Raw genomic sequence first — 72,089 nt, 5'->3', positions numbered from 1 at the left:
TGTACTATATGATAGTTTGACATTATGAAGTCTAGAACGCTCCATTGTTACCTTAAAGCATTGGATGCCTTTATTCTTTTGATGGTTTGACCATTAGGGTATCTTGAGATGTGGCAGAAAATTCCACGACTGAAGATCAGTTCCATTCTCCTCAGTGAAGCTTGCAGAAATCCATGTGCTCGCTGCCTCATTCAAGAGAATTTTCAGTTGCAGAATTTTCTGCCCCAAAACCTGCCATGTGTGAAGGCACCTTATTGTTCTGGTGCCATGTCAAGTCAGAATTGTTAGCATTTACTTATTATATCTGGCAGGATTTCATTTTAATGGCAAGCATAGCGCTGCAGAACACAAAGCCTTACAATATGGATGTGAGCAGAGTCTTCTATAAAAGATGACAACCTACCTTCAGCATTGTTCCCATTGATATACATAAACAGGCGGTTGAAACTAATCACCATCCCGATGCCAAAAATGTCCTGTTTTAGTGAAGTTGTTACCCAAAGAGTCTCTTCATACTGACGAAGTTCAAAGTCCTGAAAATGTAGGAGTTCAGTTAGAAGACAATTAATCCGCTGTCAGCAACTAGGTTGACCAGTTAGATTCTGTAAATTTCCTTTAGCAACTTTGATGTGCTTAGGTTGACCAGTTAAAAAGTCTCCTATTGAGCTCCTCTCCTGCTCCCCGTCCTAGTCACTGACTATAGATCTGAGCAGCGATTACAGACTGCCTGCTCACTGAAGTATCAGATAACAGCAGTCTATGGAGAGGGGATGGAGGAGAATGGAAGAGGAGCTGCTGGAGACAGAGGGACTGAGACTACTGCTGGTGTATAAGGGATACACTGTCTTAAAGGGCATCTGTCAGCAGATTTGCACACATTTGACAGGGCCAGGCAGTGTAATCACCACCACACCAGAACCTGTCACTCAAAGTCCAGAGGGTGCGGCAGTTAGAGAAAGCAGAGCCTCTAGCTGTAATGTAACCCCCCCCCCCCCCATTGCTCATTTGCATATATTAAGATGTCATATGTGCCTGCAATGCTGAGACAAATTAACATGGGACTCACTTAACAGGTTCCCTACTCAATGGCAGACACACGGTGTCAACACATTATACACATACATAAACACACCCCAACTAAAGAGCTAGACTATCAACGGTGTGCAAAGTGATGGAAGTGAACATCTCCACCTGCCGCCAGAGCACTGGATCAGGACTCAGCCGGTAACACGGTTCTCTGATCCAGTTGTAATTTTAATACCTGGAGGGAACTGGCTGAAGTCCATGTCTGCATGGGACCAACGAAGGAACCTTCAGCTGCCAAGTGCACATACAATAGGTCAGCCAGTTTCATGGGTACAAATCTGCTGACAGATTCCCTTTAAAGGGGTTGTCTGCTTTTTAAGATTGAGGATCTATCCTGGATAGGTCATCAATATCAGATTGGTGGGTTCCCACTCCAGGCACCCCACCGATTAGCTGTTTGAAGAGAAGGCGTATGAGCGCTGCCTTCTCTGCTCACAGCAATTGCACTGATGAGCAGGTGTAATTACAAGTATGGCATCCCCATTCACTCCTATGGGACAGCTCTGTAGTGTTCACCTGAGCAGACAGCCGTCCCATAGAAGTGAATGGCGGCTTTCTCTTCAAACAGCTGATCGGAGGGGGTGCCAGGAGTCTGATCCCCACAGATTGGATATTGAGGATCTATCCTGAGGACAGGTCATCAATAGTAAAGAGCAGACAACCCCTTTTATTCCATCTAAACTGCTGGATACTGCTGTGTAATGCCTCCATTACTGCTGCAGCTTCTGAGGGTCGGTAGAGTTAGGGAGCAGGAATCCCGCTTCTCCATGTCCTGTATGTGGTGTTCTAAAGGGAACCTGTCACCAGGGTCACTCCATACAAGTATTGGCCTCACAAGTAATTCAGAGCATTCATAGTATAAAAGTCTTTCCATTATAAAGTCACTTAGACCAGAGTACGGGAGGAACGCATCAGGTTTGGGTACATTCACAGGAAAAATGGCTGGTTTCATAAGAGTGACAGTCTATGGGGTGTTCAATTATTTTTTTTATAAAGGGACAAGGAATATCGATAGTCAAAATACTGATGCAAAAAATAGGACATGTCCTATTGTGTGTTTTCACACTCCAGATACAATTGAAGGTGGCCAGTTTCTCAGAAAAACATCCATACATTTTTTTTAAGTGGATTGCTTTGTGTACCCGTAATCCCTTGCCAACATCAGTTGTACATGTACAGCAGATGTCAGGCCTTGAACCCCTTATGGACCAGGCTCATCTTCACCTTAAGGACCAGGCCATTTTTTGCAAATCTGACCAGTGTCACTTTGTGCAAATAACTTTAAAACGCTTTTACTTATCCACGCCATTCTGAGATATTTTTTTTTGTATGATGAAAAAACGGAAAAAAAATTAACCCAAAATTTTGAAAAAAATTAGCAAATTTCCAAGTTTCAATTTCTCTACTTCTATAATACATAGTAATACTTACAAAAATAGTTATTACTTTACATTCCCCATATGTCTACTTCATGTTTGGATCATTTTGGGAATGACATTTTATTTTTTGGGGGGGGGGGGGGGGGGATGTTACAAGGCTTAGAAGCAAATCTTGAAATTTCAGAAATTTTCCAAAACCCACTTTTCAGACCTGAACTGGTCCTTAGTCACTTTGTGAGGCTTACATAATAGAAACCACCCAAAAATGACCCTATTCTAGAAACTACACCCCTCAAGGTATTCAAAACTGATTTTACAAACGTTAACCCTTTAGGTGTTCCACAAGAGTTAATGGCAAATAGTTAAGATTTTTGGCAATTTTCATTTTTAAGCAATTTTTCCAGTAACAAAGCAAGGGTTAACAGCTAGAGATGAGCGAACTTCTGTTTTAAGTTCGGCGTCTAAAGTTCGGCTTCCGGTTAGCGGAGAATCCCGATCTGGATCCGGATATGGATTCAGACTTCCGTTGTGGTCTGTGGTAGCGGAATCAATAATGGCCGATTATTGATTCCGCTACCACGGACCACAACGGAAGTCGGAATCCATATCCGGATCCAGATCGGGATTCTCCGCTAACCGGACGCCGAACTTAAAACAGAAGTTCGCTCATCTCTATTAACAGCCAAACAAAACTCAATATTTATTGCCCTAAATCTGTAGTTTAGAAACACCCCATATGTGGTCGTAAACTACTGTACAGGCACACTGTAGGGCATAGAAGTAAAGGTGTGCCGTGTGGTTTTTGGAAGGCAGATTTTGCTGGACTGGTTTATTTACACCATGTCCCATTTGAAGCCCCTGATGCACCCCTAGAGTAGAAACTCCACAAAAGTGACCCCATTTTGGAAACTAAAGGATAAGGTGGCAGTTTTGTTGGGACTATGTTTAGGGTACATATGATTTTTGGTTGCGCTCCATTACATTTTTGTGAGGCAAGGTTACCAAGAATAGAAATTCTTAAATTTCATCTCCATTTACCATAAACTGTTGAGGAACCCCTAAGGGTTAATAAAGTTTGTAAAATCAGTTTTGAATACCTAGTTTCTTAGATGGGGGGGGGGTCACTTTTTTGGCATTTCTACTCTGAGGGTGCATTAGGAATTCTTCAAATGGGACATGGTGCAAAAAAAAAAAAAAGTCAAAATCTGCCTTCCAGAAACCATATGGCGCTCCTTTCCTTCTGTGCCCTGCCATTTGGTCATACAGCAGTTTACAAAACATGTGGGGTGTTTCTGTAAACTGCAGAATCAGGGTAATAAATATTACATTTTGTTTGGCTGTTAATCCCTTTTTTACAGTAACAAAGCAAGGGTTAAGAATGGACAATTTGCACCCAAAAAAATTGTTGCATTTTTTTAATTTTTTGGACAGTGTTCATCTAAAGGGTTAGGTCATAAGGTATTTTTATAGAGCAGATTCTCATGGACACTAATACCCAATATGTCTACTTTATTTTAGTTTTACAAAATATAATTTTCTGGGGGTTTCAAGTCTGAGAACCATAGTTTTTTTCTGATTGTCAGTGGCTAAAGGGAATAAAAATTGGGTAAGGGGAAGGGGGGGGGATTATAAATTTAGAACTCCATGGAAGTGTGGTACTCCCTGAAGCAACAGTCAATGCAGAGGCCTGGATGATTGAGGCATGTGTCACAGAGTAGTGGTGTCCTTCTGTATCCCCCCTCCTGTGACACTCTGCACTTTTTTGGGACAGTCCCTTCTTTCCAGTATGGGGGACCACAACTTGAAAGTGTTAGCCAGGGACGATCCGGGCGCCTCCAGTTCCCGAGGTACTCCGGCCTGCTCTTTCCCGGTCAGAAAAGATCAGGGCCTTGAGGACTGCCTCAGAACTGAAGGAATGTCTGTGCTGCCAGCGCTCTGGGACAGCACAAAAGTTGTACAAGGCAACCTATACCAAGTAGACTGCAACTTTTTTGTACCATGCCCAGGTTTTGCGCATGGTGTTATATGGCTCGAGGACTTAAAAGAGATCAACTCCTCCCATATACCGATTGTAGTCGACGATACAATTGGGCTTGAGGACCGTTGCCATGGTACCTCGCACAGGGACAGGGGTGATGCAGTTACCGTGAATTGTGGACAGCATAAGGACATCCCTCTTGTCCTTATATCTGACCAACAACAGGTTTCCACTGGTAAGGGCATGGGTCTCACCCCTGGGGATAGGTACCTGGAGGGGGTGGGCAGGGAGGCCATGTTGATTTTTCCCACAAGTGGACGTGGATCTGGCGGCGAGGTACTGGAGCAAGGGGATACTAGTATTAAAAAAAAAAAAAAGAAGAAGTTAACCACGTACAGGTGGTAACCCTTATCTAGCAGTGGGTGCATAAGGTCCCACACAAATTTCCTGCTAACACCTAGAGTGCAGGGACATTCTGGGGGTTCAATACCGGAATCTCGCCCCCTCATACACACAAAACTTGTAAGTGTACCCTAAAGTACTCAAAGTTTGTACAGCTTCACGCCATACCTCACCCGTTTAGAGGGAACATACTGGCGTTAAAGGAGTCTCCCTTCGAAAGCAATGAGACTCAACTGACATCCCTTCCAGGTACATAAGCCTCCAAAATTTTGGCCCCTCGGGGGAAGGGAATTGTACATGCTGCATTATCAAACCAGGAATGTGTCATGGCTGTAGTGTAAAGTGGAGTCTGGTAGAGGACGTTCCCACTCCAGTAATGCCTGACACTGGGTTTTTTGACTAGTCTTATGTGCAGCACGAGGCCCCAAAATGTCCTCACCTTGGCTGCACTGACCGAAGTCCAGCCACCAGAGCCCAAAAGTGTTCAGCAATGAACTGTTGGGCGTACAAGTTTGTTTGCTCCACCATCAAGTTTACAAAGTGGTCACAAAAAAAAAAAACGACTAAGTCATATTCAGTGAAGCCCACTGTGCAATTCTAGATTCCTTGTTGACCAACAAAATCAGGAATCACAGGCTCAAAATCCTCTGGGGTACACCATTCAAGTTCACCGGTAGGGGGCTCAGGTGGACCAGAAAGCTAGTACTAGCCCCAGAGCTGCTCATACTAGTGTGGGCCACAGGGTCCTTGGCATGGCGGTCCCCTTGCTCCACCTGGTGGCGTATCACTACTAGATGGACGCGGATGACAAGAGGAAAGTGGGGCCATCCTCGTCCTCACAGGGGCTCTCGGATTCAGACGCAAGCAGGGCATATGCCTCCTCGGCCGAGAACATCTGGCAGGCCATCGGGCAGTGTGCGTGGGGGACGGGTGTTCGCATATTTTGCCCTACACTTCACACAAAAAAAAAATATATTAAAGTGTAAAAAAATAAAATCCAAACACTAATCAGCGGTACGAAGCTGATCAGTGGTGGGGTGGTTGATGGCCACAGTCAGTGCATGCACAAAAAAAAAAAAAAAAAAAAAAACTCTGCAGCCGGAGGCTCCTCTCTCCCCAGACGTGTAGGAGCAGGAAGAGGAGCTCTGACAATTCAAATCTGCCGCTCCGCCCATCAGAAGCGATCCTGAGAGGTGGCGTAACCACCACCTCTCAGAATGGTGATGTATCACACCACCGTCCTAGTCCGAGTTATCGGGTCACCAGAGACCCGAATAACCCAGAAAGGCAGCAAACCGCAGGTCTGAATTCACCTGCGGTTTGCTGCGATTGCCTTGTACCAAGGTGCCTGCTGAATGAGTCCTGTGTACGTAAGTGGATAAAGATAACGCCTGCTCCGGAGCGAATGCTATAGCTGCTGGGTGCCTGCTCTTTCATACAGCAGATATCTGCAATAATACCGTCTGGACATTTAACCCCTCAGATACTGTGGTCAAATGTGACCATCGTGCCTGAGAGGGCCAAGACCCAGAAGCCTGCGCTTCCAGGTAAGTAACGTCTCCCCCTGGTGGAGATCAGGGAAGGCGTTCATTCATAGTAATGAGCCCGAGCCTATACTAGGCTTCCAGGCTCATTACTTGTATATTACAGTTCAGGCCAGCAGGTGGCAGCACTGAACTATAGTGATTTCTGTATAGAAGGAGCAAATTCCATTATTCTATACAAGTTGCAATCTGATGACTGCAAGTTTGAGGTCCAATTGGGGATGTACAGCATCAAAAAGTATTATATATTTAAGACACCCTCATCACCACAAAACAAAAAAAGTAAACTTCATTGGCATTGCCACTTGTGAAAACACCTGTACTATTAGGCTATATGCACACAACCGTATGCATTTTGCAGTCTGCAAACACACACACAGTATGCCATTGCTTTTTTTTTTGCAGATATAGTACAGGTTCTATTTTTTGCTGGGCTATGGAACGGACATACTGATGTGGACAGCACAGTGTGCTGTCTGCATTTTTTTTGCGGACCCAATGAAATGAATGGGTCTGCATCCTATCCCAAAAATATTTTTTTGTGGGATTGTTTTTTGCGGACTGCAAAATTCCTGAAAAAGCCATAGTCGTGTGCAGGAGGCCTAACAGAGCGTCAGTCAGCTTTCTCTAACGCCTGGATTGCAGACCTGCTAGGGATGGGAGAACTTGTGGTTCACATTCAGCATAGAAGGTTCAGGGTAACCAAGAATAACATTATGGTCTGTGGTGGTGGAATCCATGGTATTCTTAGATAATCAAAACCTTCTCCACCAAACATAAAACACAAGTTCTCTCCTCCCTAATACAGAGCCACATTGGAGGAGGTGAAGCTCCACTGTATTAACAAGGACATTCTCCACCCCAGTCAGGCAGTAGTGACCACCATGCTTTCCCAGTTACAGATACATAGGGCCAGATTTATCATTAGCTCAAGTCAGAATAATGGAGTGAAAAAGTCTCAAAAAAGTCCCAAAGGCTAAAACTGCGCACAAATTTGCGACTTTTTTCTGCTCTGCACTATGCTCGCCAGTTTTCTGAAAGTGGGCGTGTTTTCTTATGTAAATGAATCTCTAGACAGATTTACTATTGGGACTTTTTTAAAAAGTCGCAAAAAAGTCGCAATTTCACTCCAGTGAGGACCATGCTTATCTTATGAGACTTTCATAAAACGTGCGACTTTTTCATAAAACGTGCGACTTTTGTAAAGCTGCTTACTGACGGATAAACTGCTACCGTCAAACCACATTTATTACAGTCTTAAAGGGCCGATCATAAATCTGACTTGGCTAAAACTGACTTTAGCCATATGTGAAAGTGGAGTGAGCTGTCAGAGTCGTGATAAATCTGGCCCATAATAGACTACGACAACACAGGATTTTTTTTTTCTAATCAACAGAAGAGAAAGTCATTTTATAACATTAGGTAGAAATAGTAACTAATAAGTAAATCCACGACTGGAAGACAGAAGACATGATGGCTGCAGAGCTGAACACATAGTAAATCATGAGATCTGCCCCAGAACACCCCTCCCCCACACTTACATCATATTGTTCCACCAGCCGGTACTTCGGACAGTCATAATGGTGACAAAATGGAGGCAACTGGTTCTGACTGGAGACATCAGAAGCTTGTACTGCAATCCCCAGTACAGAGAGCAGCCCCAGCAGAAGTCTTCTCCTCACCTCCATGTCTGGATGTGTCTGAGGGGAGCTCAGCTGCTGATATAGGAGGTGGATATGGGTGGAGCAGAGAACGTTCCCAATCATCAGGTTAGAGCCTGGAGTTATGTCCGATCACCGTCACCTGGAGACAAGGGTGTGTGTCGGGTTTTATAACTCATTGGGGGTCATTCATCATGCTTGTCTGGTTATTTTAGAGTGCGATTAGACAGGCATAATGGATTAGTCTGTCGCTATTTTGCATATTTGTAAGGCCTCATGCTCGCGACCGTATGTATTTTGCAGTCTGCAAAAAACGGATCCGCAAAAAATACATCTAGCCCCTAATAGAACAGTACTATCCTTGTCCGTAATGCGGACAATAATTGGACATGTTATATTTTTTTGCGGAACGGAAATACAGACATACGGAAACGGAATGCATTAGGGGTAACTTCCATTTTTTTTGCAGACCCATTGAAATGGACGCAAAAGAAATGGAACGGACACGGAAAGAAAATAAGTTTGTGTGGATGAGGCCTAAAGAGTATCACAGCAGGTGATGAATTAGGAGTTGCGTCTTTGTATTCGTCAGGGTGAAGGTGGATTGGGGCACATTTATCAAGTTCGCCTGTTTTTAGACAAAAAATCTGACTGGTGTATTTCTGTCGCCGTCTTTCTTTTGCTGAGTATTTATTACAAGTCGCACAGCAGTTGATGAATTAGACTCGGTGTATTTCTATTAGGCCTCATGCACACAACAGTATTTTTTCACGGTCCGCAAAATGGGGTTCCGTTGGTCCGTGATCCGCGACAGTCTTTTCGTCCGTGGGTCTTCCTTGATTTTTGGAGGATCCACGGACATGAAAAAAAAATCGTTTTGGTGTCCGCCTGGCCGTGCGGAGCCAAACGGATCCGTCCTGAATTACAATGCAAATCAATGGGGACGGATCAGTTTGACGTTGACACAATATGGTGCAATTGCAAACAGATCCGTCCCTATTGACTTTCAATGTAAAGTCAGGAGTCCTTTTTACACCATCGGATCGGGGTTTTCTCCAATCCGATGGTATATTTTAACTTGAAGCGTCCCCATCACCATGGGAACACCTCTATGTTATAATATACCATCAAATTTGAGTTACATCGTGAAAACTCATATCCGACAGTATATTCTAACACAGAGGCGTTCCCATGGTGATGGGGACGCTTCTAGTTAGAATATACTACGAACTGTGTACATGACTGCCCCCTGCTGCTTGGCCGCACCTGAAGGGGTTAATTGTGCGTATCATATCCCCCTGTAAGAGATCAGGGGCTGCCAGGCAGCAGGGGGCAGAACCCCTCCCTCCCCAGTTTGAATATCATTGGTGGCCAGTGTGTGCCCCCCCCGGCCCCTCTATTGTATTTATATCATTGCTGGCACAGTGTGCGACCTCCCCTCCCCCCCCCCCCCCCGATCATTGGTGGCAGCGGAGTTCCATTTGGAGTCCCAGTTTAATCGCTGGGGCTCCGATCGTAACCATGGCAACCAGGACGCTACTGCAGTCCTGGTTGCCATCGTTACTTAGCAATATTAGAAGCATCATACTTACCTGCTGGCTGCTGCGCTGTCTGTGTCCGGCCGGGAGCTCCTCCTACTGGTAAGTGACAGATCATTAAGCAATGCGCCGCACAGACCTGTCACTTACCAGTAGGAGGAGCTCCCGGCCGGACACAGACAGCGCAGCAGCCAGCAGGTAAGTATGATGCTTCTAATATTGCTAAGTAACCATGGCAACCAGGACTGCAGTAGCGTCCTGGTTGCCATGGTTACCGATCGGAGCCCCAGCGATTAAACTGGGACTCCGATCGGAACTCCGCTGCCACCAATGATCGGGGAAGGGGGGGGACCGCACACTGTGCCACCAATGATATAATGACAATAGAGGGAGGGGGGGCCGGGGGGGGGCCGCACACTGGCCACCAATGTTATAAATACAATAGAGGGAGGGAGGGGGGGACGGGGGGGGGTCGCACACTGGCCACCAATGTTATAAATACAATAGAGGGAGGGAGGGAGGGAGGGGGGGCCGCACACTGTGCCACCAATGTTATAAATACAATAGAGGGAGGGAGGGCCGCACACTGGCCACCAATGAAATTGAAACTGGGGAGGGAGGGGGTCTGCCCCCTGCTGCCTGGCAGCCCCGGATCTCTTACAGGGGGCTATGATACGCACAATTAACACAGTTCGTAGTATATTCTAACTAACATCACTATGGGAACGCCTCTGTGTTAGAATATACTGTCGGATCTGAGTTTTCACGAAGTGAAAACTCACCTCTGAAAAAGCTTTTATGCAGACGGATCTTCGGATCCGTCTGTATGAAAGTAACCTACGGCCACGGATCATGGACACGGATGCCAATCTTGTGTGCATCCGTGTTTTTTTACGGACCCATTGACTTGAATGGGTCCGTGAACCGTTGTCCGTCAAAAAAAAAGGACAGGTCATATTTTTTTGACGGAGGTGGATGACAAACGGTGCATTTTCAGAGTTTTCAACTGACCCATTGAAAGTCAATGGATCCGCAGAAAATCACGGAAAACGGAACAACGACCACGGGTGCACACAACGGTCGTGTGCATGAGGCCTTAGTCTGACCTCTAGTGGTTCTTTTTCAGTTCAACAGGTTCATATTCGCTTAGGCCTCTTTCACACGAACGTAAAGGCTCCGTGCCTGTGCTGCGGGCCGCATACGGCGGTTACTTAATACAAGAGTTACCAGCCGTGTGCATTCCGCATCACGGATGCGGACCTATTCACTTTAATAGGTCCGCAAATCCGGAGATGCGGTGTGGAACGGAAGCACTACGGAGTGCTTCTGTGGGGTTCCGTTCCGTGCTTCTGTTCAGCAAAAAAATAGAACTTGTTCTATCTTTTTGCGGAACGGACCGTTCACGGACCCCATTCAAGTTAATGGGTCTGCGATCCGCATGCGGCTTCCCCACGGCCCGTGCATTGCGGACCGCAGAATAGGCACGGAGCTCTTACGTTCATGTGAAAGAGGCCTTAGACTGGTCTAATTAGTATATGAGTATGGAAAAATTAATGTATAAAAAAAAAAACATTCACCTACATACACATAAATAGATCAGAAAAAAGTCACAAAAATTATAAAAATTCTTTTTCAGTTTAAAAAAAATCTAAGTAGGAGAACGAGTCAGAAAAGCCTCTAAAACAGGCACAATTTCAGTACTAAATGCGACAAAAAATAAGTCTAAAACAGCATTTTTCAGACTAAAACCAGGCGCAGACACTATAGTAGATGTGCCCCAATATGCCCCATTGTTTGCAATTAGACAACTTGGCTCACAAAGCTGTAAAAGTGCAGCGGAAAAGTTCCGTATTAGGCCGGGTTCACATCACCGTTTATTTTTCCATTGTTGTGATCCATCAGAACAGAAAAGTAGTTATTCAGCCGGTTACTTGGGTCGGTGTGACCTACCTACATTTTTTTGTTTTAAACTACACTGTACTTACCACCTGGATTTAACAGCAAATAGTTCTGAGCCTCCTATTGGATAATTACTGCATGGGCGATTATCTTTCAGCTGGCAGCAAGTTATTTAACCTCAACTGGTGCAATGAGTTGCTTCTAATTTCTTAACCCCCTCCCGACCGCCTAACGCAGGAATGCATCCTGCGGGCGGCCGGGTTATTCCTCGTAGACGCATATACGCGTCATCTCGCGAGAGGCGAGATTTCCTGTGAACGCGCGCACACAGGAGCGCGCGTTCACAGGATCGGATGGTAAACCAGTGGATCTACAGCTTGCCAATGGCGATCATTCGCTGGCAGGCTGTAAATGCGATTTTCTTTAACCCTTGAAAGGTATATCAGACGCTGTTTTGATAACAGCGTCTAATATACCTGCTACCTGGTCCTCTGGTGGTCCCTTTTGCTTGGATCGACCACCAGAGGACACAGGCAGCTCAGTAATAAGTAGCACCAAGCACCACACTACACTACCCCCCCCTGTCACTTATTAACCCCTTAATAACCCCTGATCACCCCCCCTGTCATTGATCACCCCCTTGTAAGGCTCCATTCAGACGTCCGTATGTGTTTTGCGGATCCGCGGATCCACGGATGCGCAAAACACGGACACCGCGGATCTGCAAAACACGGACACCGGCAATGTGCTTTCCACATTTTGAAGATCCGCACATTGCCAGAACTATATAGAAAATGCCTTTTCTTGTCCACAATTGCGAACAAGAATAGGACATGTTGTATAGGCTCTACAAAAAACGCAGTGTTCGCCCGGTCAGGCCTGATCTTGTGCGCACACTTGCGTTCAGTCCGCCCCACCGCAGTGACAGAAATTTTCTTTTCTGATCACTGCAAAAACACAGTAAAATCGCTGCAGCGCTATAAAAAGATCACTTTTGAGGGGCATGGCGAGTTCATAGAAGATTTTTTTTTTTGGGCACAAGTTAGTGGAAATTGATTTTTTTTTGTTTTAGTTTTTTCTTACAAAGTCTCATATTCCACTAACTTGTGACAAAAAATAAAATCTCACATGAACTCACCATACCCATCACGGAATCCAAAGACTACTTCTCATGCTTTAGGGCCCCTAAAATGCCAGGGCAGTAAATATACCCCACATGTGACCCCATTTTGGAAAGAAGACACCCCAAGGTATTTCGTGAGGGGCATGGCGAGTTCAAGTAAAATTTAATTTTTTGTCACAAGTTAGTGTAATATGAGACTTTGTAAGAAAAAAAAGAAAAAAGAAAAAATAATCATGTTCCGCTAACTTGTGACAAAAAATAAAAACTTCCATGAACTCACTATGCCCATCAGCAAATACCTTAGGGTGTTTACTTTCCAAAATGGGGTCATTTGTGGGGTGTTTCTACTGTCTGGGCATTGTAGAACCTCAGGAAACATGACAGGTGCTCAGAAAGTCAAAGTGTGTAAATTCACATTTTTGCACCATAGATTGTAAACGCTATAACTTTTACACAAACCAATAAATATACACTTATTGCATTTTCTTTTATCAAAGACATGTAGAACAATACATTTAGAGAAAAATGTATATAGAAATGTAGTTTTAGTTGAAAAATTTTACAACAGAAAGTGAAAAATGTCATTTTTTTGCAAAAATTTTGGTCAATTTTGATTAATATCAAAAAAAGTTAAAATGTCAGCAGCAATGAAATACCACCAAATGAAAACTCTATTAGTGACCAGAAAAGGAGGTAAAATTCATTTGGGTGGTAAGTTGTATGACCGAGCAATAAACGGTGAAAGTAGTGTAGTGCAGAATTGTAAAAAGTGGTCTGGTCATTAAGGGGGTTTGAGCTAGGGGGGCTGCAGTGGTTAAACAACCATGTCGAAAGACACATCTCGTGGTCGTGGAAAATATGTTGTTAGTCTGTTTGAGAAGGGTCAAATCATTGGCATGCATCAAGCAGAGAAAACATCTAAGGATATTGCAGAAACTACTAAAATTGGGTTAAGAACTGTCCAACGCATTATTAAAAACTGGAAGGATAGTGTGGACCCATCGTATACGAGGATGAAATGTGTCGGGAAAAAAATCCTGAATGATCGTGATCGGCGATCACTTAAACGTTTGGTGAAATCAAATCGAAGAAAAACCACAGTAGAACTCAGGGCTATGTTTAATAGTGAAAGTAAGAGCATTTTCACACGCACAATGCGAAGGGAACTCAAGGGATTGGGACTGAACAGCTGTGTAGCCGTAAGAAAACCACTAATCAGTGAGACAAACCAGAAAAAAGGTTTCAATTTGCTAGGGAGCATAAAGATTGGACTCTGGAGAAATGGAAGGTCATGTGGTCTGATGAGTCCAGATTTACCCTGTTCCAGAGTGATGGACGCATCAGGGTAAGAAGAGAGGCAGATGAAGTAATGCCCCCATCATGCCTAGTGCCTACTGTACAAGCCTATGGAGGCAGTGCTATGATCTGGGGTTGCTGCACTTCGTCAGGTCTAGGTTCAGCAACAGTATGTGCTCCAAGAATGAGGTCAGCGACTACCTGAACGTACTGAATGACCAGGTTATTCCATCAATGGATGTGTTCTTCCCTGATGGCACGGGCATATTCCAAGATGACAATGCCAGGATTCATCGGGCTCAACTTGTGAGAGTGTTTCAGGGAGCATGAGACATCATCTTCACACATGGATTGGCCACCACAGTGTCCAGATCTTAACCCCATTGAGAATCTTTAGGATGTGCTGGAGAAGACTTTGCACAGCAGTCAGACTCTACCATCATGAATGCAAGATGAATGCAACACTGGATGGAAATAAATCTTGTGACATTGCAGAAGCTTATCGAAACAATGCCACAGCGAATGCGTTCCATAATCAAAGCTAAAGGCAGTCCAACGAAATATTAAAGTGTGTGACAAATGTAAAACACCTTCCTCTGGTGCACGCAGACGACATGATGTTTTGTGACATTTTGTAGGCCCGAATACTGCTCTAAGAATGGTGAGGCTAGAACAAGTAGAGGCGGTAGTAGATTGGATGGCTGACAGTGCCTCCATTTCCTTCACATTGTCTTCCACGTGGTCCACTGCTGAAAGCGCAGAGCTGACACCGTTGGCCCATAGACATCCGTCTAGTACCTCAAGCCCTTGCACATCAGCCAAGCAGTCTGAGCCCCAAGTCATGTAGCAGTCACTTATGCTTTTTAATGACTCTGCTGGCTGGGTTTTCATGGGCTATCCACCTAGCCCTGTCCCAGAAGTGACAGAGATTGAGTGCCCAACCACTTATGTTTGAGCATGAGGATGTGGGAGAACCATGCAGCACCTCTCTGAGGGTGAAACAGAGGCGTCAACTTCTGGCGCTTTCTGCAGTCTGCAAATCGGCCAGGAGGGCAGGGGTGAGGAATGGGGGGAAGATGATGTGGAGAATGAAGAGGTCCCAGACCTCACATGGCATCCAGGTCATGCCAGTGATGTGTGCAGTTCAGAGGAAGTGGAGGGGGTCATGCAGCGCCTGCCACACAGCAAAAGAGGGAGCAGGGTTCAAAAGCAGAGTGGTCAGCCCTCAGCCAGTACGCCTGCAACTTCTCAACAGGCCAGGAGACATAGCACACCGAAGCTGGCGCAAAGGAGTTCCCTGGCGTGGCAGTTCTTCAGGCAGTGTGCTGACGACAGGACACGGGTGGTTTGCACGCTTTGCACGCTGTGCAGTCAGAGCCTGAAGCGAGGCATAAATATTCTCAACCTGAGCACAACCTGCATGACCAGGCATCTAAGTGCAAAGCATGAGCTGCAGCGGAGTAGACACCTCAAGAACCACGCAAGGTCAGAGGCTCCTCCTGTTCCCTCTTCTGTTGGTATCGGCCTCTTCCTCCCCCACAGAGTATTATTACCTTGCTCCTGAGGAAGGGGTTTTGTATAACCCCGAAACGCGTAGAGCTTTATTTAATAAAATATATGAAGATACCTATCTCAAGATTGGATATTACTGTTTCCCATTTTGGAGACCACGACAAGCAGACTCGGCTGGGGGGGTACTGTCTCAGGTATTCTTACTGCACCTGTTTGGCAGCCCCCTAGTGAAGTGAGTAAAAATTGCCTTACAAGATCTACTTGTTTCCTCAAGTGAATTCCAGCGACCCTGGCCGGGGGGGGGTATACTGTCCTAGGTATTTGCGACCACTGACCTATGTGACAGCCCCCCCTAGTGAAGTGAGTAATTCAGTTCACTTCAGGATACAATCACCTACATTATCCATTTTGTGCTTCCTTTCCCTGACATTCTTGCTTGGGGGGTCACTGTCGCAGGTGCATTTATACCTGCTTGACAGCCCCCTATCGGAGTAAGTTACTATTCGTTGCTATTTTTCGGCTATTACTGACCACTCGTTTATTCGTCCCTTCCGGGGATATTATCATACCTAATTGCGCTTATACAGTCATGTGAAAAAATTAGGACACCCTTTGAAAGCATGTGGTTTTTTGTAACATTTTTAATAAAAGGTTATTTCATCTCCGTTTCAACAATACAGAGAGATTAAAGTAATCCGACTAAACAAAGAAAACTGAAGAAAAGTCTTTTCAAGATCTTCTGTAAATGTCATTCTACAAAAATGCCTATTCTAACTGAGGAAAAAGATAGGACACCCTTGCCCCTAATAGCGAGTGTTACCTCCTTTGGCTGAAATAACTGCAGTGAGACGGTTCTTGTAGCCATCTACCAGTCTTCGACATCGGTCTGAGGAAATTTTACCCCACTCCTCAATGCAGAACTTTTTCAGCTGTGAGATGTTTGAGGGGTTTCTTGCACGTACAGCCCTTTTCAAGTCACCCCACAGCATCTCAATGGGATTCAAATCTGGACTTTGACTTGGCCATTCCAGGACTCTCCATTTCTTCTTTTTCAGCCAATCTTTGGTTGATTTACTAGTATGTTTTGGGTCATTGTCATGTTGCATGGTCCAGTTCCGCTTCAGCTTTAATTTTCTAACTGATGGTCTCACATGTTCTTCAAGCACCTTCTGATACACAGTAGAATTCATCGTGGATTCTATGATGGTGAGCTGACCAGGTCCTGCTGCAGCAAAGCAGCCCCAAACCATGACACTTCCACCTCCATGCTTCACAGTTGGTATGAGGTTCTTTTCTTGGAATGCTGTGTTTGGTTTACGCCAAACATGTCCTCTGCTGTTGTGTCCAAATAATTCAATTTTGGACTCATCTGTCCAAAGAACATTATTCCAGAAGTCCTGGTCTTTGTCAACTTTATCTCTGGCAAATGTCAGTCTGGCCTCGATGTTTCTCTTGGAAAGCAAAGGTTTCCTCCTTGCACACCTCCCATGCAAGTTAAACTTGTACAGTCTCTTTCTGATTGTAGAGGCATGTACTTCTACATCAACAGTAGCCAGAGCCTGCTGTAGTTCTCGAGATGACACTTTAGGGTTTTTGGAGACCTCTTTTAGCATCTTGCGGTCTGCTCTTGGGGTGAACTTGCTGGGGCGACCAGTCCTGGGCATGTTGGCAGTTGTTTTGAAAGCCCTCCACTTGTAGACTATCTTCCGGACAGTGGAATGGCTGATTTCAAAATCTTTTGAGATCTTTTTAAATCCCTTCCCAGACTCATAGGCTGCTACAATCTTTTTTCTGAAGTCCTCTGACAGCTCTTTTGCTCTCACCATGGTGCTCACTCTCACTTCAACAGTCAGGAGCACACCAAACTAAATGTCTGAGGTTTAAATAGGGCAAGCCTCATTCAACATGCAGAGTAACGATCTACTAATTATGTGCACCTGGTGTGATATACCTGTGTGAGATCTGAGCCAATTTAAGAGGGAATACATGTGAGGGTGTCCTATCTTTTTCCTCAGTTAGAATAGGCATTTTTGTAGAATGACATTTACAGAAGATCTTGAAAAGACTTTTCTTCAGTTTTCTTTGTTTAGTTGGATTACTTTAATCTCTCTGTATTGTTGAAACGGAGATGAAATAACCTTTTATTAAAAATGTTACAAAAAACCACATGCTTTCAAAGGGTGTCCTAATTTTTTCACATGACTGTATATATATATATATATATATATATTTTTTTTTTTTATTATTATTTTTTTTTTTTAAATAATATTATAATATATTTTTAGTTTTATGTTTGTGGGGTTTAGGCGCTATCGATGTGTATTTAGAAGTTCTGAAGGTCACTAACACTATAGACCCAATCCTACACATATATATATTTTTTTTCTCTTGTTATCTAAGTGTTCTAGCCTGGTGCTAACACTATTTTTTGGTGCAACCTCCCCTATTACTGTCGTCTGTTTACTATATATTTATATATTATTATTTTTTTCTTTCCTGTTTCCAACTATTAAAATATAATATAAAAAAAAAAATAATTCTTCCCTGGTCCACATAGAAACAATATTCCATCTTCAGTCCCAGCACCGTTGGCGCCTTGCGAGTGGGATATTCCTTGTACTAAGGTCTTCCTAACCTCCTTTCTTTTGTTGTTTTTTGCACCTTTCTGTCCCCCACAGAGCCACAGGGGTACCTGCCACCCCGCAAACAGATGATGTGGCAGCCATGTCACCACCACTGTCACCCATGGAAGCTTTCAGTTGTCCATCCCACAAACGCTGGAGAGAAAGGGTCCTTGCCCTGAATGCCAGCATTTTAAAACTGCTGGCCTTTGAAATGCTGCCATTCCGTTAGGTGGAGATGGACAGTTTTAAAAATGTAATGACGGCAGCTGTCCCACGGTACGTCGTTCCCACCCGCCACTACTTTTTAAGGCGGGCTATCCCTGCCCTGCACGAACAAGTGGCGAAAAAAAATCAGGTGTGCACTGCGCAACGCCATCAATGGCAAGGTCCACATAACCACCGACATGTGGACCAGTAAGTAAGGGCAGGGACGTTATATCTCCCTAACTGCCCACTGAGTAAATGTAGTGGCGGCTAGGCCTGAGGCAAACAGCGGTTTGGTGTGCATCCTACCACCACTGAGGATTGCTGGACGCTTCTCGGTGCCTCCTGTTGCTTCCTCCTCGAACTCTACTTTCTACTCCGGTTCCTCCTCTACCACCTCCTCATCATGTCAGCGAAACACATGCACCACCAACTTCAGCACACCCAGGGGGAAACGACAGCAGGGTGTTCTGAAACTCATATGTTTGGGGGAAAGACCCCACAACGCACAGAAGCTGTTGGCGGGCATGGAAGTATAGTCCGATGAGTGGTTGATGCCACTGAGCCTCAAGACAGGCCTGGGGGTGTGTGACAACGGGCGAAATCTCGTAGCAGCTCTGGGGCTAGCCAGTTTGATGCACATCCCTTGCCTGGCGCATATGCTGAACTTGGTGCAGAGGTTCCTCAAGAATTACCTAGATATGTCAGCACTGCTGCAGAAAGTGAGGGCCATCTGTGTGCGTTTTCAGCGTTCTCACCCTCCTGCTGCTCACCTGTCTGCGCTGCAGCGTACCTTTGGCCTTCCCGCTCACTGCCTCATATGCGACTTCCCCACAAGGTTGAACTCCACCTTGCACATGCTGGAGAGACTGTGCGAGCAGCAGAAGGTGGCAGTGGAGTTTCAGCTGCAGCATGCACGGTTGAGTCGCTCTGCGTAACAGCAACATTTCACATACGAGTGGGCCTTCATGTGTGTTCCGTGTTGCACTGCTTCGAGTACTCCACCAATATGGCCAGCGGCGATGACGCCGTCATCAGCCTTACTATACCACTTCTATGTCTCCTTGAAAAAATGCTTCAGGCGCTGATGGATGAGGATGTGGCACAGGAAGAAGAGAAGGAGAAACATGGATCATTCCAATGGTTATAAGGCCAGTCGGCCACAAGTGGCTTCGATGGTGGGTTCCTGCACCAACAGTGGCCAGGTACCCAACTGTCCAGCCAGGGCACAGTTTTGGAAGATAAGGAGGATGATGAGGAGGAGGATCCCTGGTCACAGCAGGGTGGCACCCAAATCAACGGGCATCAATGGAGTGTGGCTGGGGGGATACAGAGGACACGGACTATACACCTCCCACTGAGGACAGCTTGCCTCTGGGAAGCCTGGCACACATGAGCGACTACGTGCTGCAGTGCCTGCGCAACGACAGCTGAGTTGCTCACATTTTAACCAGTGATGATTACTGGGTGGCCACTCTGCTGGATAACCCGCTACAAGGACAATGTGCCGTTCTTACTTCTGTTACTGGAGCGTGAACGAAAGATGCGCAAGTACAAGCAAACTTTGTTAGAGGCACTACTGGTGGAGTTCCCACCTGACAGCAGGGGCTCAGTAGAAGCACGAGACGAAGGAGGAGGAAGTCGCCAACGCAGCAGGGGCACAATCAGCACTTCCGAAGGGAGGGTTAGCATGGACGAAATGTGGAAAAGCTTTGTCTGCACGACACAATATCCAGCACCACTATCTGATCCGTCTTAGCAGGAGGCAGCGTTTCAGCAACATGGTGGAACAGTACGTGTCCACACATCTGCATGTACTGACTGATGGGTCTGCTCCGTTTAACTTCTGGGTCTCCAAATTGGGCATATGGCCGCAGCCTGCCCTTTACGCCTTAGAGGTGCTGGCCTGCCCTGCAGGAAGTGTATTGTCTGAACGTGTGTTTAGCACGGCAGTGGGAGTGTGATCACAGACAGGCGCATCTGTAACACCCCAGAGTTGTGTTACTAAACTCTTTCACCCCGCTACAATCTCTTAAGAGTATTTGCCTTGTCATCTTGTGTAATTTCACATAACATCCTCACAAATGTGCATTGTAATCCTTGTCAAATGTATATTGTTGTCATTTTCCATGTTCACCAGCAGGTGGCAGCAATGTGTCAGCAACAAGTTAGAGTCAGTTTAGCGTTTCTGAGCTGGAATAGTTCATTCCAGTTCAGCTCCCCCTTCTGTGAGCAGAGTGGACTATTCCCATATCCTGCCTCATGGGGAGGGAAGGAAGTTAGTCAGGAGTGTAACCCACCCCATGCTAGGGGTAGGGTGTGCATGTTAGGAGCTCCCAGATATAGGGAATCAAGTCAGGATCTTGTCTCGGCTGAGACATTGATCATCATCCCCAGCCTGAGCCATTCCTTCTCAGCTAGTCAGTCCCCAGACAGCAGAAGATAGAAAGTGCAGAAGCCAAATTCCTGCCACAGTTTAGAGCTACTAAGCAGATGTCCTTTCCTGCAAAGCTCCAGGCACATGATAGAGCAGAAGCATAAATTCCTGCCAATACCTGCTAGGACCTGAGACTAAAGCTGTATTTTGCTTGGATGAAAGCTACTCTCAGTAAAGAAAAGTTTGAACTTTACCAAAGGTCTGGATCTCAATTTCTGCTGCAAAATCCCTCAATTACTCCTACTAGCACTACACTCAATTTATTGCAAGTGAGCCAGGATCCAGGAGTCCAGCCGTACCCAGGTAGGAGACACCGTTGACACTATTACCACTACTATACAGAGACATTACACCACTCTGGCATTCCTAACCTGGGGCGTGAGTTACAACACCCTTAAAGGGCCCTGCGACAGTACCCTGCACATGCTGCAATTGGCGTCACAAACAAAACTATAGACCAGTGGTGGCGAACCTATGGCACGGGTGCCAGAGGCGGCACTCAGACCCTGTGGGCACCCGCACCCTGGAAAAAGTCTGTGGTGTACCAATATGCCTTAGACTTCTCCTGCCATTCATCAGCGCAGGGCGCAGTATGAACAGCACAGGCAGGGCACTGAATGTAGGCAGGCTATTATAGCTAAATGATAAAGTACATAGAAGATATACTATATTGAACTGTAGTATTCAGGTTTAATTGCCTTGTTGGCACTTTGCAATAAATAAGTGGGTTTTGGGTTGCAGTTTGGGCACTCGGTCTGTAAAAGGTTCCCCATCACTGCTATAGACTGTCACCTACACCTGACCGAGCCATTGCATAATTTGGCGTCAGAGTGCATACCGCGCTCCAGCTCATTGCATTTTTAGCATCACCGAAACAGGATCGGATTGAATTGTGTGCCTATCCCTGCTACAACAGAACCGGATCCAATAGCATCAAATTGCATGTTTAATAGTACTGCAAGACCTGAGGATTGTGCCAAAACCCTAAAAATTGACTTTATTGCTTTATTGCTGTGCCAGAAAGCGCTATACAGGGATGATTTGCCATATTCGCAAAATGGCGCCGCTTCTTCATGCCCTTCAGAAGCGGGAAAATTCAAGAACACCCTCTCAAAAGCACGAAAATGCCGAATACGCCCCCCTAGAAGCGGGAACTCTCAAGCCTGCTCACCAAGAACTTTGCAATGCGAGCCAAGGGAGTGTAGACTCCTCCCTCTGGGCTCCACCCTCACTTCCTGAATGCACCCTGACAGAGGAGCCTCCTGACGAAGCTCAGGGTCTGACATCCATCTCACCACCATGTCTTCAGGTACGTTCTGTCATTAGTACAGCCCCACATCCCTTATAGGGCACCCCTATATACACCTATAGTGGGTCCCTCTGATCGAGGCGCATGTCATCTTTGTGATTTAAACAGTGATTCTTACTTGAGACTGTTCATTATTTGTAGTCCAGGCGCTTAGGCAATTTGGTATGTGGGTGATTGCTCACGGATTACCAGGCATGGTCTTTCTGTACTCTGTGTACATAGCCCTATGAGGGCGACCTTTTTGTGTCACACTGCCTTGGTCATCCTTGAGCCTCACGCTTTGATTCATAGGCTGTACTTACCTGTGCCTTATATTGCACTGATATCTTGGTGGTTATTTGGTGCCATTGGCCCTGTGCTTCTCCGTAAACTGTATACCATCCTGTTGGTTCCCCATATGTTGTATTTTATTAATAAGTGACATTTTTGATACATTATTTCCACTTGTTTGTTTTGGTCTATTCTGGTTGTGGTACAAGTGGAAATTGTAGCTGTCTAGTTGACAGAACAGCCTTTGTGTAGGTTAATTGCACCGCAGATGGCACCTGAAGCCCCAGATGACCACCAGGAGGTACCGGAACCGGTCGCCCGGCCGCGACATCAGGTAGGAGCAGTTGCGCTCGCTGAGGCCCAGGCCCGATCCGAAGCTGCCCCTGCAACCGATACGGCTAGTAGGCCTGAACAGGCTCTGCCAAGCACACATACTGGTGCGGCGGACGGAACTTCCACTCCGCCGCCCAGAGCCAACACCTCCAGAGCGGGACGCTTGAACCCAGAGGTCCCCACAGAAATTACTGCGCAAGCCCAGATGGCCTGGGAATACAAATCGGCTGTTGAGGAATGGGTAAAGCAGGTCATAGATGACCCCCAGTCCAGAGATCCAGGCTCTGCAGGGAGAGTAAGATGTCTTCAAGAAACCCAAGATGGCAGATTGTGTTTCAAAGAACAACCTCAGCTTGAACCTGAACCCCTCATCCCTGACCTGGCCGCACCACCAACCCTGCGGGTGGGCCAGATTAATAACTCTGTCATGACTTTCAATCCCAGAGTGCCGCCATATATGCTACCATGGAAGCAGCCCCAGGCACCCTCTGTTTGCCTTCCAGAACCCCTTCAGCCTGAGGTATTAATCGCCTCTACACCGGCTAGGGATCCCGGCTTGCAGCATGTCACAGCTGCATTCACCAGGCTGACTGCACAGCCACCACCTAAGGACACCACTAGAGGGCAGTGGCGTACCACTACAGCTGCAACTCTGAGCTACCAAAAGCAAGAGCGCCCCCTAATGCGCTTCAGCAGCTCAAGCAGCGAGGAAGACCTGGACGTCCTTCTCTAAATGCTCCTTTTAAAAAATAAAGGACTAATGGCAGCCAGTTCATGGATTGTTCCTGACAGGTAAGGACACGTTGGCATTGTTTTAATGTTTTCTTTTACAGGTTGCCCTATTTCGTCCTCACCCTAATGGTCATTTGCAGTAAGGACTCCCTCCATCATCACTTAACCCCTCATATCCAAGTTTACATTGTTTTATCCCCTTTCTCAGGTTACTTGATAACCTTATGGAACTATGGTTCTAAGTTATGCTGCTATTTTATGTGTTTTTATGACATTTTATACCGCCTAATGGATTACAATTAACTCTATTATTCCTGTGGATTACAATTGACTTTATCCGTTTCTAGAGGATTCTACATCAAGTACTTAAAAAAAATATATATATAAATAAATATATTTGCACTGTTTTCCAAAAATGGTTACTGCAACGTAAAAAGCTTGCACCCAAAGAAAAGACTCAAACGTATACCTGAGCTCTTTGTGATCTCAATTGTGATATTCTTGCACTAATTTTGCCTAAGGTTTACATTTTATGCAATGTTTAACCACTTAAGGACCACAGGTTTATACCCCCCTAGTGACCAGGCCCTTTTTTACAAATCGGCACTCCACAACTTTAACGGTTTATTGCTCGGTCATGCAACTTACCACCCAAATGAATTTTACCTCCTTTTCTTCTCACAAATACAGCTTTCTTTTGGTGGTATTTGATTGCTGATTATGCTTGAGATTTTTTGGGGGTTTTTCTGATATTAATCCAAAAAGACCGCAATTTAAAAAAAAAAAAGTGTATTTTTAACTTTTTCTGGTAAAATTGTTCAAATATAATTACATTTCTATACAAGTTTGTGTCAGAATTTATTGTGCTACATGTCTTTGATTAAAAAAAAATCCAATAAGTGTATATTTATTGGTTTGCGCAAAAGTTAGAGCGTTTACAAACTATGGTACAAAAATGTGAATTTCCGCATTTTGAAGCAGCTCTGACTTTCTGAGCAAAAGAAAATAAAATTTCCCACGGACTCACTATGCCCCTCAGTGAATACCTTGGGGTGTCTACTTTCCGAAATGGGGTCATTTGTGGGGTGTGTTTACTTTAAATTTAAAAAGTTGTTATTTACAGAGATATTTCTCACACACAGCATGGGTATATGTAAAAAATAAACCCCAAAACACATTGCCCAACTTTTTCTGAGTACGGCGATACCACATGTGTGACACTTTTTTGCAGCCTAGGTGCACAAAGGGGCCCACATTCCACTGTGATTTCCACTGGCCCTGGAATAATGCCCAGTGTTCAGAGGCCACGTACCCTGAACCCAAAAAATTCTGAGAAAATTAAAATTTTAGGGGCCCTAAAGCGTGAGAAGTAGTTTGGAATTCAAATGCGTAAAAATGCCCCTTTTTTGACATTTTGGGCTAACTAAATTTAGGGGGCATTTCTCTGAGACTACCCAGGAAAAAGAGCACACCTGCCTAGTAAAAAGGAGCGCTTGCGAAGTAAAGTTGCGATCGCTAATAAAGATCCAAAAAGCTCAAAAGTGATCTTTATAGCACCGCAGCGATCTAACTGTGTTTTTGCAGTGATCAGAAAAAAAAAATTCTGTCACTGCGGTGGGGCGGACTGAACGTAAGTGTGCGCACAAGATCAGGCCTGATAACACTGCGTTTTTTGTAGAGCCTAAGGTGACCCTAATGTACTGATATAGATCTGATTGCGATCAGTCTTGATCACTTACAGATACTATACAGGGAGTGCAGAATTATTAGGCAAATGAGTATTTTGACCACATCATCCTCTTTATGCATGTTGTCTTACTCCAAGCTGTATAGGCTCGAAAGCCTACTACCAATTAAGCCTATTAGGTGATGTGCATCTCTGTAATGAGAAGGGGTGTGGTCTAATGACATCAACACCCTATATCAGGTGTGCATAATTATTAGGCAACTTCCTTTCCTTTGGCAAAATGGGTCAAAAGAAGGACTTGACAGGCTCAGAAAAGTCAAAAATAGTGAGCTATCTTGCAGAGGGATGCAGCACTCTTAAAATTGCAAAGCTTCTAAAGCGTGATCATCGAACAATCAAGCATTTCATTCAAAATAGTCAACAGGGTCGCAAGAAGCGTGTGGAAAAACCAAGGCGCAAAATAACTGCCCATGAACTGAGAAAAGTCAAGCGTGCAGCTGCCAAGATGCCACTTGCCACCAGTTTGGCCATATTTCAGAGCTGCAACATCACTGGAGTGCCCAAAAGCACAAGGTGTGCAATACTCAGAGACATGGCCAAGGTAAGAAAGGCTGAAAGACGACCACCACTGAACAAGACACACAAGCTGAAGCGTCAAGACTGGGCCAAGAAATATCTCAAGACTGATTTTTCTAAGGTTTTATGGACTGATGAAATAAGAGTGAGTCTTGATGGGCCAGATGGATGGGCCCGTGGCTGGATTGGTAAAGGGCAGAGAGCTCCAGTCCGACTCAGACGCCAGCAAGGTGGAGGTGGAGTACTGGTTTGGGCTGGTATCATCAAAGATGAGCTTGTGGGGCCTTTTCGGGTTGAGGATAGAGTCAAGCGATTATAACAAACAAAGAGGTCCCTCAAAGGAATTGCTACGCAAATATTTACCAAGATAATTTTTTGAATTTTTAACGGCCACTTGGACCACGCGTATTTTTGCAACTCCTCTGACTGATATTATAAAACTTAATTTTATTGTATTTCTTTTAAAACCAACGTGATACTTGGGAACAAACAAAAGGGAAGATTAAAACTTTCAGGAGTGACAGTCACACAGTAAGTGGCCAGTATTTCTGTGTACAGTTTTTGTCCAACCTCGGACTTGCCTACATGTTTTTATAGATCATTAATGTGGAGTCTCTTAGTTCCGAGACCCATATTAAACACTCTGTCTTTCTCCTGTCTAAAACCAGCAACCTGAATCCCTACATGTTTCGCCGAGCCTGTCGGCGTCTTCAGGGGAAACTGTCAGGTGGATGTTGGGGGCGGGGTCAGGGCTTTTTAAACCTTCCGGTTCATTTTATTAACCAATCCTTTTTTTTTTTTTTTTTTTTTTTTGCAGGGGAGGAGAGACTGCCGATGGGTGTGCGCTGCACCAGCGTCCCACCAATAGGTGGGTGCCCCGTCACACTGACTGTCGGTATATACTATATGACCGGGCTGTTGATGTCACCTTACTTACCTCCCGTCAGGCAGCCCGGTCATATTGGAAATGTCATTTCCGGTGCGCCCGCACACGTCATCTCCCTGCGTCCCGCGGCTTCACAGTGGTGTTGTGCGCATGCGCGAGAACTCCTTCTCCGCTCCAACCACCAATTGGATCTGCGCATGCCTGCGAACTTAGCCTCCGACAAGATCACAGCAGGACTTCTTCAAAGCTGTGTGGGTGATTACTAGGGAGATGGTCAATATGGGTACATATTATGTATTTCTTATTTTAATCACCACTTCTCTCATCACAGTGATTGCTAAGGAGATGGTCAATGTGGGTATATATTATGTATTTCTTATTTTAATCACCACTTCTCTCATCACAGTGATTGATACCCTCTATACTTATCCTCTTTTTATAAATGGGTTATAAATATACCTTTTTTAGTACTTCCTTTATTAATTCTATTTCCTATTCTCTCATTTTTTCCCCTAGATTCCTCAGCTTCCTCCTGTCGGATGCCTTCCCAGACGTGAGTATTACTCATATCGGTTTCTATCTTAGTTGTCTCTACTCCTCTACATTTTCAATTTACTTACAACCATCCCTGAACGTCCGTACCCCAATTTCTTTTCTCCCTCATCTCCCTAATAGGGATGATTATTTATTTATCTATTTATTTTATTTTATATTATTCCTTTTTCTTCATATTTAATCTCATATGGGGAAGAAAGAATTTTTAATTTTTTATTTTATTTTAATGCTCCGTATTTCAAATGTCATTCTCACTGAATCCATTTTATATTGTATATTGTATTTTGAATGATCCATTTGACCTTACAGAAAGGAAGCAAAGGTAAATCCTTCATTTAGCCCATTCGGGGCTAAAGAATGGAGACGATAAATCCACTTCGTCTCCTCTTGTTGAAGCTTGCGGTCAATACTGCCCTGTCTGGGAGATACCCCTATCTTCTGTATCCCCCAAATTTTTAATCCATTTGTTTTGCCATCATGGCATGTTAGTAGATGCCTAGAGAGGGGTGTCTCTTCATCAGTATTCAGTACACTCAAATGCTTCGAGATCCTCCTCCTTAATTCCTGAATAGTTTTCCCTATATACAGCTTTTCACATTCACACTGTATACAGTAGACCACCCCCGAGCTCTTACAGTTGATGAATTCTCGTATTTTGTATGTTCTATCATCATATGGGTTTTTAAATTCCTTCTTTGGAGTCATAAATTTGCAAAAACTACAGGCTCCACACGGATAGGAACCCGTGGTCTTGAGCCATGTAGTTTTGCTTTTAGGAATTCTTTGAAAATGGCTTCTGACTAGCATTTCCTTCAAATTTCTGCCCCGTCTGTAGGTGATACTTGGATTTTTGGGTAGTAACTCTCTCAGATCCTTATCCGCCTTCAGGATGTGCCAGTGTTTTTGGAGAATCCTGTATACCCTGGCATTCTGTACGTCATAGGTCCCTATGCATCTAATGGTCTTCTCATCATCCTTTTTCCTGTTATTTAGGAGTTCTTCACGATTTGTATTGACGGCTCTGTTATACGCTTGATGAAGGACCTTTTTGGGGTAACCCCTCTTTCTAAATCTCGAGTATAAGATGTTACTTTCCTTTTGAAAGGTCTCTTCATCAGTACAGTTCCGTCTGGCCCTCAAGTACTGGCCTACAGGAATGCCTCTCTTCAATTTTGGTGGATGATAGCTCTGCCAATGGAGAAAGCCGTTAGATGCTGTGGGTTTTCTATACACTTCTGTTTTAATTTCTCCTGTCCTGTCAAGTGTGATTTTTAAATCGAGGAAATTGATACTTTCAGACTGTGTTTCTACAGTAAATATCAGACCTAAATCATTTTTATTTAATCTTTCCGTGAATTCTTTAAATACATTGGATGAACCATTCCAAAAAATCAAAATGTCATCTATAAATCGACCCCAAAACAAAATACAGTCTGTGAATAATGTGTTCTCCTCCGTGAATACGAATTTTTCTTCCCACCACCCAAGGTACAGGTTTGCGAAGCTGGGCGCGCAAACCGTCCCCATTGCTGTGCCGTGCATCTGTAAATAATAAGTGCCATCAAAAACAAAATAATTGTGAGTGAGTAAGAAACGTAACAGTTGTATAACTAAATCATTGTGCTGGTATAAATGTGTGCCCTTTGTATATAAATAGTGCTCCACTGCTTTTATCCCTTTTTCATGTTCGATACTCGTGTATAGAGCCTCTACGTCGAGGCTTGCTAAAAGGGTGTTGGGGCCTAGCTGGATGCCATTTAGTTTTTTGACCATGTCTAAAGTATCTTTTATATACGATGGTAGAATTTCGACGAAAGGTCTGAGAAAGTGGTCTACATAGGTACTAATTCCCTCACATAGACTGGAGTTGCCGGATACAATTGGTCTCCCTGGGATTGGATCCCGCTTTTTGTGTACCTTTGGCAAGGCGTAAAAAGTGGCCGTCGTTGGACATGTATTATACAGTATTTTAAATTCATCTTTTGAGATCAAATTTTCTTCTTTGGCCTGCTAGGATAGAGTCAAGCTCAACTCCCAGTCCTACTGCCAGTTTCTGGAAGACACCTTCTTCAAGCAGTGGTACAGGAAGAAGTCTGCATCCTTCAAGAAAAACATGATTTTCATGCAGGACAATGCTCCATCACACGCGTCCAAGTACTCCACAGCGTGGCTGGCAAGAAAGGGTATAAAAGAAGAAAATCTAATGACATGGCCTCCTTGTTCACCTGATCTGAACCCCATTGAGAACCTGTGGTCCATCATCAAATGTGAGATTTACAAGGAGGGAAAACAGTACACCTCTCTGAACAGTGTCTGGGAGGCTGTGGTTGCTGCTGCACGCAATGTTGATGGTGAACAGATCAAAACACTGACAGAATCCATGGATGGCAGGCTTTTGAGTGTCCTTGCAAAGAAAGGTGGCTATATTGGTCACTGATTTGTTTTTGTTTTGTTTTTGAATGTCAGAAATGTATATTTGTGAATGTTGAGATGTTATATTGGTTTCACTGGTAAAAATAAATAATTGAAATGGGTATATATTTGTTTTTTGTTAAGTTGCCTAATAATTATGCACAGTAATAGTCACCTGCACACACAGATATCCCCCTAAAATAGCTAAAACTAAAAACAAACTAAAAACTACTTCCAAAAATATTCAGCTTTGATATTAATGAGTTTTTGGGGTTCATTGAGAACATGGTTGTTGTTCAATAATAAAATTAATCCTCAAAAATACAACTTGCCTAATAATTCTGCACTCCCTGTAGTACTAGTGCTGATTAGCGACAGCGATGACGCTAATCAGCGACTAATCAGTGACTGCGGTGCGGTGGGCGCTAACTACCTAACAAGTAGCTAACTAACTGGCGATGATAAGGGACCCTTACAGGGGGGTGATCAATGACAGAAGGGTGACAGGGGGGTGATCAAGGAGTCTATATGGGGTGATCAGGGGTTAATAAATGGTTAATAAGTGACAGGGGGGGGTGTAATGTGTGTGTGTGGTGTTTGGTGCTACTTACAGAGCTGCCTGTGTCCTCTGGTGGTCGCGCTGGCAGGCTGTAGTTAAACTTGTGAACTGCGCAATCCTGTGAGCGCGCTTTTTTCAGGAAATCTCAGGTCTCACGAGATGACGCAAATAGGCGTCACTGAGACCTGAGAGCGCTGCCGTCCGGACGCCTATCGGCGTTACCGTGACTGCAAGAGGTTAAACTTGAATTTAACACTTGCAGATCTGAAAAATAAAATTGCACACTGACTAATCCAGATGTTGTAGATTGCCAAAAAAGTCTTTTTTTGCTAACAGAATATGAATGCTGTAAATATTAAACTTGAATTTAACACTTGCAAGATACTAAATTTAAAAAATATGAGGAGAGCATCAAATAAGGGACGTGGCCCAGGTCGTGGTGCTGCTTGGGGAGCTCCTGTTGCAGGGAGAGGACGTGGTCGATCTGTGCCAGCTACACAAGTGAAAGCCCTTCCTCAGGTGCTCTACGAATGGTGAGGCCTGAACAAGTACAGGCGATAGTAGATTGGGTTGCTGACAGTGGATCCAGTTCCTTCACATTGTCTCCCAACCAGTCTTCTGCTGAAAGACCACAGTTGGCACCTGCAGCCGATGTCCATCAGTCCTTCACCTCACCCCCTTGCAAATCAGCCAAACAGTCTGGGCCCCAAGTGATACAGCAGTCTCTTCTGCTTTTTGATGACTCTGTTAGCAGGGTTTCCCAAGGCCAGCCACCTAGCTGTGCCCCAGAAGTGGAAGAGATTGAGTGCACTGATGCCCAACCACTTATCTTTCAAGATGAGTACATGGGAGGACCATCACAGCACGTCTCGGATGATGACGAAACACAGATGCCAACTGCTGGGGCTTTCGAAAGTGTGCAGACCGACAAGGAAGGCAGGGGTGAAGACTGGGTGGAAGATGATGTGGAGGACGATGAGGTCCTCGACCCCACATGGAATCAAGGTCATGCGAGTGACCTATGTAGTTTGGAGGAAGAGGCGGTGGTCGCACAGAGCCACCAGCACAGCAGAAGAGGGAGCAGGGTGCAAAAGCGGAGCGGCCGTCCTCTAGGACAGTACGCCTCCTACTGCCCACCGCAGCAAGGGACCGAGCACACCAAAGCCTGCTCCAAGGAGTTCCCTGGTGTGGCAGTTCTTCAGACAATGTGCTGACGACAAGATGAGTGGTTTGCACGCTGTGCAATCAGAGCCTGAAGCGAGGCATCAATGTTCTCAACCTGAGCACAACCTGCATGACCAGGCATTTAAGTGCAAAGCACGAGCTGCAGTGGAGTAGACACCTCAAAAACCAAGAAAGGTCTCTGGCTCCTCCTGCTTCCTCTTCTGCTGCAGTCTCGGCCTCTTCATCCACCTCTGGATCTGCCAGCAACACCACCACCTGGGTCACCAAGCATCTCCACAATGTCCCACGCTAGCGTTCAGCTCTCCATATCCCAAACGCTGGAGAAGAAGAGGAAGTACCCTCCTACTCACCTGCGATCCCTAGCCCTGAATGCCAGCATTTCTAAATCACTTGCAGATAAATTGCGGAAGGCACACGGGTGGCTTTTGTTTTTTGCGGATCAGCGGTTTATGGACTGCAAAAAAAGGAACGGTCGTGTGCATGAGGCCTTTCTTCTTGATCTCATCCAGTGAAATACGGAGGAGGAATTATGAACGTGAACTTCCACACCTGGTAAATTTGGAACTACACTGTTCAACTGTAGAGGAGTATTTACGAGTACAAAGAATTCCAAGAAGTGAATTTATGTCCCACCATTTTTTAGAGACGATACCAAATATTGCACTACTAATGTTCTTTTCATTGAATGACTAATAGCAGAATATTTTCAGTCTATTACATCTGCTAGAGAGAAAATAAATGCTACTGAAAACTTACTTGGTTAAACGTCACCTCCAGAAGAATGTTTTTAACTTGAAGGAGGGCAGTGGCGTACCGTCAATATAGGCAGACCACGCACTGGCTATGGGGCCCGTGAGGTTAGGGGGCCCGGCCAGGCTGCATGGCTCCGCCCCCTTTCCGACCTGAAAACACGCTGCATTAGTTAACAGTAGAGAGATAAATACCGGCAATGGGGCGTTTGGGTCGGCAGCCCTGGGCCCAGTGTCAATGAGGGGCCCATTGCCACCCCAGTGCCATTACATATTTACATTTTCATTTGGCATTATGCACAGCGCTAGTGCTGCGCTGACAACAGCAGGCGGGAAGGAGGGAGAGTGAGCAGCTGATTCCACCAATCAGGAAGCAGCTCACTGCCTGATGTGCCCGCCCCTCTGTGATGTCTTTGGTGGAAGTTTGCTCCCACAGCTAGCAGCGCGGTAAAGTACCAGCCCTGCATTTACTTTTATCAGCAGTGATGCCCCACATGCTGACTAGTGATGAGCGGGAGGTGCCATATTCGATTTCGCGATATTTCGCGAATATTCGAATGAATATTCGTGTTATATTCGTCGAAATCGAATATTCGTAATTATTCCAATTATCGCTAATAATATGCGATTTATTTTTCGCATATTGCGATTATTTATCTTGATAGTATAAGGCAACGTCCCTATGCTAATTGACTATGGCTAGGCTAATATGTGTATTTTACGAAATTTCGTGATATTGCTCTAACTTCGTCTCTTAGAATATTACGAATATTCTAAAAGACGAAGTTAGAGCAATATTACGAAATTTCGTAAAATACACATATAGATTGTAATTTAGCTAATATAGTGCTATAATCCCTTTTTTTTCCTCCAATTTTTTTTTGCCTCTTCTGAACTTAAGTTTTGTAAAATATGTACACTATTAACCACTTCAGCCCCGCTAGCTAAAACCCCCTTCATGACCAGAGCACTTTTTACACTTCGGCACTACACTACTTTCACCGTTTATCGCTCGGTCATGCAACTTACCACCCAAATGAATTTTACCTCCTTTTCTTCTCACTAATAGAGCTTTCATTTGGTGGTATTTTATTGCTGCTGACATTTTAACTTTTTTTGTTATTAATCGAAATTTAACGATTTTTTTTCAAAAAAATGACATTTTTCACTTTCAGCTGTAAAATTTTGCAAAAAAAACGAAATCCATATATAAATTTTTCGCTAAATTTATTGTTCTACATGTCTTTGATAAAAAAAATGTTTGGGCAAAAAAAAAAATGGTTTGGGTAAAAGTTATAGCGTTTACAAACTATGGTACAAAAATGTGAATTTCCGCTTTTTGAAGCAGCTCTGACTTTCTGAGCACCTGTCATGTTTCCTGAGGTTCTACAATGCCCAGACAGTAGAAAAACCCCACAAATGACCCCATTTCGGAAAGTAGACACCCTAAGGTATTCGCTGATGGGCATAGTGAGTTTATAGAACTTTTTATTTTTTGTCACAAGTTAGCGGAAAATGATGATTTTATTAAAAAAAATATTTTTTCTTACAAAGTCTCATATTCCACTAACTTGCGACAAAAAATAAAAAATACTAGGAACTCGCCATGCCCCTCACGGAATACCTTGGGGTGTCTTCTTTCCAAAATGGGGTCACTTGTGGGGTAGTTATACTGCCCTGGCAATTTAGGGGCCCAAATGTGTGAGAAGTACTTTGCAATCAAAATCTGTAAAAAATGGCCTGCGAAATCCGAAAGGTGCTCTTTGGAATATGTGCCCCTTTGCCCACCTTGGCTGCAAAAAAGTGTCACACATCTGGTATCGCCGTACTCAGGAGAAGTTGGGGAATGTGTTTTGGGGTGCCATTTTACATATACCCATGCTGGGTGAGAGAAATATCTTGGCAAAAGACAACTTTTCAAATTTTTTTATACAAAGTTGGCATTTGACCAAGATATTTTTCTCACCCAGCATGGGTATATGTAAAATGACACCCCAAAACACATTCCCCAACTTCTCCTGAGTACGGCGATACCAGATGTGTGACACTTTTTTGCAGCCTAGATGCGCAAAGGTGCCCAAATTCCTTTTAGGAGGGCATTTTTAGACATTTGGATCCCAGACTTCTTCTCACACTTTCGGGCCCCTAAAAAGCCAGGGCAGTATAAATACCCCACATGTGACCCCACTTTGGAAAGAAGACACCCCAAGGTATTCAATGAGGGGCATGGCGAGTTCATAGAAAATTATTTTTTTTTGCATAAGTTAGCGGAAATTGATTATTTTTTTTTTTTCTCACAAAGTCTCCCTTTCCGCTAACTTAGGACAAAAATTTCAATCTTTCATGGACTCAATATGCCCCTCACGGAATACCTTGGGGTGTCTTCTTTCCGAAATGGGGTCACATGTGGGGTATTTATACTGCCCTGGCTTTTTAGGGGCCCTAAAGCGTGAGAAGAATTCTGGAATATAAATGTCTAAAAATGTTTACGCATTTGGATTCCGTGAGGGGTATGGTGAGTTCATGTGAGATTTTATTTTTTGACACAAGTTAGTGGAATATGAGACTTTGTAAGAAAAAACTAACAAAAAAAATATATATATATTTCCGCTAACTTGTGCCCAAAAAAATGTCTGAATGGAGCCTTACAGGGGGGGGGGGTGATCAATGACAGGGGGGTGATCACCCATATAGACTCCCTGATCACCCCCCTGTCATTGATCACCCCCCTGGTAAGGCTCCATTCAGATGTCCGTATGATTTTTACGGATCCATGGATCGGATCCGCAAAACACATGCGGACGTCTGAATGGAGCCTTACAGGGGGGTGATCAATGACAGGGGGTGATCAGGGAGTGTATATGGGTTATCACCCCCCTGTCATTGATCACCCCCCCTGTAAGGCTCCATTCAGACGTCCGTATGATTTTTACGGATCCATCGATCGGATCCGCAAAACACATGCGGACGTCTGAATGGAGCCTTACAGGGGGGTGATCAATGACAGGGGGTGATCAGGGAGTGTATATGGGTGATCACCCCCCTGTCATTGATCACCCCCTCTGTAAGGCTCCATTCAGACGTCCGTATGATTTTTACGGATCCATGGATACATGGATCGGATCCGCAAAACACATGCGGACGTCTGAATGGAGCCTTACAGGGGGGTGATCAATGACAGGGGGGTGATCAATGACAGGGGGGTGATCAGGGAGTGTATATGGGTGATCACCCGCCTGTCATTGATCACCCCCCTGTAAGGCTGGGTTCACACCTGAGCGTTTTACAGCGCGTTCCTACGCGCTGTAAAACGCTCAACAAGGAGAAACCAATGATTCCCTATGGGAATGGTTCACACTTGGGCGTTTTACAGCGCGTACGATCGCGCTGTAAAACGCCCGACGCTCCAAAAAGTACATGAGCGACTTTTGGGGCGTTTGTGGCCATAGGACACTGTAGTGAATCACACAAACGCGCGTTTACTATTACAAAAACGCGCATAAAAATGCGCGTCAAAAACGCGCGTAAAACACGCGTTTGCGCAACGCTCAAGTGTGAACCCAGCCTGAGGCTCCATTCAGACGTCCGCATGTGTTTTGCGGATCCGATCCATGTATCCGTGGATCCGTAAAAATCATACGGATGTCTGAATGGAGCCTTACAGGGGGGGGGGGGTGATCAATGACAAGGGGGTGATCAGGGAGTTTATATGGGGTGATCATGGGTGATCAGGGGTTCATAAGGGGTTAATAAGTGACGGGGGGGGGGGGTGTAGTGTAGTGTGGTGTTTGGTGGGACTGTACTGACCTACCTGTGTCCTCTGGTGGTCGATCCTAACAAAAGGGACCACCAGAGGACCAGGTAGCAGGTATATTAGACGCTGTTATCAAAACAGCATCTAATATACCTGTTAGGGGTTAAAAAAAATCAGATCTCCAGCCTGCCAGCGAGCGATCGCCGCTGGCAGGCTGGAGATCCACTCGCTTACCTTCCGTGCCTGTGTGCGCGCGTTCACAGGAAATCTCGGCTCTCGCAGGAGGACGCGTATATGCGTGACTCTGCGCAGAGCTGCCACCTCTGGACTGCACATCTGCGTTAGGCGGTCCGGAGGCGGTTAAAAAAATATTACTATAGCAGTATATTAGCTTAAATACAATCTATGTGTATTTTACGAAATTTCTTAATATTGCTCTAATTTCGTCTTTTAGAATATTCGTAATATTCTAAGAGACGAAGTTAGAGCAATATTAAGAACATTTGCAAAAGCCGAAATTGCGATGCGAGTAATATAACACGAAATAGTCGCATGAAGATTTCAACTTAGCACAGCTATATTCCATATTAGGCTAGAATATGGAATATAGCAGTGCTAAATTGAAATCTTCATGCGATTATTTCGTGATATATTACTCGCATCGCAATTTCGACTATTGCGAAATTTCGTAAAATACACATATAGATTGTAATTTAGCTAATATAGTGCTATAATCCCTTTTTTTTCCTCTAATTTTTTTTTGCCTCTTCTGAACTTAAGTTTTGTAAAATATGTACACTATTAAAAAATATTACTATAGCAGTATATTAGCTTAAATACAATCTATGTGTATTTTACGAAATTTCGTAATATTGCTCTAACTACGTCTTTTAGAATATTCGTCATATTCTAAAAGACGAAGTTAGAGCAATATTAAGAACATTTGCAAAAGTCGAAATTGCGATGCGAGTAATATAACACGAAATAATCGCATGAAGATTTCAACTTAGCACTGCTATATTCTATATTAGGCTAGAATATGGAATATAGCAGTGCTAAATTGAAATCTTCATGCGATTATTTCGTGTTATATTACTCGCATCGCAATTTCGACTATTGCGAAATTTCGTAAAATACACATATAGATTAGATTGTAATTTAGCTAATATGGAATATAGCAGTAAGTTGAAAACGCCACTGACTGGAGCAGCCAGGAAGCCAGGAATCCAAAGGACAGGTAAGAACAACTTTAGGGAAGTGGGAAAGAAAAAAATATAATAAAAAAAAACAAAAAAACAAAAAAAAAGAATATTCGATTTCGCGAATATATAGAACGATATTCTAAATATTCGCGAAATCTCGAAATTGCGATATTCGAGAAAAAAATTCGCAATTCGAAAATTCGCGCTCAACACTAATGCTGACCCTCCTCTGGGTCTTCCTGCCCTTCTCTTTGCTTGTTAACCCCCAGCACTGCCTTCACTAGTCCTAGGCTGTGTGAGAGGGCAGAAGGAAGCAGCAGCAGAAGCGCTCTGCATGATGGAGCTGACAGGAAGACGGGCTGTTTGCTGCAGCAGGGTGACTGTACTCAGAGCTGTTAGGGTCAGACAGGAGCCTCAGCTCTGATCACTGTAGTGCATATATATTCTTTCATATTGGACCTGTGGCATATGCTGGAGGCTCCAGATAGACGACCTCTGAGTGAAGGATGGGACATGACTAAAATTGCTCAGCTCTGCTGCTCCCTGTTAATAACAAAGGGAGAAGTTGAGCTGCGAGACGTAGATCTAACCCTGGGTTCACACCTGAGCGTTCTGAAAGGAGCGCTCTGTATGCGCGATTGTACCGGCGTTTGCAATCGCGCATACAGAGACAAGCGAACGCCCATTGTCGCGTGTTCCCAAATCTCTATGTACGGGAACGCGCGACAAGACGCCCCAAAGAAGCTCATGTACTTTTTTGAGCGTAGGGCGTTTTACAGCGCGATCGTACGTGCTGTAAAACGCCCCAGTGTGAACCATTCCTATAGGGAAGCATTGGTTTTCATGTGTTGAGCGTTTTACAGCACGTTTGAACGCGCTGTAAAACGCTCAGGTGTGAACCCAGTGTAATGCTGTGGACCTGCAGAAGATCTGTCCCAGGGGTCACATTGACCAGTGTGGACAGTTCTGCTGCAGTAATTAACCCTATAGGCTCTCCTCTGATTTACACCTATCATAAAATAAATAAAACTTAAAGGGGTTGTCCGAGTTTTTTTTTGTTCTTTCTATGTTCCTAACTAAGCAAATGTAACAGCTTTCCAATAAGCTCATTTTATCTCCGGTGGCTGGTTTCTCAGATTTCACTGAGGGTCACATGACCTGTGATGTCAGCTTCTCTGCCTGCTCTGATAAAGGTCGTTTTACAAGCCTGTAAACGAGACGTCACTGTGCTGGCCACGCCCCCTTCACTGCCGTCTACTCTCTGCTAGGATTCTTAACCCCTTCAGCTCTGCAGGCAGTGAGGAGACATTTCTGGGCACTGGAGCTGATATACTAGAGAGAACATTGCACAAGAAGGTAGGGGGAAGATCCTGTGTGTATTAGCAGTGTCATTGTACAGCTGGTACTTGTAGTCCTACACATACAACATGCTGCAGAGTCTCCCAGCAGGCAGACATGTCACTCAGGGCAGCTCTTGTATCCACTCCCTTAGCAGTGTCATTATACAGCTGGGACTTGTAGTTCTACACACACAACATGCTGCTGAGTCTCCCAGCAGGCAGACATGTCACTCGGGGCAGCTCTTGTATCCACTCCCTTAGCAGTGTCATTATACATCTGGGACTTGTAGTCCTACACATACAACATGCTGCAGAGTCTCCCAGCAGGCAGACATGTCACTCAGGGCAGCTCTTGTATCCACTCCCTTAGCAGTGTCATTATACAGCTGGGACTTGTAGTTCTACACACACAACATGCTGCTGAGTCTCCCAGCAGGCAGACATGTCACTCAGGGCAGCTCTTGTATCCACTCCCTTAGCAGTGTCATTATACAGCTGGGACTTGTAGTTCTACACACACAACATGCTGCTGAGTCTCCCAGCAGGCAGACATGTCACTCGGGGCAGCTCTTGTATCCACTCCCTTAGCAGTGTCATTATACATCTGGGACTTGTAGTTCTACACACACAACATGCTGCTGAGTCTCCCAGCAGGCAGACATGTCACTCAGGGCAGCACAATTCTGAGTTTTGTTATGGGGCCCCATGATTTCTATGTATGCCCCTGAAGGAGGGTACACACCAAAACACATTGAATTTTAGGAAGGAAATTGAAAACAACAAAAACAAAATAAAGTCATCAGAGATACGTAGGACTACTTGTTAAATCACCGACATTCCATGCACAAATCTGGGCTGAAAGAGAGAGATCTGCCTCTGGGCACGTCACTGACGGCTGTGCAGTACCGATCTGCTGGCTTAGGCTACTTTCACACCATCATGATAATACAACCGTCTGCATCCATTATGTCCGGTTGTATTATCTTTAAAATAGCCAAGACGGATCAGTCATGAACTCCAATGAAAGTCAACGGGGGACTGATCAGTTTTCTATCGTGTTAGAGAAAACGGATCCGTCCCGATTGACTTACATTGTGGGTTAGGACGAATCCATCTTGCTTTTTTCCCCCCCACTATTGGACGGATCCATCAGGAAGCGTTTTCCCCCACTATTGAGATCCTATGACTGATGTCTACCCTGTGTATCGCCCTCCCACTGGATTCTTCAACAAAGTTTAACCCCTTCTATTATCAGCTGCACAGACTTAGGGTTGGTGACTCTGCCTCAAGTGCTGAGCAGCTGCAGGGTTTACTTTTCTCCCTAGAATGCTGTGCACGGAATCTTCCCTCCCTCCTCACCTTGCAAGCATAGAGCTGACAAAGACTGGAGGAGTCCTGTGCTCTTCTGCTGGCTTTGAAGATGTGTCTGCAGACCATTATACAAGGACAGGTAAGGGGGAATACCCTGTGTGTATCAGTAATGTCACTGTACAGCTGGGACTTGTAGTTCCACACATACACCATGAGTATCCCAGCTGTCAAACTGCAGACAAGGCATCAATTGTATTCACTCCCTTTGCAGAGCAGGGGCAGGGGAAAGGCAGTCTTTGTTGACAACCACAAATATCCATGAGGAAAACCTCAGAGATTTTTGTTACACTCCTCAGCAGCTCTGCAACTGCATGTAAACAAAGGGTCAGAAAAGAACTAGGCGAGTAAATGTAATTTGTTTTTCCTAAAACTTGCTTATCTTATGTATATATAGAGGACTATCAGATTTACAGTGTTTTTTTTTTTTTTCTACAGAACACGGACACCCCTTTCAGGGTTTGATGAGAAGTGAAGGGGTGGACCGCGGTTCTGAACACATACCTGTAATTGACTGTATCGACTGAAAAGTGAAAGTGGTTTTTCTTCTGATCTACAAATCCGGAATAGAGCTGGTCTTTATACAATACAAGAAACAAAAGACAGGTATCAATTTAATCAACATGATCAACCCTACAAGACAATATGCCTGGTTTAATAGGGTTGTTCATGCTGACAGATGCGCTTTAACGCCATCTGGTGGAACTCCAATTCTCCATACAGTACGATTTGAATAAGAATAATTTTCAGAATACAATAGTAGTAAAGTAACTGACCAGAATAACCTGTAACGTTTTCAGAGTTGCCATCCAGAGGCCGCTAAGTGATCCCTTCCCATATCTCAGTATTAGAGAGTCAAGAGGCTGATAGGACCCCACCTTAAGATCACACAGAATTACGGAAATGGAGAACAAATTCTGCCAATGAGGCTATCCACGCATGGTCTTAGAACAATATACTAAAGACAACTGTAGAAGCATTGCATTTACCCACTGTTACCACCTAATTGCATACCTTGTACATAAGATCTAGTGCTGTCATTGACCCCTATAGGGAAAGCATATCCTCGGATAGAAGAATTTCAACCGTTTTTTTACCGTCCCCAGAATTTTAAGGGCCGATATGGGTCCTGGAACTACATGTTTACTACAAAAATTCCTTAGAAATCCAAAGCAAAGCATTTTCCAATATTTAGTCTATTAATATACTTCGAGGTGACAAAATCTACCATCCCCCTGATTAAGAAATACTTTACATGGGATACCACATTCGTGGCATATACTATATTCTATCAAATGCTTGTGTGGACTTCTATATGTGGGTGAAACCACAGAGTCAATCAGGAACTGTATCTGCCAACATAAGTCAAACATTGCAGCACACATTCACAACCATTTCTTTCACTATCTGTATGTATTATATAGCCCTAGTTATTTGAAGGTGATCTTTAGTGCATTCTTATAGTAATACATGATCTATTTATAACTAAAGAAATCCTAATTACTATGTATTCTTTTATTTTCATTAATAGTTTTTTTTGTATCATCACTAAACATTCTCTGCATATTGGTGCATGTAATTATAGAAGGCCATGGATACCATGTTCTGTTTCTATAATCTGTGTATATTATTTTCAGTGTCTGTCTGAAGAAAGTCCATGGTTGGACAGTAAACGCTCATGTTTTTCCTAAATATGCAAGGATGTAAACTAATAAGCATGCTGTCTCCTTTGAAGAGTTATCCTGCTGTCATCCCTAATTCTACATCTACTATTATGCTAGCAGGTAACATCTTTCCCTCGCAGCAGCAGTAAAATAATGATTTGCATTTAATTTTCAATGGTGTAATACTACCGAATGAGAAAAAGCAAAAAAAAAAAAAAAAAAGCAAAAGAAGAATCTATAAATAATGAGTTTTAAATAAATAATAGGTGTCATTTTAACCATCTAACTGTGCAGCTCGGGCAGTGGGAAAAGTAGCAAACTGGAGGGGGAGGGCTGCTTTCGCTGCTGATATCTCCTGAATGGTAGCAGCTAGAAACATGCAACTGGTCTTGTTTGAAAGCTGACATTCCATACAAGACCAAAATGACAGCTAAAGACAACAGGCAATAGAGGAGGAATCAGTGTTAGAAATTGGGTCGGGAATAATCGTGGGTAAAACCCGATTTTACTTTCAGCTGCATTCACCGCATCCCAATTTCTATCAGCGATATCTTCCCCTGTACTGAACATATCGATGTCATTATGGTATTGTCTGAAAGCTTAGAATTACATGTTTCTAGCTGCTACCATTCAGGAGATAGCAGCATCTAAACAGTCCTCCCCCCTCCAGTTAGCCAGTTTTCCCACTGCTGGAGCTGGACTGGGGCAAAACAGTTAGGTGGTTCATTTTGCTTTGTTGCCTCTGTTTACATTAGAGGCAGATTGTTACTCAATCTCATTATTTCTTTATTCTTTCATCTTTTCTATTGTGCAAGTAAACTGCTCAGATTTTATATACCGGTATATACAGTATGTCAAATCGAAAACCATTAAAACGAACTTTATATGCAAAAGTTATTTTACAGTTTCTGATGCACCTGCATTAAAAAAACAATGTTCTGATTTAAACTCAATTTATTAATTACTATACATGGTAGTACATTGCATCAAAATAATCCATGACAAGATATTTGATTGTGATTTATTGCGTTTTCTTTTAGGATGTAGTTGCCTCGTGCAGTGTCTGTAAAGAAAAGGAAAACCATTGTTAATGACTTCCAGAAGAGAGCATGTAATTATTTGTAAACTACTTACTGTATGATGCGTTACGATGCACAGAACATAGAACTAAGCTACAGTACAAGAGTACGGCAAGTCAACCTCAAGGTGCCAGACCATTTAACCCCGGGCCTTTTTTTCTTTGCAAATCTGACATATGTCCCTTTATGTGGTAATAAACTTTGGAAAACTTTTACTTATCCAAGCCATTCTGAGATTGTTTTCTCGTGACACATTGTATTTCATGACAGTGGTAAAAAAAAAGTAAAAAAAAAAAACCCAAAAAGTTTGAAAAATTCACAATTTTCTAAATTTGAGTTTCTCTACTTTTAAGGCCTCATGCACACGACCGTTGTTGTGTTCCGTGTCTGTTGTTCCGTTTTCCGTGATTTTCTGCGGACCCATTGATACCTAATATGTCCACTTTTCTTTATTTTTCCCAATTTTATATAACTTAATTATGGGAAAAGAGCGCTTTTTTTTCTTTTCACTTGGAACTTTAATTTTTTATTATGTAAAACTTTTTTTGAAAAGTATTTTTTTTTACTTTTTTGTTTTGTCCTAGTCTGGGACTTCAACCTTTGGGGGTCTAATCCCCTCTGCAATGCATTACAATACATGTACCATACATAATTCACTGACCGCGTGCTTGCCTGTAAGATCCAGAGGATTGGTCTCAAGCTTCTATAGCAGTGTTTCCCAACCAGTGTGCCTCCAGCTGTTGCAAAACTACAACTCCCAGCATGCCCAGACAGCCTTTGGCTGTCTGGGCATGCTGGGAGTTGTAGTTTTGCAACAGCTGGAGGCACACTGGTTGGGAAACACTGTTCTATAGAAGGCAGCCACGATACGATCATAAACATCCGGAACACCTGCCGCTGATTGGGTGGGCACGAGCACGATCAGCACGCCGTACCTGTACGGTGCTGGGGCTTAAATCACGGCCCGCAGCACCGTACATGTACGGCGGCGGTCAGAAAGGGGTTAATCCCTTCAAGACTGATCCAGTTTTCACCTTCCTGCCAAGGCCTATTTTTACAAATCTGACATGTCTCTATGTGCTAATATCTTTGGAATGTTTTTACTTCTCTAACCAATTCTCGTGACACACTGTACTTCATGTTAGCGGTAAATTTGGGTAAATTTTTTTCCCTTTTTTTAAGAAAATAATTCAAAATTTACAGAAATTTTTTGAAAAATTAGCAATTTTTCTAATTTTACTTTGCTTTAAAACAGATAGTGATACCTCATGAAATAGTTATTAATCAACATTTACCACATGTCTACTTAAATTTTTTTAGGATGTGAAGGCTTCTAGAAACAAATTTTCAAAACCAACATTTTTAAGTTAACAATTCCGTTATAAAATGATTTGGAGGGGCTCACTGCATAGCTACAGGTGCAGAATTAGACAAGGAGTGAATTAATCCCATGAAAACCAGACTGAGGTGGAATTCACAAACACAAGCAATCGCTGCCATTACGCACAGACCGAAGTGAATGCGCACTGCCATACTGAGGAATGACCCCAAGCTACAAATCCTCCAGTATTCAGCGACCATCTAACACTGCAATAATGGTGAACAGACATGCAATACAGCTACAGACAGGGGAGAGGTACAGGTCACAGAGGCACAGCTCACACCCACAGGTATCTACAGCCAGCCTGCACGGCATATAATGGCACACAGTGGACATTACAACTAGAGACGAGCAAATTTCATATTTTGAAATTCGTTCACGCTTCGTTTACTGGTAAAAGGTGAATTGCGTTATGGATTCCGTCACCATGCACCATAAAGTAATTCTATGACGGAAAGCCTTTAGGGGCAGACTCAGTCAGTACTAGGGTTGCAGTGGGCATCAAATTACTGATACCCAATTAATACTTTTGTACGATACGATATCGGGATTTGCCGTTTACCAATACGCGGCTGCTCTACTGCGCAGCCTAGTGTCAGAGGAATCCTCTCCTAGGACAGGAAAACCACTGAGTAATGGAGAGGACCCTCCTTCCTAAATATCTGTGGGTTTCCTGTCCTGGGCGGAGGATCCTCTCTCCCGGAGCCGTCATAGGACAAAAGGAAAAATATAATTGCCGTTCAGCGGTGCAGTTATATGTTCTAAAGCCTTTTGTGGAGTGTATAAGTGGAAAAAAATAAGGGCCTATTTGCCGTTCAGCGGTGCAGTTACATGTTCTAAAGCCCTTTTTTGCATGTATTAGTGGCACAAAAAAAAGTATTTGCCGTTGTGTGAAGTGAGAAAATGACAGACTTTTTTGGGGTGTTTTAATCTCCTTTTTATTTATCTGATCTAGCAGTATGTCAGACAGAGAAGTGCCAGGCCCTGCACAGGGGAGTGACCGAGGCCTAAATGTTTCTGGCGCAGGCACGGGTCGCAGCAGAGTAAGGGGCCGTGGCAGCAGGAGTCGCAGCGAGAGGCCCGAGCTCCCGGCGTCATCTAGCGGTCGTGTCTTTTTTGAGAAATTCGCTCATCTCTAATCACTATAACCATTTTCATTTCGATGTCCATTTTTTTCCTGGCATCTGTTGTCAGATAGGCTATATATCTTTATATTATCTGCACTCCCACACATTTTTACTGTTTCACACTAAGTTTTTACATTACTACACAATCTAGTTGGTTATGTACAGTCACCAAACCAGGTATATGCCTTTGTTTAAAGGATAACGGTCAGTTTTTATTTTTTTCTAGTCTATTAGAGCTAGGCATGTATACCTGAGTTAGTCTGTCAGCGATTGCCAAAACATCTGTAATTACCTTATAATAACAGCTTTCATTAATGTCCTCTGTCCCTTCCCACTGCTCCCTTTAAAAGACTGTCACTAGGGCTCATCTGTCTCCGGCTAAGAAGACAGAGGGGCGGTCCTTCACACTGCATGAGGCTTCAGAGTGAGGAGGCGTGTCTCTCAGTAATCCAATCTGATTGGCTGGCAGGGAGCTGCTGGCTACAGCAAGTGTGTATGTGACCTGAGGGAAAGCAGTTTTGGCCTCAGAGAGCTGGCAGAGGAGCCATCTTGAGAAGATCCTCATAAAGTAGGATTCAAAACAGCCGTAATTAAGGGGAAAACTCAAGGAAAACAGTGGTAAATGAAGAAACTACAGATCGCTTTATGCATAATGCTGCTGCAGCAGTAACATATGCTAAAATTAATTTTTTTATGAAAATATGACAGTTATCCTTTAATGCAACTACCTGTCCCTCTCTCAGAAGGCTGGTGGCTCCCTGGTCAATGGGATAGTTTCCTGAGGTCTGTGTCTCAATATCCCCATCTGGTCACTCATACAGTCTAGTACTGTCTCTCCTACTAAGCCCTGGTTCGTATCTGTAGACAACCAGGGGCATTGGCTGCTCTCCTTATACATAGTTTCTAGCTGATCTAGAATCTAAAATTGCTATAATAGCTGTCCACAGACTTGTAGAGAGTTTCATGGGAACGATGAGCAATTTTTTCAGACAAACAAATCTGCAGACACAAACAGCAGAGCTAAACCAAACAGGAGGCCAGCGTGTCTGGTAGAAAGTCTCTCCGTGTTAGCTGGCTTGCGCATTTCTCCTTTCCACAGTTTATTAACCCCTTACACAATTTCACATGTTTGTGAAACACAAATTAGCTAGTCTTCTAAACATTCAGCAGACTATATTCTGAATATTCATGAATACCTCAATCGTCGTCATCATCATCCTCTGGAACAAAAATGTCATGTTCTTCAAGTAGGGCTGCAAAGTTCTTGCTGATTAGCGTTCCAACATACAAGAATGGGATCACAACACTGAACACTCTCAGTAAGCCAAAGCTAATCTGCAGAAAGAAAAAAATAATAATTTGATTATTTTCCTACATTTACATAGCATCTACATACACCAATACCAATCCCTACTGCAAAGAGCAGCTCAATTCTGTTTTTTTTTTACTGATGACCCATCTTCTGGATAGGTCATTAGTATCTGATTGGTGCGGGTCCAACAACTGGGAAATAGTACAATGCAAAACGGGCGAGTATACATGAATTTGCTATTCTATCCAGTTTACAGGGACAACCCCTTTAATTAAAACAAAAGACTGGGACTCCAGTACTGGTGCTGATATGTGAGCACACGTGGCACAGTGCTCTTCTTCATACTCTCGAGACGTTTCCGCTCACGACCATCAACAGGCCAAACAACAGTAAGCATGTGCGAAGAATGATTCTGCTGACACCTGGACTAAATTGCAGGACCTAGTTACCACCGCGGCATGACTCACCGAAAGCATGATGTGAGCTCGATTGGAATCCCGGAGACTGTCCTGCTAAAGATCTGCACCATCTTTATTAGACTGAACTGGCCTAATGGTGGATTTACACAAGCCATGTCGTAGTTTTATTCCGGCCGCTTCTCGGCATGTTTGCTGTGCTGCCGCCGGAACTCCGGCCCGCCCCCATTATAGTGAATGGGGCCACAGCAGTAGTCCGGGGGCATGTGTGCACTAGCGGCAGCACGGATCTGACAGGCTGTTCACCCGCCGGAACAGCCTGCCGGAGTTCCTTGCCGCTAGTGTCAAATTAATTTATGAAGTTATTGCACGAAGTTTCGCAAAGCAATAACTTCAACTCATCTGAGGCAATACATTCTAATACTGTACGGAGCTCCACATGCCCTCCTGAATTCTACTGCTGTAGCCGGCATCTCATCTTCTAAGCCCCAATCTCCATATCTTTATCAACAGGAGGATGGAGAACAGAAAATCGTAGCTATTGACGGCCACCACAGAGGGACAGCTCTTGCGGGAGTATATTATGCTGCACTGTGGTATTTGGTTCTGCTGGGACGATATTTTGCACTGTGGTATTGCTGACCCTGCCTGGGGGGGGGGGGTGCATTTCTCCTGTAACTGGAGCTACTATGTCAGCCCCCGGTTACAGGAGAAATCAACAGTAAAAAAAAAAAAAAAAAAAAAAATGAAGTAAATGTCCCCCAGAGGTCTTGTATGACCTTATGGGGGACGAAAAGTGTAAAAAAAAAATAAGAAAAAAAAAGGTTTCACATGTAAAAAAAAAAAAGTTAAAAATAGAAAAAATAAAATAGACATATTTGGTATTGACGCGTCTATAAATATATCACATAATCGACCCAGTCCACCATAAAAAAAATAAAAAGAACTGTCAAAAAAGCCATTTTTGTCACCTTACATCACAAAAAATGCAACACCAAGTGATCAAAAAGGTGTATGTCCCACAAAATGGTACCAATAAACAGTCACCTCATCCCGCAAAAAATGAGCCCCTACATAAGAAAATCTCTAAAAAAAAAATAAAAAATATATAGCTCTCAGAACAGACACATTAAAACATAATTTTTTTGTTTCAAAAATGCTATTATTGTGTAAAACTTTAATAAATAAGAAAAAGTATACATATTAGGTATTGCCACGTCCGTAACAATCTGCTCTATAAAAATGTCACTTGACCACTTGACTGAACCCCTCAGGTGAATGCTGTAAAAATAAAAAAATAAAAAATGTGCTAAAACAACCAATTTTTTTGGTCACCTTGTCCCATAAAGTGTTATAATGAATGATCAAAAAATATATATGTACCCAAAAATAGTACCAATAAAACTGGCATCTTATCCCCTAGTTTCCAAAATGGGATCACTTCTTGGGAGTTTCTTCTGTAAGGGTGCATCAGGGGGGCTTCAAATGGGACATGGCATCTAAAAACCATGTGGAGTTCCTTTTCTTCTGCGCCCTGCCGTGTGCCCATACAGCAGTTTATGACCACATGTGGGGTGTTTCTATAAACCGCAGAATCTGGGTAATAAATATTGAGTTTTGTTTGGCTGTTAACCATCGATGTGTTAAAGAAAAAATTTGATTAAAATGGAAAATCTGCCCAAAAAGTGAAATTTAAAAGTGTGATCTCCATTTTCCTTTAATTCTTGTGGAACGCCTAGAGGGTTAACAAAGTTTGTAAAATCGGTTTTAAGCAACTTGAGGGGTGTAGTTTCTACAATGGGGTCATTTATGGGGGTATCCACTATGTAGGCCCCACAAATTTATGACCATCATGAAGTACAATGTGTCACGAGAAAATCTCTGAATGACTTGGATTGTAAAGGCGTTCCAAAGTTATTACCACATAAAGTGAGATATGTCAGTTTTGCAAAATTAGGCCTGGTCAGGAAGGGGGCAAATGGCCCGGATGCAAAGTGGTTAAAAATATTGAGCCACTACTGTCACATAGGGTTAACTTTTTCTAACTGTGCGACTGGTACTTTCACTTTGTGCTATTGCAGCAGGCCGATCCCATGCCAGGGGTCTCTTCTACAGGTTATGTGAATTTCTAGAGTTTTTGTCATGATGCCAGTTGCATTTCAGGAACGAGGGACTAGGTCCCCCCATGTAGAAGGTGATGGTGGAACCCAGTGTAGGAATGCCACAGTGGTGTGGTGGTTGCCTATAGTGTCTCTCTAGGTGTTGTGGCTTTTGCATGGTGCTCCTACCTGCATACCCGGAACCCCAAGCGTGATAATAGGGTTAAGAGTTCAAGAATTGGTAGAATAAATTGAGTCCAGACTTGAATTGAAGTAGTTAACAGCTTTACTTGAATAAACTTTTATCAGGAAACAATCTTCCAACTTTATCTTGGTTATCAGCAGGTTTTAGCATGAAGTTCTGGCAGGCAAACACTAAGTTCTGCTACATCTGTACTCTTTCAGCTCTGATATGCTATGCTGGCTAGATTTGTTAGGAACTTTTCCTTTCGGCTGTAGGCAACTTAGCTTTCCGTAGTCTGACTATCAGGCTCTGCTGGCTGGAACACAGACTTCCCCTTGCAGGGGTACTCTTAAAACTAACTTCTGCAGGCTCGTCCAACCGGGACGAGGGCCTGCAGCTTCCCCAAACTGGGGGTGAGATAGACATAATCTCTCACCAAGATGGGGTAGGTTAGACTGACCAACTTTAACACTGAACTCCTCCCTCTCCAGAGAGGGCTGGAATGGACTAGAAGGTTCCACTCCAGGGAAACTAGCTCTGCCAAGATTGCCACCATCTGCTGGTAAACCAGGCACATTACATGTTAACATAACATTTGCAAGGAAATAGATATACATATTTTGCAGGGCATGGCAATAAGTATGCAGGATGGCACAAGGTACACCATTAAGGATAGTGATGGGGTGAAAAGAGGGGTGATGCCCCCTTGCAGGGCGTTACACTGTCATCTAATAACCATTAATCTCTAAACAACTAAGAGGTCATAAACACTTATTTAAGCCACATTCTTATCAGTAAGATAAGAACTGAGCTGTAATGAGTTTATATCAGAGAGCGGAGATAAGGAGCTTGTCTGCTCCCCAGATGACAAAAGACAATCCACAGTTAGATAGTACAGCATCTTAGTTATGTACACAAAAAAGGATTCCATATTTTGAATAACGACCAATAAAAAACAAAAAATGAAGCCTCAAAATAAGTACAATGCAATAATAAATTAAAAAAAAAGTGCCCGCAAAAGGTGTACATAGCCTTTAAGTTCCCAGTCCTGCCCTGCCTCCACTGGAGACAGCAAGCAACTATATACCGTATTTTTCGCTCTATAGGACGCACCCCCCCCCTCCCCCCCTAAAAGTGGGGGGGGAAATGGCAGTGCGTCTTATGGGGCAAATGCTGCCATTTTTACTCTGCTAACACCGATACATCACCGGCCACGATGCTGCACAGTGATGTATTAGCGGGGAGAGAGGAGGGGCTGGAGGCCGGCAACTGGTGTTGAAATCACGGCGGGGCCCGGTGCAGTCACTGTACTCTATTACACTGGGCCCCGCTCACAGCAGTATTCATATGTAAAGTGACGTCATGGGTAAAGCTTTGTAAAGGTATAGCAATCCTCTGCAGCAGTAGCGCAATCCACGTAGTACTCATTATGAAATTCCCATAGCAGGCAGGCTGACCTGTCACGCGCATGCTTCTCCCACATTATTAGTGAAGCAAGCATGTGATGAAGCGAGTGACGTTACGCTGCCAGCCAGCCTGCCTGCACAGGCAGCGCATTAAATGTAGGCTATTAATCTATTATAGATAATTGATAAAGGACATGAAAGATATATTATATTGGTATTTAGGTTAAATTGCCATGTCGGCACTTTGCGATAAATAAGTGGGTATTTGGTTGCAGTTTTGGGCACTCTGTCTCTAAAAGGTTCACCATCACTGCCCTATGACATAGTGGTGAGGTAGAAGCAGCATGAGGAGACCACAGAGTGGCTCAATGACAGTGTGGAGGTGGCAGCAGCATCAGGAGACCACAGAGTGGCAAGGTGACAAAGTGGGGAGGTGGGTGGCAATACCAGTACCAGCTGAAGATGGTGGGTGAAAGAAGGATCACTTGGCATCAGATGTATGGCATCAGGCGGGTGGCAGCATCAGAAGAGTAGCTGAGGCAGGTAGCCAGAGGAAACTGTCTCTTTTGTCAAAGTGTTGGTGTGGCACCATGGATGATCTAGTCTGATGCATCAGGCATTGGTGGGTGGAAATCCTGGCTGATACACGCCTGATTCATCCTGACAAAGGTCAGTCTATCCACATTTTGGGTGGACAGGCGAGTTATTCTTGGGATAACTCTGGCCCTCGCCGCACTAAACACCCGCTGTGATGCCACACTACTGGCGGGCAGGACAGCTTTTCCAGGGCAAATTCTGCCAGTTGCGGCCACAAATCCAGTTTGGCTGCCTAGTAGCTGCTGGAACTGCTCCTACCCCCCCCCCCCCTTCCTGCCACAGCAGCCATGGCAGAGAAACGTGAGCACGGATGGTCCCCCCCGGTGAGACCTGCGAGAGGATGGACGATGGCGCAGATAGGAAGCGGCTAACTGACTACATAGAATGTCTCTATAGCATTTCAGTTTGTCCTCCCTCTCGGTGGGTGTAAAAAAGGCCCCTATTTTGGACCGGTAGCAAGGGTCCAACAAGGAGGAGCCAGAAGTCATCCCTCTTCCGAATGGTGACAATTCGGCAGTCACTACGCAAGCGAGCATGCATTGAGCCATTTGTGCAAGTGACTCGGAAGGACTCCCTGCCTCCATGTCCACTACATACTGCCACAGTGTGTCTGGGTCCTCTGCCTTGTCTTCCTCATCTCCCTCTTGCTCCTCTGGCTGCTCCTACTCTCCTGTCACCTATGTAGAAAAACCACCCATTTCTCTACACATTGCTTGTGCTCCAATGTCCTCCTCCTCCAGTTCAGCCCCCACAGGGTTTATGTGGCCATGAGATCTAGGCGCCACGTCTCCAGTCCCCTAACCAGCCAGATTTACCAGCATCTGTTCCAGGACATGAATCAGTGGAATGACGTTGTTCATCCCATAGTCCTGACGACTGACAAATAACGTGGCCTCCTCAAAGGGCCTGAGCAAACGGCAGGTGTCACGCATGACCTGCCACTAGCTGACATCGAAGTTACACAGGGGAGTACTTGGATCATCAAGAAAGCCTTTATGGGCTCTCTCTGTTCGTATAGTCGGTCCAACTTTCACTTTATAAGACTCAGCCATTTTTACCCACTCAAATAACAATGGATCGGTGCACAACCCGTACGGCACGCCCACCGTATAATGGATTAAAATAGACACTGTTTGGGTGGCACTCAAATATCTGATAGTTGTGTGGCAGCTCGATATAGTTATAAAATAGATATTAGTAAATGTAGACACAAATATAGTATTTAAAAAAAAAATTGTTGATCAACTATAAACTAATATCAGTTAAAAATACACAAAATATTCAAAACTTGCAAATAAAATAAAGATAAGGCTACTTTCACACCTGCATTAGATGCAGATCCGTCTGGTACCTGCACAGACGGATCCGCACCTATAATGCAAACGCTTGTATCTGTTTGCATTATTCTTTTTTTTTTAAAGTCTAAGTCCAAACGGATCCGTCCTGACTTGCATTGAAAGTCAATAGGGGACGGATCCGTTTTCAATTGCACCATATTGTGTCAGTGAAAACGGATCCGTCCCCATTGACTTACATTGTAAGTCAGGACGGATCCGTTTGGCTCCGCACCGCCAGGCGGACACCAAAACGCTGCAAGCAGCCTCCAGGGCGGAATGGAGGCGGAGCGGAGGCAAACTGATGCATTCTGAGCGGATCCTTATACATTCAGAATGCATTGGGGCTGAACTGATCCGTTTTGAACCATTTGTGAGAGCCCTGAAACGGATCTCACAAACGGAATTCAAAACGCCAGTGTGAAAGTAGCCTAAAATGTATTTTAAAAAATAGCCCAAAAAAAAATAATCCAGCAATTGGTTTATTATCTGTCCGTATATAGTTCTTATCAAGTCTGGGGTTTATAGTATTTTTTTGATTCTGGGTTATTCCCAAATAATCCATTTGAGACCTGCGCACTGATGAAGGAACATGCAGTTCCGAAACACGTCTGGTATTTTGTGTGCAGTGAATAGACCTTGATCGCGATCCTCATTATTCCAATAGTACGAAGGCTCGGTCCCCCTTTTGAAAATTTATTGCATCGATACTGGATTTCCGAGTGAACACAATCCACTACCTGAGCACCAAAGCGTGACCACGTGGGACGCCACTTATAGAGTCAGCGTGCTTACACAAGCAGGTATCGGGCAATGGGAGACCACGATAGGCTTTAACCCCTTAAAGACCCATGACGTAGCTGGGTCCGATCCCTAAACATGGCGCCCGCTTAAATAGCAGAGACATAAGGCTGATCGCATACATCTTACCTTTCAGATGCCGTGGTCAAATGTGACCACGGCATCTGCGCAGACCGGAAGTCGCGCGGTTCCGGTCCGACAACAGCGTTCCCCGGCTGAGATCAGGGGACCTTTTACCTCGATCTAATTGACCGAAGCCTCAAGCCGGCTTCAGAGTCTATTAGATGTATATATCAATACAGGCCACTAGGTGGCAGCCTTGTATTGATATAGTGCAAATGAAGTCTTCAATGATGGCTATTTAGCCATCACTGAACACTATGGGAAAGCAAATTTTATATTTTACAAATATAAAAAAAATAAAACAACCCTAAAAGTTCAAATCACCCTTGTTTCCTTAAAATAAAAAAATAAACAATAAAAAAAAAAAAACATCATGGGCATCGCCGTGTGTGAAAATGCCCATACTATTAAAATAAATAAAACAATGGTGTAGCAGGAAAAAAAAAAAAAATGTGCCATTTTTTTGTCACTTCAACTACCAAATAATTTTTTTATAAAAAGTGATAAAAAAGTCGCACACACTTAAAATTGATATCACTGAAAAGAACAGATCGTCCTGCAAAAAATTAGCCCGTACACATAGCTACTAAAAAGTTATAGGGGTCAGAATACGGTTATGAAAAAGAAAAAAATTCCCTCAAAGGTTTTAATTTTTTTCAGTATTAAAAAGCAAAAAAAATTATACAAGTGTGGTATCGTTGGAACCGTACTGACCTGGAGAATGAAGATAACAGGTCAATATTACCACATAGTGTACAGTGTAAAAAAAAATATAAAAAAAAAAAAAAAAATCTAAAAACCTTTATCAGAATTGCGTTTTTTCCCAATTCTACCCCATTTGGATATTTTTCTCCGCTCCCTACTACATGGTATGCAACCGTAAATGGTGCCATTAGAAAGTACAACTTGTCCCGCAAAAAATAAGCCCCCACAAGGCTATGTGAATGGAAAAATAAAAAAGTTAGGACTATGGGAAGGCGGGGGAGTGAAAAACGAAAACGCAAAAATGGAAAATCCCTGGATCCTTAAGGGGTTAATGAAAACAGCCTTTATACGAATATCTAATATTTGCCGGCTACATAAGGAGGAGATAAACTCAGCTGATCCATCTACTTACCAGCGAGACAGTCATACGGCTAGTCTCTGGATTGGTACCGTACCGTCTCTGACTGTATTGCTTGCTGCTATTTTGTTATACTGTATTGGATCAGCCATTCCTACCGCACCGGACCGGCTATTACCTCATGATCATAGCGACGATCTGTATGTAACCATAATCGAGAGATATACCGGTAACGGTCATTTCTACATCGCACTTTATGAGCCTGGTGCAGCGGCGACTGCTCTGCTGTAGTCACCACAGGATTACCAATATACCAGTTTGATTACTATTAACAGGATTACAACTGACACTGCGCAGGTCTCAAATGGATTATTTGGGGATAACCCAGCTTCAAAAAATACTATAAACCCCAGACCTGATAAGAACTATATGTGGACAGAGAATACACCAATTGCTGGATTCTTTTTGGGCTATTTTTTTTTATTAATTTAATTGTATCTTTATTTCATTTGTAAGTTTTGTATATTTTGTGCATTTTTAACTGATATTAGTTTATAGTTGATCAGCTATTTTTGTATATACTATATTTATGACTACATTTACAAATAAATATATATTTTATAACTATATCGAGCTGCCACACAATGGGGGCATATCACTAGGATATGCCCCCATTGTCTGATAGGTGCGGGCCCGTACCTACAACGAGAACGAAGCGGGGAGCGCTGTGGCTGCAGGACCCCACCACCAAGCGCTGCTCCCATAGAAGTGAATGGGAGCGCACTGCGCATGCGCAACCATTGCTCCCGTTCATTTCTATTGGACAGACGGCAACAGCCGAGCCAGCGCTCAGCTATTTTCGGCGGCCCCATAGAAATGAATAGAAGGCGGCTGTGCATGCGCGGCGTGCCCTACGTTCATTTCCCAACTCCGTTCTCATTGTAGGTGCCGACCACAGCGGTAAGACCCGCACCTATCAGACAATGAGGGCATAGCCTAGCGATCAGACAATGAGATGGGAATACCTATTAACTCTATTGAAAGTCAATGGAGGACGGATCCGTCTTCTATCGGGTCAGAGAAAACGGATCCGTCCCCATTGACTTGCATTGGGGGTCATGCCGGATCAGTCTTGCTCCGCATCCCAGGACGGAACGCAAACTACAGCATGTTGCGGTTTACTCTCCGTTATGGGAACGCAACAGAATACATCTTGGTGAACTCTGTTCTGTTCAGTTACGTTTTGTCCCTATTCACAATGAATTAGGACAAAACTGAAGCATTTTTTTTCCCAGTATTGAGCCCCTATGACGGATCTCAATACCAGAAAACGAAAACGCGAGTGTGAAAGTAGCCCGAGCCAAACCATGCTGCAGCAGGCAGGGAGGGGCCCCTGGAAAACCAGCCGAGCGGCATTCTGTGTTGGGCTGGGAATGAGTCTGTGCAGAGTCCGACAGAAAACCATCTTAGGGACAGAGTACAGTCCGATCAAGCGTCTATTCTACAAGGAGAGTCAAAAGTCGCAGGACACCCTTTTATTTCAGAAACAAAAGGAAAAATGAAGTATCTGAATCCCCCAGTCAGTAATGGATGAGGGGGCCTATGTCCGGAACATGGCCACCATCCTGAAAGAAGCCATACTAGATCAAGAGCAAATGTTTCCAATGGGAAGGAGGTCATGCAGCATTATCAAAGAAGACCTTTTTTCGGTTGCAATCATTAGATTGCCTCTTGTATCCTGTAATGAATATCTATGCATTCCGGAATACAAGATTCAGTACATTCCAATGCAGTGCTGCCACCTGCAGGCCGGCATTGGAATATACTAGTAACTGACCTGGGAGCCTTGGACAGGCCTATAACTAGTATGGGTCGCCTAACTAACCTCAGCCGGGGGGCACTCCCAGATGCCGTGGCCACTAGCCCCAGGCCTCTGCTGTGTAAAACGTCAGAAACCCAGTCGCAGGTGGGCACCATCTATTAATACTGGACTTCGCCCTACATGTACAGGGGAGGTCTGGAAAGGGTTAAAGTGGTTTTCCAGGGGATATATATTGATTACCTATCATCAATCATCTGATTGGTAAGGGGAACGTACCCCACAGACAGTTCCATGGACTGTAACGTCAAGTTCATAGTGCAAAGAAAAAGGGGGTCAGTCAGCACATCCCAATGCGCAGGTGCGTGCTGCCATGGCTAGAAACACGAAGAAAAAAAAAAAACAATGCAACAGCGCGCTGCAAACACAAAGTACAGTAATGCCATAATTATAGAAAACATTCTGCCACTAATCCTGCCTATTTTGTAAATTTGAGATTCTTGGCAAATACATTTTGTACAAAATTATTTGGGCCCGTCTGCCAAACGTCAAGGCGATCTCTGTAAGACGGGAACCTAACACTAAATCCGTCTGGCACCAGGAGAGGTAACGAGTGGGCTCAGCATGCATGTTGGTACCTGCACTCCCTGAATTTTATGGCGGCCATTATGGCACATAACAGGTAGTATTTAGTGTTAGGTTCCAGCCTTACAGAGATCGCCTTGACGTTTGGCAGACGGGCCCAAATTATTTTGTACAAAATGTATTTGCCAAGAATCTCAAACTTACAAAATAAGCGTAGGATTAACATTATAACACGTATCATTATGGCGGCATTAGTGTACTTTTATTTGGGCTGCAGAGCGCTGTTTCATTGTGTTTTTTCCCCATCAAGTTCATAGGTCACATGGCCTTTAGGCAGCTCAGTCCCATTGAGGGTCCATTCACACGTGTTTTGCGGTCCGCAAACTGTGGATACGCAAAACACGGACAATGGTCATGTGCGTTTTGCATTTTGCGGACCGCACATGGCTGGCACTATGATAGAAATGCCTATTCTTGTCTCTGGCTGCGGACAAGAAATGGACGTGCTCTATCTTTTTTGCAGGGGCCACGGAGCGGAACTACGGATGCAGACAGCATCTTTTGCGGTCCTTATTTAAATGAATGGGTCCGTACCCGTTCCGCAAAATTGTGGAACGGATGCGAACCCATTCATGCGGACATGTGAATTGACCCTAAATGTATACCACTGTGCTTTGTGTAGTATGAAGATCCCTCCAAACGGGGGGGGGGGGGGGGGGGGGGAACCTGGAGTCCGAGCCCCACTAGTCAGATATTGATTAATGAATACGACTCCTGGAAAAACCTTTTAATTCGGATTCTAGAAGTTCTCAGCTAGATCCTGGGGGCCCCCAAATGTTCAAGTGACTGATTTATTCTAATAAGGGGACTTTCACACTAGCGTTATTCTTTCCGGTACTGAGTTCCGTCCTAGGGGCTCAATACCGGAAAAAAACGGATCAGTTTTATCCCCATGCATTGTGAATGGAGAGCAATCCGATCAGGATGCATCAGTTCAGTCCCTCTTACGTTTTTGGGCCAGAGAAAATAGCGCAGCACGCTGCTGTTTTCTCTCCGGCCAAAAATACTGAACACTTGCTGGAATACCGGATCCGGCATTCATTTACATTGAAGTGTATTAGTGCCAGATCTGGCATTAAGTGTTCCGGCAAAACGGATTCGGCTTTCTGGTCTGCGCAGACCTTTAAAAAAATTAATAAAATGAATACCGGATCTGTTTTTCAGGATGACACCGGAGAGACGGATACGGTATTTCAACGCATTTGTCAGACGGATCCGCATCCGTCTGACAAATGCCATCAGTTTGCATCCGGAACTGTCTGCTGGATCTGGCAATCCGGACGCAAACTGATGGCATTTGTTAGACAAATCCGTTTGACAAATGCATTGAAATACCGGAAAACCGGATCCGTTTTGCCAGAACACTTAATGCTGGATCCAGCACTTATACACTTCAATGGAAATGAATGCCGGATCCGGCATTCCGGCAAGTGTTCAGTATTTTTGGCCGGAGGAGAGAAAACTGCAGCATGCTGCGGTATTTTTTCCGGCCCAAAAACGTAAGAGGGACTGAACTGATGCATCCTGGAAGGATTGCTCTCCATTCAGAACGCATTAGGATAAAACTGATCAGTTTTTTTTCCGGTATTGAGCCCCTAGGACGGAACTAAATACCGGAAAAGAATAACGCTAGTGTGAATGTAGCCTTAGACCAGAGGTCAGCAATGTCCGCCACTTCAGCTGTTGTGAAACTACAATCCCCAGCATGCTCCATTCATTGCTATGGGAGTTATGAGAAGAGCAGGTGCGCACTGCATGCTGGGAGCTGCTGGCCCTGACAAGACTGAACAGCTTACCTTATCCGGTTTGGGCTGAATGGCGCCGGTGCTTGTAGACACCGCAGTGCGGGCAGGGACGCTGGGGCCTGGAGGGGCTCTCCGTGCATTCAGGAACCGACTAGGCCTCGCAACATTTGTCAGCCTCAAAACAGCAGCGAAGCCAACCTGAGCCATAATGGAGTTGTCAGAAGGAGGTCTGTGACGTCACTGGTCACATGCTCCTTCGTGGTCACATGACCAACTGTGGGAAGTGCTGGCAAACCCGGACTGCAGGAGCTTGTGGGAGGGGCTGTTTGTGCACGAATAGGGGGGGGGGAGTCCTGGAGTAGGGAGCGGCTGAGGGGCGGCATATATGGAGCTCAGCCTCATATATGAGGGGACCTGTGTGCTGGGGGGGGACAGAGATGACGACCTGTGTGCTGGGGGGGGGGGGGTGACAGAGATGACGACCTGTGTGCTGGGGGGGGGTGACAGAGATGACGACCTGTGTGCTGGGGGGGGGGGGGGGGGGTGACAGAGATGACGACCTGTGTGCTGGGGGGGGGGGGGGGGGGTGACAGAGATGACGACCTGTGTGCTGGGGGGGGGGGGGGGGGGGGGTGACAGAGATGACGACCTGTGTGCTGGGGGGGGGGGGGGGGGGGTGACAGAGATGACGACCTGTGTGCTGGGGGGGGGGGGGGGTGACAGAGATGACGACCTGTGTGCTGGGGGGGGGGGGGGGGTGACAGAGATGACGACCTGTGTGCTGGGGGGGGGGGGGGGGTGACAGAGATGACGACCTGTGTGCTGGGGGGGGGGGGGTGACAGAGATGACGACCTGTGGTGCTGGGGGGGGGGGGGGGGGGTGACAGAGATGACGACCTGTGTGCTGGGGGGGGGGGGGGGGTGACAGAGAATGACGACCTGTGTGCTGGGGGGGGGGGGGGGTGACAGAGATGACGACCTGTGTGCTGGGGGGGTTGACAGAGATGACGACCTGTGTGCTGGGGGGGGGGGGGGGTGACAGAGATGACGACCTGTGGCTTTGGGGGGGGGGGGTGACAGAGATGACGACCTGTGTGCTGGGGGGGGGGGGGTGGGGGTGATCAGAGATGACGACCTGTGTGCTGGGGGGGGGGGGGGGGGGGTGACAGAGATGACGACCTGTGTGCTGGGGGGGGGGGGGGGGGTGACAGAGATGACGACCTGTGTGCTGGGGGGGGGGGGGGGTGACAGAGATGACGACCTGTGTGCTGGGGGGGGGGGGGTGACAGAGATGACGACCTGTGTGCTGGGGGGGGGGGGTGACAGAGATGACGACCTGTGTGCTGGGGGGGGGGGGGGTGACAGAGATGACGACCTGTGTGCTGGGGGGGGGGGTGACAGAGATGACGACCTGTGTGCTGGGGGGGGGGTGACAGAGATGACGACCTGTGTGCTGGGGGGGGGGGGGGGGTGACAGAGATGACGACCTGTGTGTGGGGGGGGGGGGGGGGTGACAGAGATGACGACCTGTGTGCTGGGGGGTGACAGAGATGACGACCTGTGTGCTGGGGGGGGACAGAGATGACGACCTGTGTGCTGGGGGGGGACAGAGATGACGACCTGTGTGCTGGGGGGGGGGGGGGGACAGAGATGACGACCTGTGTGCTGGGGGGGGGGGTGACAGAGATGACGACCTGTGTGCTGGGGGGGGGGGGGGGTGACAGAGATGACGACCTGTGTGCTGGGGGGTGACAGAGATGACGACCTGTGTGCTGGGGGGGGGACAGAGATGACGACCTGTGTGCTGGGGGGGTGGGGGTGACAGAGATGACGACCTGTGTGCTGGGGGGGGGGGGGGGTGACAGAGATGACGACCTGTGTGCTGGGGTGGGTGACAGAGATGACGACCTGTGTGCTGGGGGGGGACAGAGATGACGACCTGTGTGCTGGGGGGGGGGGGGACAGAGATGACGACCTGTGTGCTGGGGGGGGGGGGGACAGAGATGACGACCTGTGTGCTGGGGGGGGGGGGACAGAGATGACGACCTGTGTGCTTGGGGGGGGTGACAGAGATGACGACCTGTGTGCTGGGGGGGGGGGGGGTGACAGAGATGACGACCTGTGTGCTGGGGGGGGGGGTGACAGAGATGACGACCTGTGTGCTGGGGGGGGGGGGGGGTGACAGAGATGACGACCTGTGTGCTGGGGGGGGGGGGGGGGTGACAGAGATGACGACCTGTGTGCTGGGGGGTGACAGAGATGACGACTGTGTGCTGGGGGGGGACAGAGATGACGACCTGTGTGCTGGGGGGGGGGGGGACAGAGATGACGACCTGTGTGCTGGGGGGGGGGGGGGTGACAGAGATGACGACCTGTGTGCTGGGGGGGGGGGGGGTGACAGAGATGACGACCTGTGTGCTGGGGGGTGACAGAGATGACGACCTGTGTGCTGGGGGGGGACAGAGATGACGACCTGTGTGCTGGGGGGGGGGGGTGACAGAGATGACGACCTGTGTGCTGGGGGGGGGGGGGGTGACAGAGATGACGACCTGTGTGCTGGGGGGTGACAGAGATGACGACCTGTGTGCTGGGGGGGGGACAGAGATGACGACCTGTGTGCTGGGGGGGGGGGGGACAGAGATGACGACCTGTGTGCTGGGGGGGGGGGGGGACAGAGATGACGACCTGTGTGCTGGGGGGGGGGGACAGAGATGACGACCTGTGTGCTTGGGGGGGGTGACAGAGATGACGACCTGTGTGCTGGGGGGGGGGGGGTGACAGAGATGACGACCTGTGTGCTGGGGGGGGGGGGTGACAGAGATGACGACCTGTGTGCTGGGGGGGGGGGGGGGTGACAGAGATGACGACCTGTGTGCTGGGGGGGGGGGGGGGTGACAGAGATGACGACCTGTGTGCTGGGGGGTGACAGAGATGACGACCTGTGTGCTGGGGGGGGACAGAGATGACGACCTGTGTGCTGGGGGGGGGGGGACAGAGATGACGACCTGTGTGCTGGGGGGGGGGGGGACAGAGATGACGACCTGTGTGCTGGGGGGGGGGGGACAGAGATGACGACCTGTGTGCTTGGGGGGGTGACAGAGATGACGACCTGTGTGCTGGGGGTGCAGAGATATTGGCGACCTGTGTGCTGGGGGGGGGGGGGGGTGACAGAGATGACGACCTGTGTGCTGGGGGGGGGGGGGTGACAGAGATGACGACCTGTGTGCTGGGGGGGGACAGAGATGACGACCTGTGTGCTGGGGGGGGGGACAGAGATGACGACCTGTGTGCTGGGGGGGGGGGGGACAGAGATGACGACCTGTGTGCTGGGGGGGGGGGGACAGAGATGACGACCTGTGTGCTGGGGGGGGGGGGGACAGAGATGACGACCTGTGTGCTGGGGGGGGGGGGGGGACAGAGATGACGACCTGTGTGCTGGGGGGGGACAGAGATGACGACCTGTGTGCTGGGGGGGGGGACAGAGATGACTACCTGTGTGCTGGGGGGGGGGGACAGAGATGACTACCTGTGTGCTGGGGGGGGGGGACAGAGATGACTACCTGTGTGCTGGGGGGGGGGACAGAGATGACGACCTGTGTGCTGGGGGGGGGGGACAGAGATGACGACCTGTGTGCTGGGGGGGGGATGACGACCTGTGTGCTGGGGGGGGGGTGACGACCTGTGTGCTGGGGGTTGGGGGGTGACGACCTGTGTGCTGGGGGGGGGGGGTGACGACCTGTGTGCTGGGGGGGGGGGACAACAGAGATGACGACCTGTGTGCTGGGGGGGGACAGAGATGACGACCTGTGTGCTGGGGGGGGGGGGACAGAGATGATGACTATAATGGGGACAGGGGCTGAGCTCCGGCACAGCACGGCGGTTCACGGCGAAAGCCGCCAAAGGCTGTCCAGGCATGCTGGGAGTTGTAGTTTTGCAACAGCTGGAGGCACAGTGGTTGGGAAACTGTCCTAGTGGAACATAGTTTATAAGGCTGAAAAAAGACATCTGTCCATCCAGTTCAGCCTGTTATCCTGTTAGGCTACTTTCACACTAGCGTTTTTCGGCAGGGTTCAGCAAAAACACTTCCGTTACAGATAATACAACCATCTGGATCCGGTTGTATTATCTTTAACATAGCCAAGACAGATCAGTCATGAACTCTATTAACTCTATCAATGGGGGACATTGACTTGCATTGTGGGTCATGGCGGATCCGTCTTGCTCCACATATTAGGACAGAAAGCAAACCGCAGCATGCTGCTCTCCGGTATGAGAACGGAACGGAAGCATTTTGGAGCGCTCCGTTCTGTTCAGTTACGTTTGTCCCTATTGATAATAAATGGGGACAAAACGGATGTATTTTTTTCTGGTATTATGACTGATCTGAATACTGGAAAATATTAACGCTAGTGTGAAAGTAGCCTTATGGTAAAAAAAAGAAAAACAAAACCTTTATTAAATAAAAATATTCCATAAAAAATATGCTTTATTTTCCGTTGGGGGGAAAAAAATGCTTTTCAATGAAAAAAAATTGCTAAATAAATTTGCTCCACCTATTTGATATCAATGCGTCTATAACGACCCGCACTACACAAATAACGTAAATTATTCTGTACGGTGAAAGCCGTAAAAACAAACAAACAACAAAATGGCAGAATTGCTGCTGCTTTTTGATCAGTCGCAACCCAAAAAAATAAATGTAATTAGCCCTCCCAAAGCTCTTAGAAACAAAAATACTAAAGTTCTGTGCAAAGGTAGTAAACTGTGTATAACTTATATATATCTCTCTGTAATTCTACTGACCCAGAAAATAATTGCTATTTATACTGTGACCTGTTTGGTCAAAGGTGCCCCTTCCACCTCTTAAAATGTTCGTACAGGGGTGCACTTTCCAAAATGGAGTCACTTCTTGGGGTTTCTAACCCCTTAAAGACCCGCGTTGTACATGTACAGCGCAACTGGACATGACGTGACTGGATGCTGGGGAACGATCGCAGGGTAATCGGGGCACCATGGCTGCTCTTACCAGCAGGCAGCTATGCCGGGTAAGGGCAGCATGGTGCTGCACCCTTCCCCCCCCCCCCCCCCCCCCCAAGTGCTGCGATTGGCCAGGGGGAGGTGACCGGTCTCCTCCACGGTCAGGCAGGGGACTCCAGTGTTTGGGTCCCCTGCCGGCACTGCGATTGACTGGAACAACGCTCCAGCCAATGGCAGCGCTATAGCTGCACAAGAAAGGGCTGATCCTCCCTGCATGCAGCCATTCTAGCTGGTGTCTGCATGCAGAGAGGTTCTGTCCTGCTGTTGGCTTGTTGGGACTTGTGGTACACCACTGCGCTTTTAACCCTTTCCTGCTAAAAGAATTGCTGGAATTGCTGCACTGATTTTATTTTATTTTTTCATTTGCAGCTGTTCCAGATCCCTAAACCACCCTCCATCCCTGTCCCCCCCCCCCCCCCCCCCCCAATTTTCCAGCTCTGCATCACTTTTTCTGTGTACGAGCTGTGACCGCCAAGTGCTGTTCAGTGCATACCTGCCTGATCAGCACCTGCGGATTATTCTTTGCGCTTTTTTTTTTTTTTTCTCATCTGTGTGATTCAAAAAGACGAAATTGTAGTTAGGGCTTTATATAAATACATACAGTCCTGATCAAAAGTTTAAGACCATTTGAAAAATGGCAAAAAATCATATTTAGCATGGCTGGATCTTAACAAGGTTCCAAGTAGAGCTTCAACATGCAACAAGAAGAAATGGGAGTGAGACAGAACATTCAATTTAATGAAAACAACGAATAAACTGAAACAGGCTGTTTTTCAGCTGATCAAAAGTTTAGGACCACACCTCCAAAAAACAACTACCCCCCCACCAAAAACAGAAATCCAACTTCCAAACATGAACTCAGTAATGAGTAGCTCCGCCGTTATTGTTTATTACTTCAAAAATTAATTTCGGCATGCTTGATGCAAGCGTTTCCATGAGGTGAAGACGGCCGCACGAAGGCCATCTACTGTCTGGAACTGTTGTCCATTTTTGTAAACTTCCCTTGCCATCCATCCCCAAAGGTTCTCAATTGGATTTAGATCAGGGGAACACGCAGGATGGGCCAAAAGAGTGATGTTATTCTCCTGGAAGAAGTCCCTTGTCCTGCGGGCATTGTGTACTGTAGCGTTGTCCTGTTGAAAAACCCAGTCGTTACCACACAGACGAGGGCCCTCAGTCATGAGGAATGCTCTCTGCAACATCTGGACATAGCCAGCGGCCGTTTGACCCCCCTGCACTTACGGAAGCCACGTTGTTCCAGTTAGACCTCCTGCACACGACCGCTTTTTTTCCCCGTTTAGTGGCTGTTTTTTTGCGTTCTGTATACGGTCCGTATACGGAACTATTAATTTCAATGGTTCCGCAAAAAAAAACTGAATGTACTCCCCTCCACTGTGGCGCGTAGAAAACATCTCAGGTGGGATCTGCTTGTCATGCCAGTAACGTTGGAAACCATCAAGGTTACATTTTTTCTCATCAGAGAATTAAACTTTCTTCCACCTTTGAATGTCCCATGTTCGGTGCTCTCTTGCAAAGTCCAAACGAGCAGTTCTGTGGCGTTCAAGGAGATGAGGTCTTTGAAGACGTTTTTTGTTTTTGAAACCCTTCAGTCTCAGATGCCGTCTGATGGTTATGGGGCTGCAGTCAGCATCAAGTAAGGGCCTTCATTTGGGTCGAGGATCGTCCAGTGTCTTGACGGACAGCCAATTGGATCCTCCGGCTCAGTGCTGGTGAATTTTTTCCACTTGTTTTTAGATTTATTTTCTTTTGAGAAAAAAGACCTGCAGTTAGTGGTAGTTATATATATATATATCAGTTAGTGTCAGTTTAGAATTTTGCTCGAACGCACTATCTGCATACGTGCATTTTGCAACCACTGAGCACCGATCAGTAGTTTCCATTACTGAACACGTCTGCTCAGTTTGCACTGCAAGTTTTTTTTTTTCCTGCAGAAAATACTTATTTTTTCTTCTAAATTGAATTTAAAATTTTAGAGAAATGGACCTCCCTGCGCTCCCTTTGTTTGGATATGTAAAGATCAACCTGGATTGGATGACCCCGCAGCTATAATGTCCTAGGAAGGAGCTGTTGTCCTCCTCGGAGTAAGGTTAGAGTGAAAGCCAATGTATCACCCGTGGGTGATACTGGACATAAGCGCAGGAACTACGATCTAAACGGCTACTTATGCTGGGTGAAAAGATTGAATAGACCGGGGACGCGATAGAGAGGGGAGACAGTGTGCAGGCAAAGTGTAGCGTCCACTCAAATAAAACCGCTAAAGTTGGGGGCATACGAATTATACTAATGTGGTTCCTACCTGAAAAGGGGTTTGCTCTGATGTGCGTGCTTATTGTAGTTAAGAAAGCCTTCCTTATTGTCCTGCTTCTGTGGGATCTTCTTTAATTGTTTCGTTGTAAATGGGCGCGTGCTCTTCGTTCACCTTCTAGCACGAGCGCTGCCCCGGCCGGAAGCAAGCGCGGTGCGAGGTGGCTGGTTACTTTTGGTTGTCCTGGAGACCGAATCGGTGACGTCACCTGTGGAAATACTGTAGCCTCCGTAGGACAAAAAACCTTCCTACGCGTTTCGGGGCCGTGCGGGCTCCTTCGTCAGGGTGACGTCACCACAGGTGACGTCACCGATTCGGTCTCCAGGACAACCAAAGTAACCAGCCACCTCGCACCGCGCTTGCTTCTGGCCGGGGCAGCGCTCGTGCTAGAAGGTGAACGAAGAGCACGCGCCCATTTACAACGAAACAATTAAAGAAGATCCCACAGAAGCAGGACAATAAGGAAGGCTTTCTTAACTACAATAAGCACGCACATCAGAGCAAACCCCTTTTCAGGTAGGAACCACATTAGTATAATTCGTATGCCCCCAACTTTAGCGGTTTTATTTGACATCATTCCACTGAAACAGTCGGTGGACGCTACACTTTGCCTGCACACTGTCCCCCCCCCCCCCCCTCTCTATTGCGTCCCCGGTCTATTCAATCTTTTCACCTAGCATCAGTAGCCGTTTAGATTGTATTTCCCACGGGTGATACATTGGCTTTCACTCTGAATTAAAAATTTATTACAAGCCCCTTCACGTGTGAAAACACTACATACACACCCCTCACAAAAAATAAAGGTTTCCACATTTCACACGTCACACCCCAATAAAATAAAAATGGCCCGTCCATCCCAACGAGTTTACTCAGCTGAAGAGGCATATGCGTATCTTGCCTCCGATACGGAGTCGGCCAGTGACGGAGAAGAGAATGCCACTTTCCTCTACTCCTCTACCCCCTAATCATCATCATCCGGTGATGAGGGACCCTCTAGAAGGTGCCCCAGGGTAGCAGAGGAGGCAGCCCCCCAGAGTGAATCCTTATGGACCCCTCCCCCTGACAATTATCAGCCCCAAATTCCGTATTTTGAGGGCAGCTCCTGAATACAGATAGACAGTGCGGGCTTCACTGAACTAGATTTTTTCAAAATCTTCTTCTCTGAAGATTTTGTACATTTAATGGTGGCCCAAACCAATTTGTACGCCCAACAATTTATTGATCAGAACTGTACTTCGCCATACGCTAGACCCCTTGGTTGGACCCTAGTTAGTGCAGCAGAGATGATGAAGTTTTGGGGACTCGTGCTGCATATGGGCATAGTAAAGAAGCCAAACATCCGACAATATTGGAGTTCGGACATTTTCTACCAGACTCCAATTTTCAGTAACACCATGACCCGGAAGCTATTTGAGTTCATTAGGAAATTCCTACACTACAACGACAATACACAGTGCCCACCCCAAAATGACCCCACATTTGACCGTCTGTTCAAGGTTAGGCCCATCCTTGACCACTTTAACACCAGGTGCTGAACACAGATAAAAATGTATGTGTAGATGAGTCCCTGTTACTTTTCAAAGGGAGGATTAGATACCGCCAGTTCCTGCCTAGCAAACGGGCAAGGTATGGCATAAAAATTTACAAACTTTGTGAGAGTAGCTCCAGGTACACCCACAAGTTCTGCATTTACGAAGGGAAAGATTCCCGGATAGAATCCCCAGAATGCCCCCCCTCCATCCTAGGAGTTGGGAAGATCGTGTGGGACTTACTGCACCCACTGCTGGATAAGGGTTACCACCTCTATGTGGATAACTATTTTACCAGCATACCTATATTCATGTCCTTAACTGCCAGAAGTACTGTGCTGTACTTGCGGCACACTACGCAAAAATCAGAGAGGCCTCCCTAGATCCCTGGTAGGGCAATCACTAAGAAAGGGTGAAAGCGGAGGATCTGGTCTCTCCATCTATATCCACCAGATGTGACGTCAGATGTTAACCAATGGAAACGACATCTGTAACCTGTTCCTGAGCCAAGTCCCCATCTCATAAATGGTTGGACCAAAGCAACACTATATGAAAAAGAAGGTTAAGGCATCAAAGGAACAGAGCTACTATACACCTACCCTGATCCAAGGCCACATCCACACCCTATGGAATCTATGAATTGGTAAGAACCATCAATCTTTTTATCAATCCACCCTATACACCCTACTTGGGGTCATAAGTTATATGTTGGTATGGTGTATTGGAGGTCCATTGGGACCTTTGGCTTGATAAGTGGGGGCTGGAGTTTTCAAACGGATTGTGTATCTCTTTTCTAGCTTCATTTATCTTTTATTTATTAAAAGTTGTTTTATAAGTTACTACTGCCCCTTTTTAGTACTCTATCCGGGACTACAACAGGCACATGGGAGGGGTTGATCTTTCAGATCAACTTCTAAAGCCCTACAGTGCCACACGAAAAACAAAAGTGTGGTTACAAAAAGCTGGCCGTACACATTGTACAGATGGCAATGTGCAATGCGTACATCTTATTTCAATCTGCAGGCCACACAGGAACTTTCCTTCAGTTCCAATTGGTGATTATCAAGGCCCTAATTTTTCAAACCCAGGCCGGGGAGGGTCCCAGTACTTCTGGAAGTCATGGTGCCCCTGTCGTAGCAGGGCATAATTTTTCAGGTCAAGTCCCCCAGACAGCAGGGAAGGGAAGGACCCAAAAAAGATGCAGGGTGTGTCACAAAAGGGGGATAAGGAAGGATACCATTTACCACTGCGAAACCTGGCCTGTGCATGCAGGATTGTTTTAAAATCTACCACTTATCCATGGAGTATTAATTTCATTTAATCATTTATGCTCCCTGTAATATTTCCACTTTATATCTCTAAATTAGTCCACCTCGCTTGCATATCCACTTTCCAACAACCACTACATATTATTTTCTGTGAGACAACTGTTAGGTCAAAAGTACCCTTTCCACCACTTAAAATGTTCGCACTGGGGTGCTCTTTCCAAAATGGGGTCACTTCTTCGGGTTTTTAATTACTGGGGATCTCAGGAAATTTTTTAAATGCGACATGGCAGCTAAAATCCATGTATGCCAATTCAGGCCAACCAAATTCACATTTAGCCGTTTGCCTGCTGTGCACCCATACAGCAGACTACAAGCACATATGGGGTGTTTCCTGAATGGGGAGAAAATGGGGAACATATACTGGTGTGCATTTTCTCCTTTAACCCCTTGCGAAAGTGAAAAATTGGGGTCTGCTAGTAATTTTAAATTTTTAGAAATATGTGCTTTGAAATCATTTAACAAGTGTTTCTGCCTTCTGTGAGACACCTGTTTGCTTAAAGGTACCCTTTCTACCACTTAAAATGTTCGTATGGGGGTGCTCTTTCTAAAATGGGGTCACTTCTTGGGGTTTTTAATTTCTGGGGACCTCAAGAATCTTTTAAATGCGACATGGCAGCTAAAATACATATCTGCCAATTGTCACGGAATGTGTACAGGTAACAAGGCAAAACAACATGCATAAATGACTCGCTGGATCCAACAGCTAAGGAACAAAAGGGAGACCCCTGTAGAAGACCTGGCACTTTCCCTGGCTGCTTAGCCTATGCATAGATCCGAATGGTGGAGGTATGCATATCCACGTACCTTGACTATATAACCCCTGAGCACCCTACAATAGTGAGGGGACACGACCACCGGCTCCCTACACCAGACACGGAGGGAGTCAGGGTCACCTGGGATCCAGCAAACAGAAAATAACAGATAACAGTTTAACACTTAACTTTGTAGAGGAGAGGAGAACCAGATGGGCATGCACACATACTCCAGGAAGAAATATAAGCCGCCCAGAAAAGCCTTCTGGGGAAGAATTTAAAGGGAAGCAATTAGTCCAACACATGACAGCTGAGAGAGGCTAAGGAGAGGAGGAGCTGAATACCACAACACAGAAACTCAAAGAGGAGGTTCTGAAAGGCCTCTGTCAGAGCTTCTCAGCTGTCTGGTTGTGACAGTACCCCTCCCTCTACGAGTGGACTCCGGACACTCAGAACCCACCTTCTCAGGATGGGACCTATGGAAAGCCCTGATGAGACGAGAGGCTTTAATGTCCGTCACTGGGACCCACATCCTCTCCTCAGGACCATACCCCTCCCAGTGAACAAGGTACTGAAGAGAACCGCGGACAAGACGAGAATCCACAATCCCAGAGACCTGAAATTCAAGATTCCCATCAACCATAATCGGAGGAGGAGGCAAAGGCGAGGGTACAATGGGTTGAACATAAGGTTTCAATAAGGACTTATGAAAAACATTATGGATCTTCCAAGTCTGAGGAAGATCAAGACGGTATGCAACAGGATTGATGACAGACAGGATTTTGTAAGGCCCAATAAACCTAGGACCCAACTTCCAGGAGGGAACCTTCAATTTGATATTCTTGGTAGACAACCACACCAGATCACCAACATTCAGGTCCGGACCAAGCACACGTCTCTTATCAGCCACACGCTTATATCTCTCACTCATGCTCTTTAGATTATCTTGAATCTTTTGCCAAATAGATGACAAAGACGAGGAGAATCTGTCCTCATCAGGTAAACCAGAAGACCCCTCTCCCGAGAAAGTCCCAAACTGTGGATGAAACCCATATGCACCAAAAAATGGTGACTTATCAGAGGACTCCTGACGACGGTTATTTAAAGCAAACTCAGCAAGGGACAAAAAAGAACACCAATCCTCTTGATTCTCCGCCACAAAACAACGCAGATATGTCTCCAGATTCTGATTGACGCGCTCTGTCTGACCATTCGACTGCGGGTGGAAAGCAGAAGAGAATGACAACCGAACCCCCAAGCGAGAACAGAAAGCCTTCCAGAATCTGGAAACAAACTGCGTGCCCCTATCAGAGACTATGTCTGAAGGAATACCGTGCAATTTGACAATGTGATCAACAAATGCCTGCGCCAGCGTCTTAGCATTGGGCAAACCAGGAAAAGGGATGAAATGCACCATTTTGCTAAAACGGTCCACCACCACCAGAATCACAGTCTTCCCCGAGGAACGAGGCAGGTCCGTTATGAAGTCCATGGACAGATGTGTCCAAGGACGGGAAGGAATGGGTAAGGGAAGGAGAGGACCTGATGGCCGTGAATGAGGGACTTTGGCACGAGCGCAAGTCTCGCAGGCTGCCACAAAACCCTCAACCGACTTACGAAGCGCAGGCCACCAGAATCTCCGAGCGATGAGATCCAGTGTGGCTCTTACCCCCGGGTGCCCAGCAAGGACCGTATCGTGGTGTTCTTTAAAAATCTTGTGTCTTAAAGCGAGAGGCACAAACAACCTCCCAGGAGGACAAAGATCAGGAGCCTCTGACTGGGCTGCCTGCACCTCTGCCTCCAATTCAGGAAAAAGAGCAGAGACCACCACACCTTCAGCCAAAATGGGACCCGGGTCTTCAAAATTCCCGCCTCCCGGAAAACAACGTGACAGGGCATCTGCCTTCACATTCTTAACTCCAGGGCGGAACGTGACAACAAAATTAAACCTAGAAAAGAACAACGACCATCTGGCCTGTCTCGGGTTCAGACGCTTGGCTGACTCCAAGTAGGCCAGATTTTTATGGTCAGTAAATACGGTAATAGGGTGTCTGGCTCCCTCTAGCCAATGGCGCCATTCCTCAAAAGCCAACTTGATGGCCAACAATTCCCTATCTCCCACATCGTAATTTCTCTCTGCGGAGGAGAGTTTTCTTGAGAAAAAGGCACACGGTCGCCAATTGGCAGGAGAGGAACCCTGAGACAAGACCGCCCCCACACCCACCTCAGAAGCATCAACCTCAACTATGAAGGGTAACGAAACATCAGGTTGCACCAAGATGGGAGCGGAAGCAAAACTCTCCTTGATATCAGAAAAAGCCTTACGCGCCTCTACTGACCAAGAAGAAAAATCTACCCCCTTTCTGGTCATATCAGTGAGTGGTTTAACAATAGAAGAATAATTCAAAATGAACTTCCTGTAATAATTGGCAAAGCCCAAAAAACGCATCAGCGCCTTTTGATTCTCAGGAAGCTCCCACTCAAGCACAGCGCGGACCTTCTCGGGGTCCATGCGAAAACCAGAAGCGGAGAGAAGAAACCCCAGAAATTGAATTTCTGGAACCGCAAACACACATTTTTCCAGTTTCGCATATAATTTATTCTCCCGCAGAATGAGCAAGACCTGACGTAAATGTTCCTTATGAGTTTTGAAATCGGGAGAAAAAATCAAAATGTCATCCAAATACACCAATACAAATTTTCCCATCAAATGATAAAAAAT

The 72,089-nt window shown here is 45.5% G+C and overlaps 1 protein-coding gene across 1 annotated transcript; it reads right to left on the bottom strand.

The window, feature by feature from the left end:
- Positions 1-42,200: 42,200 nt before the first annotated feature.
- On the bottom strand, positions 42,201-58,657 carry SMDT1 (single-pass membrane protein with aspartate rich tail 1). Its single transcript, XM_044291758.1, has 3 exons — positions 58,447-58,657; positions 46,048-46,186; positions 42,201-42,327 (listed from the first exon to the last, which is right to left on the bottom strand). The coding sequence occupies exons 1-2, from the start codon at positions 58,600-58,602 to the stop codon at positions 46,049-46,051; spliced, it is 294 nt and encodes a 97-aa protein (XP_044147693.1). The 5' UTR covers positions 58,603-58,657; the 3' UTR covers positions 42,201-42,327; position 46,048.
- Between the last annotated feature and the right edge of the window lie 13,432 nt (positions 58,658-72,089).

Source organism: Bufo gargarizans, chromosome 4, assembly GCF_014858855.1.
Source record: "Bufo gargarizans isolate SCDJY-AF-19 chromosome 4, ASM1485885v1, whole genome shotgun sequence".
Taxonomy (NCBI): domain Eukaryota; kingdom Metazoa; phylum Chordata; class Amphibia; order Anura; family Bufonidae; genus Bufo; species Bufo gargarizans.
Note: the sequence above shows the minus strand (reverse complement) of the source record. Positions and strands in the feature narration are given on the sequence as shown.

Coding starts and splice junctions, on each gene's coding strand:
- SMDT1 (XM_044291758.1), bottom strand. CDS start 58,602: ATGGCTCAGGTTGGCTTCGCTGCTGTTTTGAGGCTGACAAATGTTGCG. Junction 46,187..58,446: donor TTCAGCCCAAACCGGATAAG/GTAAGCTGTTCA, acceptor TTCTTTCTGCAG/ATTAGCTTTGGCTTACTGAG.